This window comes from Lactuca sativa, chromosome 3 (genome assembly GCF_002870075.4).
Source record: "Lactuca sativa cultivar Salinas chromosome 3, Lsat_Salinas_v11, whole genome shotgun sequence".
Classification (NCBI taxonomy): domain Eukaryota; kingdom Viridiplantae; phylum Streptophyta; class Magnoliopsida; order Asterales; family Asteraceae; genus Lactuca; species Lactuca sativa.
In genome coordinates, this window is record NC_056625.2 from 148,282,653 (window position 1) to 148,354,741 (window position 72,089).

At 39.5% G+C, this 72,089-nt stretch overlaps 1 protein-coding gene across 1 annotated transcript; it reads left to right on the forward strand.

Annotated features, from left to right (window-relative positions):
- Positions 1-32,813: 32,813 nt before the first annotated feature.
- LOC111888490 (7-ethoxycoumarin O-deethylase) lies at positions 32,814-43,462 on the forward strand. The gene is made up of 2 exons (XM_023884657.3): positions 32,814-33,826; positions 42,662-43,462. Exons 1-2 carry the CDS (start codon positions 32,951-32,953, stop codon positions 43,265-43,267), a joined length of 1,482 nt encoding a protein of 493 aa, XP_023740425.1. The 5' UTR covers positions 32,814-32,950; the 3' UTR covers positions 43,268-43,462.
- Positions 43,463-72,089: the final 28,627 nt, after the last annotated feature.

Genomic DNA, 72,089 nt, shown 5'->3' on the forward strand with positions numbered 1-72,089 from the left:
CACTCTTTTCTTCCTTGAGTTCCATGATTATGGAGCTCCTGATTCCTTTGGGAAGAAGGACTCCATTTCCAGTAGGAGATGGTTAGCGGACGAGGAGATAAAGTAGGTAAGGTGTCATGACATGCTGAGGGATCTCATTAGGAAGTTTATGAGTTTGTTAGGATGCGAGAACCTGAATGATATGATTGCTAGAGCCAGGAGTGTGAGATTGATTTGGAGCACCTTGGGTAAAGGAAGTCATAGCAAACTTAGATTTCAGTGGGACAGGTGACGAGGTCTGTAGGCCATCAGGATTGAGGCCGTTGTGCCGAGTGTGGGAGGACCCATGTTGAGGATGTCGGGAGACTGGCCGAGGATGTTTCAATTGTGGTCCTATGGGTTACTTAAGTATGAATTGCCTGTGGGTTGGTTCCAATGTGTTTGCACTGCAATCAGGTGGGCGACAAAAAATTTGATTGTCCGATGTTGGGGGTGGAGCAGTGAGTGCACCTGTTGCCATCAATTTGAGGATCATTTGCGGTCGTGAGGGTAGGGCAGGCACCCCAACAGCGAAGAGTCGAGAATTGCAGCGTCGGTCAGTGGATGTCAGAGTTTCATAAAATGTTGTTGCGCATATGTTATCTTTTTCTTCCTTCATGCTTCTTATCAGTATTTATATTTGCCTTGGAATCTTGTATTGGTATGGGTAAGCATTATCTTTTGTTTAGTTCTCTGTTACTGCCTGAGTTATGTCTTCAAGAATTGTTAAAAGCCATTTTGCATGCCAAGAATTATTAATGGGTTGTATGTTGCCGAGCGGGATTCAGTTGTTTGGTTGTTGTTCCGATTCTTTGATAGGGTCAATTTAGGGGTTTTGTTTGGAAGATCTGTGGTTGAATCAGTAGGAATAGTTCATCAGAGAAGTCATATTTCGGATGTGATAACATTTGTTCAGGTAGGATCAGCAGTCGTCTATGGATGGATCTTTGGGTCCAATCTCTACCGTTACTAGGGAAGGAGCAGTAGCAAGAAGATGAAGGTGGAAACTGCATGGTTTTGTTTGTATAATGGAGGTGCTAGGTATTTTTATAAACACAAGGGTTGAATATTGTTAGAATTTAGAGATCCTTCTAAGGATTGGAATTTGGAGTGAAGATTCTCTGGTTCACATCAAGGGTTATGGTATTTTTCATCAACATAAAGGACTTAAGGAGGTGGTGTTGTATCATAGGAAGCAAGTGGGGTTGTCAGATTTGGTAAGGTTTCTGAAAGTGTACATCTAGATTTCAAGAGTTTTTGCGAACATCGAGATTGGCTAGTAATGGAACGCTAGTATCGGTTTGCTCAAGTCGTCGACGATTTGAGTTATAAGGAGGTAATATGGGTTGCGAATCCATCAAATTTTGTGGATTAAGAGAGCTTCGATGAATCTAAGTGGGGGAGAATCATTTAGATATTCGGGAGCTGAACCAAGTATGAAACTAGGGAAAGTTTCACATCCCAATCGGGAGGGAAGATAACTCAAGTGGCCTTCTGGATTGAAGTTGTATAAGTTGGGAGTTCAGGAAACTACCAACAGTTGGTTGTCGTCTTCTTTGTGATGTATAGCAGGCTTGTGGATGGATCCAGGTTGAGGGTTGTGTTAGAGACTCACTACCTATTCTCTTTTGATGAAGGCTTTGGGGTTCGAAGCATGACCCGAACACCTGATTGGGATTCAGTCGTATGCGGGTTCAACTCAAGATGGTAAGACCACGGGCAGTGACCATGGCGCGATAGTATGGTCGAAATGTTGTAAGTATGCGATGGGCGGTGACAGTTGCCGAAATGTTGTAAGTATGCGATGGGATGGTAGTATTCGCCAAATTGAAATAGACCATCGTTGAGGTGGTCGTTGGTTTAAAGTAGGATCAGTTCGTGCCCTGGGAAAGCGGACAGTATTGTCGGAAAGCATTTATTTGTAATAGAAGGAGGACCATTAGGGTCCGAGGCAAGGTTAGGCCTGTGTAGCTCTTAATGGGGTGAGACCCATGGGCATGGACTGTTCGTTAGTATAGACTGGCTGAGACCCATGGGCGAGGCTCGTATGATTATGGGAGTGTAGGTGAGACCTGGTAGAGATCGTTTGGGTCAAAGTATTAGATCATGGTCTTAGTGGGTTGATTATGTGGCCAGTGAGTGGCATAGGGTGATGCATAGGTTAGGGTAGCCTTATCATTTGGACTCTCAGGAACCTGGTGGCTAGACCCGGTGCAAGACTTGCAGTCTCAGCAGTGGTTTGGGGATTTTATATCCCAATTTTGTGAATGGTTGCGATGAATCAGAAGATTTCAGGTGAAATGCAAGTGTAAATCCTTATATCTTAGGTTATCAGTTATGTACCGAATTGGATTTATGTTGAGACTCGCATCAGGAATCGTTAGTGTATACGTGCAACATATTTATTTCAGTAAGATATGAATTAAGGAATATGTATGTTAAGGGCATCAGCTAAAGGTTTCAGGGTCAAAAGGATGTTTTCAGATCTTATGGGATAAAAGGCCCTTGTGATTGTGCTTTGGAAGGGTTCTACCTGTATGTAGGTATGGCAAGCTATAGGGCTTAAGAATTATAGCAGTAACGTATGAGGACTACTACCCTTTTGTGATGCACCAAGATATGATGGAAAGATACCATCAGAGTGCTCATCAAGAGCGGTATGAAATAATCTCCTCCATGATAACAACTAGGATGAAGGATGGAGAATCTGTCACGGGCCACATGCAGAAAATGTAAAGGTATGTGGACCATTTGCTGAAGCTTAATGTGAACTTCCCCGAGGAGCTAGCAATAGATATCATTCTGCACTCCTTACCCTCGTGTTATGATCAATTCCGCATGACATACCACATGAATAAGGAAGAAGTCACACTCAACAAACTTCAAGGACTCATAAAGACCGCAGAATCAGATCTTAAGGGTAAGTCGGTTGTTACCACTTCTGCTCCTATTACCAACTCCGCCCTGTCTTGGCAATCGGGAAAGGGAAAGGTAAGAAGAGGAAGATGTTGGATTAGTGTCTAAGTCCATAACTATTTTGGTATGTACTTGACCCGATGATGCATAGTCCTTTTGGGTTGCCTTCACCAAAGCAACTTGATAGAATGAATTATGGAGAGAGAGAGAGAGAGGATTTGTTATGATTTATTAATATATTATGAGAATAATATATTAAAGGAGAAATCATATTGTTTAATTAATATTAGTCAATAATTAATTAAGAATTAATTTTGTGGCTAAAAGAGATTAATTAAACTTAAGGGACTAGAACTATCAATTGTGGGATAGTTGAATATTGGGCTAATGGACTCCATATTAGAGGAGTGGACGAATTCTATGGAGAAACCCATCATAAATCGTCCAAGGCCTCTAAGGAGGGAGTCCATGGGCAGCTTAGGGCCCAATCAGTCAAATTAGCGTTTCCTTGTTAGATAACCCTAATAGTCTCACATATTTAATGACACCTAAGACACCAAAAAAGTGGCTAACTGATTCCTTAGGGTTTCTAGATGTTTTTGAGGGCCTCTCTTCTTCCCCTTCTTCATCCTCTTGCTCTTGGTATTTGTGAGCCATTAGAGGAGTGACACTTGTGACTCTAAGCTTTCAGAAGCAAATTACAAGGAGGATTTGAGATTGTTATTGCTACATAACAATCAAGGTAAGATCTAAACCCTATTCTTATGTTAATATTGATTATCACATGCTAGATCTAGGGTTTAAAGTTTTAGATGAATGCATGTACAATAGAGAAACCTACGTCCAAGCATTAGGGTTTGCATGAGCACATAGGATGTTCTTATGGCCAAAACTCATCAGTGGTATTAGAGCCTTGATTGGTTTTTATTGTGTTGATGCTTTGTGTTTCATTCATGCTTAGAAAATCAATTTTTTGCTCCTCTGACTGAAAAACTCGTCGAGTCCCAAAGTGAACTCGTCGAGTAGGATGAACTCGGAGATTCCTATGGGAACTCGGCAAGTCATGCTGCCAGAAATAGGGATTCTTTGGATTTCATGCCTATTTTGTTGTGGGATAATTGCCAAATTGTTTTTTATTGATAAATTACGAATTTTATTAATATTGGATGATTATCCTTTCCAAAATAAAAGATAATTTCAAATTAGTCAAATGTTTACTTCTTTAGATGATAAATGTTAACTTTTTGGATTATTTGATCATTATCTTACATGAAAATTGAATTAGTTCATAATTAGATAATCACCAATTAATTTTTTAATTGCCTTCTTTGTATTTTGATCTAATAGTTTTGAAAGGTTTCAAAACTTGCCCTCAAGTTTTAGCATTTAAATTTTTTATTAAAAGGTTTAATTTTGTAATATTTAAATTCTAAACCCTAATGATTTGAAATGTTTCAAAACTTGCCCTCAAGTTTTGGAATTTAAATTTTAATTTAAATTTTAATTTTAAATTGTTAAATTCTAAAACCCTAATTTTTGAAAAAGTTCAGATTGCACCCTTATGGTTTTATTAAAATTAATTAAGTGTATAATTAAAAAGAGAGTTAATAAACCCATAGTGATATGGTTTACATTAAATTAAATTAAAGGTGTAATTTATTAAATTAGACCACCTAGTATTTTAAAAGTGAGAAATACACCCTTATACTATATATAACATTAAAAGTCAAGTATTATATATGTATAACTTAAACTGCTAGTCTTACCGTTAGTAGGCCTCATTCACGAAGCCGATCTATAAGGGGGTATAAGGTTATGGCCTATAAATTGGCCATTTAATGGGTGTCCACTCTCACCCACCGCTTCCTTGATTGGTGGAGGGTCGTTAGACGAACGGGTAGGATAGGGCAACCCTTTCCATTAAAAGTCTAATGAAGTATAAAGTAACAAAATGCTTTTAAAAAAATTTCCCAATCCTAGTTACTTTAGGTAAAAGTGAATTGATGTAATTCAATGAAATTACACTTTATACCCTTGCGAAGACGTTAGTGGAGCGTGTGTGGTTAACCGACACACTAAATGGTTCTAAGAAAAGGTAGCAAAGGGTGACTCTATGTTTATCATAGTTCGGTGGAGCGTGTGTGATTAACCGGCACATCGAATAGATGACTGTAACATTGGGGGTACCATGTAAGTTTGCATGGTTATTCACACCCTATTTTGTGATCCTCAGCATCCCAGTCACAAATCGAAGGGCATATCGAGATTTAAACAGGCCATTGAAAAGTTCAATGAATCTCAAAAGATCTAAGAGTTTTTCAATACATTTAAAACCTAATCTCTTTTTCGTTTTTCATGGTGGAAAATTAGTGAAGCGTCATTCACTTACCTTAAAATGTTCTGCAGTTTAGGTTACGGCATCCCTCTCCTAAGTTGTAGAGTAGTGTGTTGCCTCCTAGCCTTAATATCTCATTTGGGTGATTTATTAAGGACTCAATCAATCAAATAACTTGATTTTTCTCCTGTTTTGTAGATGTCTGAATCTAACCGTGGTCTTCCCGAATTCGATGGAAAAGGTTTTCCTGCTCAAAGTGAAAGTTTATTACACAATGAAGGTGAAAGATCGATCCCTGCATTGTGGACTAGCTTGGTTTCACTTCTTCCACCTCCTCCTATTGTTCTCCCAAACCCACAAGATCAAAGAATTGAAAAGTTCAAAATCACTCAAGCCCTGTTGGCAATGAAACATGAAGATGGAAAATCGGTGTGTGCTCACTTCCTAGGGATGAAATCACACATGGATAGGTTGACAATATTGGGTACATCTTTTCCAAAGAAGTTGGCTGTAGACTGGGTTATTCAGTCACTCTCTAAATCATATGATAAATTCATAAGAAAGTATTATATGATGGACCTTGACGTGACCCTCATTGACCTAACTTACATGCTTTTTACTGCTGAATCAGAAATGATTTGGCAAAATTATGGAGCATATTTTTCTGGTAATTTAACCAACCATGCTTCCGTCGTCACTCCAGGAGAAGCCACCTATTTCTGCTGCCAAGAGAAGGGGCGTTGGATACGAAGCTGCCCAGAGGACCTAAAGAATCTAAGAGATAGGAGAGTCAAGAAGTATGGATCTACTTCATGTAATATCCACTATCTAACTCCATTAAGTTCCTATTCATTGATTCTTAATACATAATGTGATAAGATTACATTTGAATGTTTTGCAGCATCAGGGAAAAGAGAGGAAGCTTGATGGAAGAGCAAGATGAATCTGATCACAAAGAAATAGATCACGATCGCATGGATTCGAAGATCAGATTTTGAGCTTAGAAAGTTATGATAGAGTTGTTAGGAATATTGATTACATAGTTTTTTAGTTGATTTTGCATTGTAAGGACATGTTTTCTGCTGCTTTTATGACTAAAATAATTTTTTTTTTATTTTTCTTATTTATATATATCCTTGCAATGAAATCGTTGTGAAAAATTGATGTTTGTGTATATCTGTAAATGGATGTGATTCTTAGTGATTATATTTATGGAAGTGTCAAATGCCTCTAAGTAAGGAAAGATTCCCATCGCCCAAGTTTCAGTTGGACAGAAACTTGGAATCATATGATTTGAATCATGTGATGTATGGAAATCTTGGTACTTAGGAAATTAAGACTAATTCCTTGATCACACAAGTATGTGAGTCAAGTGAAGGACTAAAGGACTAATTGCACAATGTTGTGCACTAGTCAAGTCCACCACAAATAACAATAAGACTATTCGTCATAATTTACCAAAAGGTCTGGTAAATGTGGTTATACTTACAAGATTAAATGCAATTTTGAATCATTGAAAAGTTTCAATGAATGACAGGACGAATAAGAAGAATCAATGAAGGCAGAAAGATAAAAAGTTTCTCAAATCTAAGAAGAAGGGAGTGTAGTTTTATATCAGTTTTATGATCATCTTAATGATAAGAAGCATATCACAATTGATCCTCTATGGACATCTTAGTGCACTAGTATGGCTAAGAGGAGGAATCGGAAATTGTTAAATCAAAAGGATGAGTCATACTTCGTTCCAAAATCAAGTCTTAGAATCATACTCCAAGATTGTGAATTGAGTGACACACACTCATCAAATGTGAAGTAGAAAATTGTTTTTCTTACTCTTGCAAGTTTGAAATTGGTAAATTATGATGTCTTGGATAAGATAAAGACCAACTAATACCAATTGTATGTAGTGTTTGTCTTGATAAGAATCCACACTAACTATTGAATATTTGTTTGTCAAGAAATGTTTCTTGATAGGAGAATCTTATATGTTAAGAGGCCAGTGGGAGTCTAAAGATCTTAAAACGTTTCAAGAACTAATCAAGAGTAAACCTATTAAACACTAGCACACGACTTGAGGTTTGTAACCTATCGTGTTGACGTATTCTTGTTTCTGTGCCAATCCAGTTGAGTTGATTATGCATATGAGTTCTACGAGTTCTCAATAGGTTGCATAAGGGCAAACACCTTTATCAAGGAAAGTACATTGAGTGGAATAGGTGAGCTGCTAGATAACTTGGAAGCAATGATGGGACCCTTGATGGCAAGAAATTAAGAATGAACAAGTTCTATCCATGAGAGTTTGAATTTGTCACAAACATTATCTTTCGATTATGCTTATGGAAAATTCACATGGATAGGAACACATACACCATAAAATCTAAGTGTCATAAGGTTTCTCTCCTTCATAAAAATGATTGTGAGTAAATGCTTTCACTAAGAGAGATTTTAAGGAGATAGCTATTATGAAAATTGCATTCTCAAATTCGATTATGATTACAACATCCCTCTTCATAGTTCGAATTGTGAGATTTGGCAATTAGTCTGAACATTTGGGAGTTAGTAAAATAAGTTCTGAATTAGTTTAGACACACATGTGAGCTGTTTAAGGAAAGGTGTGTGATTTTGAGAAGCTTAGATAAAGGCTCATCGAAGCACATCGTATTGGGCATATGAACTTTAGAAGTCAATATGTATTATCTTCTAGAAGTCCAACTGTTTTCTGAATACGTGTCAAAGCTAGTGGGAGCATAAATGTTATGATGGAATGAATATAATCATCATGTTAGTGGGACCATGATTATTATTTTAAGTATTGCAAGTTGGCAATATTAATTATAGAAAAAACAAAAGTTTCACTTTGCAAAGTTTCAGGGGTTGAAAAGTTGTTTTGCTATAATTAAGGGAGAGAATGTTATACTTCATTTCCAATCTAAAAGCATAGATCAAGAAATTTTAATTGAATTTAGTCAAGGGTATATTTATTATTTGCATTCTCAAAGTTCGATTATGATTACGGCATCCCTCTTCATAGTTCAAATTTCAAGAACACGACAAATAGAAATATTACAACAATATTATAGTATGAAACTGGTAAAGTATCATGTTTTTCATTATGAATTGTATCCCTTACTCTTCGGGTATAGGATCAATTGCATATGCTGTAATATTTGACCGTTCTAAAATTTCTAAATGCCTAGGGCATTTAGAAGGAAAAAGGAAAAAGAATTGGTTTTGACTAAAATAATTAAATAATTACCAAGGACAATCTAAGGTTCGGCAAGGATTGGTCGCTTGTGGACAGTTGGAAGTATAGTCATAGATGGACCATATTGTTATTATGAATAGATAAGATTCTATTTAGAATGAGTTGTCATATGGAAAATATGGAAATGTTTCCATATTAGGAGTTGGATATCGAAATCAATGTCTAGATTAGAAACTTTTATGCAAGAAGGATGTTCAAAGGAACGTACTTCGAATATGAGACTTCATGAATATGGAATTATCTTTTAACAATTTCCAATAGAGCATTTTGTAATTTCAGTGGCCGAGTCTTGGTAACTTTTGTGTCGTGACATTACGAAATGACCGTTGCACAAAATGTTAGAATCTAACATATTCTAGTAGTGGCGAGAATTTTGTATTCTTACACTAATGGATTAGGAATTGTGAAATGAGGGTGATTGAAAATGTTATTTAATTATACTATTTCACAAAGTAAGGACCATAGGTAAACATAGTGTGCATGCTAAGAGCATGGGACAACTGTTGTTATAATTCAAGTAAGACGTTGATTACCCGAAACAGCAAATAATGAGTAATCAATATTGTAATTAAATAAACTGTTTTATTTATACCCAAAGTTTGTTGCCATATGGGCTTAGTATTATTCTTGTGTTTTACTTTACATGTTTTGACTTCCCGAATAATAAGATTATTCAAACCTTCCACAGTCGCTCATTCTTTGGAAGTAGGAATGAAAGAAGACAGTCATGAATCTAACTGTAGATTGTCTAAAGTGTTTTAGACATAGCAAAAGTTTGTTGCAAGGTTCATAAGTGGTGCTATAAGATTAGAGTATTGGATTAAACCCACGCTCACTTGGATCGCGTCATGGATTTTATCACGAGTGATTGGTGAGACGATAATATCTTATATTCTTGAAACCGAGATGTGTGCGTGAGTTGTATCTTTCGAGTCAGTTGCACATTGAAAATATGTAAACGCACCAGTAACTTGGTGTTATAAAACGTATTGTTGTGTGTTATTCGGTGAGTGAGTGCAAGCGAGCAGTGAGTCGAACTTTATCCGTTCCTTTTACCCAAAGTGTGATAAAAGTGATATATGTGTGCCCCTCGATGATTTAGTTATGACACCCTAAGCGCTTGGCCAAGCCGGGACTAAGTTGATGTGTTCAACTACAGTTTTTTGACAGTCTTGTAAATCGGAAATCAGGAAACAACACATAGATTGAGAGAATGACTTCAATCCATGTCTAACGTCTATACGATATCTAGAATAGAGGAATATATGATCCCTTATCTAAAGGACACGCTTCTGATAAGATCAGAGTTGACGGTGGCTTTGAAAGCTAGATTACGGATCAGGATCTCAAGTCATACGTAGAATAGTTATTAGACTTATCTAAGTGGGAGACTATTGGATTAGTGTCTAAGTCCATAACTATTTTGGTATGTACTTGACCCGATCGTGCATGGTCCTTTTAGGTTGCCTTCACCAAAGCAACTTGATAGGATGAATTATAGAGAGAGAGGATTAATTATGATTTATTAATATATTATGAGAATAATATATTAAAGGAGAAATCATATTGTTTAATTAATATTAGTCAATAATTAATTAAGAATTAATTTTGTGGCTAACATATATTAATTAAACTTAAGGGACTAGAACTATTAATTGTGTGTATGTTGAATATTGGGGTAATGGACTCCATATTAGAGGAGTGGACGAATTCTATGGGGAAACCCATTAGAAATCGTCCAAGGCCTCTAAGGAGGGAGTCCATGGGCTGCTTAGGGCCTAAGGAGTCAAATTAGGGTTTCCTTGTTAGATAACCCTAATAGTCTCACATATTTAAGGACCCTTAGGGCACCAAAAACGTGGCAAACTGATTCCTTAGGGTTTCTAGACGTTTTTGAGTGCCTCTCTTCTTTTCCTTCTTCATCCTCTTGCTCTTGGTGTTTGTGAGCCATTAGAGGAGTGACACTTGGGACTCTAAGCTTTCAGAAGCCAATTACAAAGGAGGATTTGAGATTGTTATTGCTACATAACAATCAAGGTAAGATCTAAACCCTATTCTTATGTTAATAATGATTATCACATGCTAGATCTAGGGTTTAAAGTCTTGGATGAATGCATGTACAATAGAGAAACCTAGATCCAAGCATTAGGGTTTGCATAAGCACATAGGATGTTCTTATGGCCAAATCCCATCAGAAGACCCCTTCGAAGGGTACTAAGGGTAAGACCCTTGAAGTCTCCTCTTCAAATGGAACCAAGAAAGGTTTCGTCACTCCTTCTTCTGACCTAAAGGAGGCTGGATGCTTCTATTACCATGAAAAGTCGCACTGGAAGCGGAACTGCCCAAAGTACCAGCAAGATGTGAAGCATGGGAAAGACAAAGACAACAATGCAGGTATTTACACTATCTTATCTAATAACTCACCCTATTCTAACTCTTGGGTCCTTGATACCGGTTGTGGTATTCATATACGTTCTGATTTGTAGGGACTAAGAAGAAGTGAGAATGTGTGGAAAGTTAAACTTGGTCATGGGGATTAGGAAAGCTTCACATGTCACCAATATTGGAGTTTATTCTTTGTTGCTAAGTAGTGGGTTTACTTTAGATTTGAATAAATGTTGTCATTCGCCTGGAATGGCAAGAAATATTATATCCTTTCATGCTTTGTACAAACAAGGGTTTACCTTTTCTTTTGATAATCAAATTGGTGCAATAAATTCTTTCTTTAATAATGTTCTTTATATTAAAGCATTACCTTGTGATGGTGTTGGGTCAAAAATATGGTTTATACTTTACTTTTCTAGGCAATTATATTTTTCTGTAATATTTATGAATTTATGGTCTAGTTTACGACTGAGTTTACAGCCGTAAACTCATTTACGGCCCATGTGTTTCCGGCCCATGTTCCCCTAGTATAAATATAGGTGTTAGGGTGTGAGGAATAGATTGATGAACCCTATAGAGTTTACAGCCAGAGAGAAACAGGAGCTTTTTTTGTGGGTGAATCTTGTGTAAGGAACTTAATTCATATTATCAATACATTCAAGATTCATATTATTCTTCTTCTCCTTCTCTTCCATTTTATCTGACATCATCCGTTTGATTGGGATTCCGCACCATCAAACGGATCTGACTGATACACAGGCAAATTAGGGACTTACCATTGGTATCAGAGCCAAGTTGTATCAGTCAATTTTGTCAGATTTGGGGCATAATTTGATCTTATTTTCGAAATATAGTTTGCGATTTTGGATAGATCTCAGAAAAATAAGGGGGGTTTGTTCTTCGTGTTTTTCATAAAAAAAAGGTTTTGGATCGAGTTTTGGAGCTTTAAAGTCGAAAAATCGGTGTTTTTGGTCGGAGTTTGCGGCCGGCGGCTAGCGTTTCGGAGTTCACCCAAAATTCAATTCCTTTTTAATTTTAAATTCCATTTTCATCTTTAAAATTTTTTTAATAATAATAATAATATAATAAAAAATAATTAAAAAAAATTATTTTTTTGACTTTTATTTTTGATTTTTTATTTTGATTTTGACTTCCAAGTTTGACCTTTGATTTTAAACTTTGACTTTTTCATTTAACTTTTAAACTTTCAAATTTAGTTTTTCGGTTTGACTTTTGAGTTTAACTTTTTTAGTTTGACTTTTAAGTTTGACTTTTCAAGTTTGACTTTTGAGTTTAACTTTTAAATTTGACTTTTAAGGTTGACTTTTGAGGTTTATAATCAAAGGGTTTGACTTTTAAGTTTGATTTTGCTTTTTAGTTGTGCTTTTTATTTGATTTTAAGGTCTACGAGGGAGTTGAAAACCTGAAAGAGAGTCGTCAGGATATGTTAAGACAAAATTTCAACATTTTCGATTATATCCCTGGAGAAACCCTCGAAACTCAGTTGCAGCGATTTACTACACTTACTACTGAGATGAATATAGCTGGGATCTTCTTGACTAAGTCCAAGATAAACAAAAATCTGCTAAATTCACTTCCGAAATCGTGGGATATGAACGTGGCTATCATCAAGAAGACAAAAGATCTCAATCATCTTAGTCTTGCTGATGTAATTGTAGAACTTGATGCTTTGAAGTGTAGAGAAACAATGGGTTCTGAAAACATTCCGGTCACTGAAGTTACATGTACTCCAACTTCTGAAGCCACGATTAAATTTCTTCGGGAACAAATTGATTTGTTTAAAAGAGAATTTGAGGACCTGGGATATGAAGCATATCAACTCAGGAAAGGACATAAACCCCTGAAGGCTGAATTAGAAGCAAAAACCAAGGACTTTAGGAAACTTCAGGAAGAGTATAGCAACAAGTGTGAAAATTATGACTATATTAAGAGACAACTTGCTGCTGTAACTGAAGAACTTGACACTTTAAAAATTAAGTGTGGAAAAAAAGACGTTAGTTTTAAAAATTATACTGCGTCAAGTCAGACAGTCGAGTCCTTATTTGAAACCCAATTAAAATTCAAAGATAATAAAAACAAGGGTCTAGGGTATGATAGTGTTCCTCCACCTTTAAATCATAACTACACATCCATCCCAATGACACAGGAAGAAATTGACAGGGAGACACATCTTCGATATGGCAAACCAGTTGGGTTTGTGTCAGGAGGTATTCAGGTTGAAAATACTAATGTTTCTGCTTCATGTGCTGGTAAAGTAGCAGAAGATGAGAACAAGGAGAAAACCATTGAACAAACCAACATCTCCTTGAAATCTGAATCTGTTGCTTCGAACTCAGCTGTTTCTGATCAACCTGTTGTTGAGAAATACATGCCACCAATTCCAGCGCAACAAAATGCTTGCTGCAAGTGTGCGTGTGGGAAAAGCAAGAGACAAGGCAAGGATACGCCACCAGGGGCCGGAAGAAATAACTTTAAAGTGAAGAAAAAGACTTGTTTTCACTGTGGAACACCTGGACACATTGCGAGAAATTGTCCTAATCGTGCATACGTTCCCTACTATGCACAAGGATGGCAGAACGCGCCAAGAGGGAGATACTCCAAAAGAAACCCCTCAAGGTCACGTTCAGACAATAGCGATTGGAACGCGCAGAAGGCCAATAATCAATTTCACAAGGCCAAGAATGAAAATTCCAAGGACAAGGAGGGAACGTCGGCCAAGAAGCCCAATCCAAGAGATGCTCCAGTGAAGCCAAGACTGGTTAGGTCAAAGTCATCTCGGCAGCCGACTTCAAGTTCCAAATCAAGTGCTGAGGCACCCATCGGATCGAACAAGAAATGGGTTAAACCCAAATATAGATGGGTACCAAAGGTGAAAACTCCCAAATCTCCTAATGCTTCTAACGTTTCTACATCTTCTGTTTGTGATAAGCAGGATATATCATGGGAGAGAGTATCGTGCATTAATAACAAAGGTCGACCCAGTTTCAAAATGGATTGGGTTCCAAAGACCGACTGATCCCGCTCTGTGTCGGAGCAGCTAGGGAGGCATATCATCAGACTTCGGTTTGTTGGTAGTGGCTGCTCCTGGTACATAATAGGAGACATCTCTCAACTGTACAACACTCAAAACATTGTTTGAGAGTATGTGTCCTTTGCGGGAAGGGAAGAAAAGAAGTGATCACTCACGGGGTTTGAGCTTAATGACATAAAGAATTTTCAGATCTGTTCTGAGTTTACGCGTGCTGTCTCAGACCTTCTGGGTGCAAATTCAATCGGTGACTTACGGTTTGCGTTTTCTTCTCTATACTCCTGAGTTTTTCTTAAGCTGATTCGCTTTAAAGACTAATTTTTGTTTTAGGATAGTTTAAATTTGCGCATTTACTTTCGTATCTTTCCTATGCACAAATTTAGGGGAGAAATAAAAACAAAACAAAAATTTTTAAATTTAAAAAAAATATGTTGGTTATGATATGTGGTTGAGGGAGATGTTCTGGGAAGTGATATTATTAAGTGATAACAGGCAATCTGAGTCTGCGTAACGTACCCAAAGTTGAAGGCTCTATGCTCTGGTTTGATGTGTCGGTAGGCACAAAAATTTTTAAAATGGACTTGACTAGGCAGAGTTGAACTTATGAAATTTATAGACTTGACAAATCTTGACCTAGTTAGATACGTTTAGCCTGACAATACGATGCTCGGATAGGTTGAGCAAGGAGATATATATATATATATATATATATATATATATATATATATATATATATATATATATATATATATATATATATATATATATATATATATATATATATATATATATGGGAATCCACTCGTCACATTAAATGAACCCGTACTTGGAACCGTGGTTTAACTTTTCCTCGATGTGCGGATTCTGTCCTTAATTCCGGTTGGATGGGGAAACTGGTAAATTCCGATAAATTAGGTCTGTAGAATATCATTTTCTTTCTTTCCGTCTGTTAGTCGTATGTTGTCTCCTTTGCGTGACTTCTAATCCGACCTGGTACACAACATATGCAACTCTATTTCTCTGCAGGTTATATATGTGAAATACTTCTTATCTGTTATCCATATGCTGTCTCATTTGCGTGACTTCTAATCCGACCTGGTATACAGCATATGCAACCTTCTACTTCTCAACCCCTCTTAAGTAATAAGTAATAGAATTCTGAATCTATCCTCTCTCTGAATGGTTGTATGCTCATCCGGTGTAAGGAGTACTCTGGAAGTTCTTGATGGCTGGGGCATATCAGGAAGCGGGAAACACGTTCTAGTACACTTAAAATTGAACACTCAAATATTGTCTATAGATCTCGCTGCTCAATTTAGGTGGACCACAATATCCCTGGTCGTCGTCAGATGAATGGTCCCTAAGGTATAGTATCTAAGGAATTAGGATCAGATATAATATCTAGGAACTTGAGTTCACCTTGTCTTGTAACAAATAGTATGTCCTAAATTTGTCACAATTTTTCGTGAATATGAAAGGTACCGACAAGTGGATAAAGGCTGCCTAAAAACTTTGATCCCAAATCACTCATAAAGTTAGATATCATTTTTATTTTTGTTAAGTTTGTCATAGTTTCTTCTAATTTAAATATTAGGGGAGAATTAAAAATTAAAAATAATGAAAATAAAAAAAAATCAGAAAAATTCAAAAATCAAAGAAAAATCAGAAAAATTAAAAATCCAAAAATAGTGTTATTTATGTTTTATTTCTTATTCAGAAACATCAAAAATCCAAAAATATTTGTTTTTCTGTTTTATTTTGTGTGCTAAGTTTTCTTTTAGTTTTGTTTTGTCTTGAAAAGTGATTTCAGGTATAGATAAGACTCATGGAGTTTGTGTTGAAGATTTCTCAGCCAAAGTGTCGTCCGTGAGCATCGAAGAATTCGCATTCGAAGGAGCAAGAAATGAAGATTATTCTTTCAACATTTAATCCTTCAACCCCAGAAGCAAGGTGAAGCTACAATTGAAGATTATGTGACGGATTGCATTGAAACCTCCTCAATCAGTCTGTTGCTATCTTTGTACCTGCTGAAGTGATCCAGAAGATTTGTTCTCTCTGATGTTCTCTCTGAAGATTCTCAAGCTGAAAGCGCTATTTTTCAAGAATCAGTATGTTAAGGCTCCTCACCCAACGTGCGTTTAATGCCAAATTCTGAAGAAATGCCCAACTGCTCAAGATGAAGTCAATTATTGAAGATTCATCATGTTCATGTTGAAGCTGTGAAGAATTCGAAGATTAAAGCTGAAGCCAAAGCTCCTAATGAAGATTATCAAGAAAGCCAACTACTTTTTAGGGGGAGCTTGTTGGGTCAATTAAGAAAAGAAAGTTATAAACCAAAGGGGAGATTATTGGGTCAAAAATATGGTTTATACTTTACTTTTCTAGGCAATTATATTTTTCTGTAATATTTATGAATTTATGGTCTAGTTTACGGCTGAGTTTACGGCCGTAAACACCTTACGGCCGTAAACTCATTTACGGCCCATGTGTTTCCGGCCCATGTTCCCCTAGTATAAATATAGGTGTTAGGGTGTGAGGAATAGATTGATGAATCCTAGAGAGTTTACGGCCAGAAAGAAACATGAGCTTTTTTGTGTGGGTGAATCTTGTGTAAGGAACTTAATTCATATTATCAATACATTCAAGATTCATATTATTCTTCTTCTCCTTCTCTTCTATTTGATCTGACATCATCTGTTTGACTGGGATTCCGCACCATCAAACGGATCTGACTGATACACAGGCAAATTAGGGACTTACAGATGGTGTTTATGAAGTTGTATCTGTTGTAGATAACCTAGGAAATAATGTGTTGTGTGCTGATTCTTCTAATAATAATAACTTCGATAAAGCATCATTATGGCATTGTCGTCTTGGACATGTGAGCAAGAAACGCATATGCCAACTCCAAAAGGATGGAGTCTTGGAGTCATTTGACCTAAAGTCAGATGATAGTTGTGACTTATGCTTACTTGCAAAAATGACAAAGTCACCCTTCACTGGTTCTTGTGCTAGGGGTGAAGGTTTGTTGGATCTGGTACACACATATGTGTGTGGATCCATCAAATCTGCCATAAGGGATGCTAATCGTTATTATTTGTAACACCGAAAATTTCAAAACAATTTTTCATTTAAAATAATCATTTTATTCTTAGAAACACGTGTTTAAAAATCTCATTCATAATCGAATTACAAAACATAACTCCATTTTCACCTGCATAGAAAACCATGATCCTCCAGAACATGACTCTTTCTATGGTGTGTACAATCAAGCCAATGCCGTCCCGTGATACTGAAAGAAACCTGAAAAACATCACACAAAACACTGTAAGCACGAAGCTTAGTGAGTTCCCCAAAATACCACACACATAACACATACTAGCCACTCGAGGCTATAACTCGATGAGTCCGTGCACCCATACTCTGTGAACCCTCAGGTTCTAACTCTGTGAACCTTCCGGTTCTAACTCCAGGAACCCTCCGGTTCCAAGTCTGTAAACATGCACAACATAAATCACATAGAAATAATGCAGTACAACACATAACATACATAGCATACAAATACTCTGTCACATAACTCTGGTTACCTACTCAAGGTAGTGTATAGTGAGGAGACTCACCTGGCAAGCAGAAAGCAGATATCTCCACACTTGAATCTCGAACTCGCCACCGCCTAACACGTAAGGCAAATACTCTCATGACTATAACTCTAGAATCAACCCTCTCATGGCACCCTCTTAAGGGTAAAAGACTATTTTACCCCTCACTTGGCCCAAAGGCCACATTGCTGACCAAACTCTAAAGTTAACGGTCAACTCTTGGTCAAGGACAAGGTCAAAGTCAACCTATGACTGACCCTACTCCCCGAGTCAAACCTATGACTCGCCGAGTTCCCATAATCAGAACTTCACTCAATCTGCGACCTAACTCGCCGAGTCACCCCGAGACTCGTCGAGTCCAACAACTCTGAGTCCACTCGCACACAACTCACCGAGTCATCCCTTGACTCACCGATTCACGACTCAACCAGGGAATATCGGGACTCTTCGACAAGACTCGCCGAGTCCAAGAACAGACTCGCCGAGTCTAAGACTATCATCAACCTACTCGCCGAGTTGTTCTTCCAACTCGCCGAGTCCCAGCTCATCTTCAAGCAACTCGTCGAGCACACCCATGTGACTCGCCGAGTACCACCGTGCTGAATCCATTCAGAAGCATTCCAGGCCATGCAATTGCTCCAAAACATAGATCTAGTCTCCTACCACTCATCCATCACGTAAAGTGGCAAACTTTACGTGAATCCAAAGAGATCTAGGCTATTTGCACAATGGTTTAGGGTTTGGGACATGTCAGCTTCACTAAACACTCCAACACAGGGACTTTCATGCTCTCTGATTCTTCTCCCTTCCAGATCTGAGGTAGCAACCTCAGATCTAACCTCTAGACTTCCAATTACATCCATAGACAAGTTCCCACAACCCCAAAATGAAGAAACAACATATCAACAGTCCAAGAACGAGATATTACCTCCAAGGGACGCCCCAACTGCAATGTAATTCGAATCCAAGCAAAGCCCCTTGCTCCAAGCCTTCAATCTCCCAAAATCCCTTCAATAATCATCTCCTTCAAGCTCCTAAATGAGATATGATCACTCACACACGAAGGCTAAGGGTTTCTGGATTTGGGGATGAATAAAGAGGCTGAGAGTGGGCTGATATGTTCCTTATATAGGGCTCAACCCCAGGAATTAGGGTTTTCTCCACTTAGCGCCTAATCGCCGAGTCCTCCTTACTGACTCGCCGAGTCGGCTATTTAACACGCGACCCAGTCGCGACTCTACTCGCCGAGTCCATCCCTGGACTCGCCGAGTCACTCTCTCACAACTTACCCTTTTAGCCCTTCAACTCTACTCTTGATATTTCTAGATGTTACAATTCTCCCCCACTTAAATTAGGCTTCATCCTCGAAGCCTACAGCAACTCAACTCCAGGAATACTCCCACAACGTGCCACCTAGCCTTAATCGGACCAGGTCCCACAAGGCATACCTATCGAAACTCGAACACACTTTCCGTTTCCTTACGGTGTCCCGACCACCGTGTCGTACCGGGCACCGGCTGTACCCTCTGATAATCACACACAATGTCCGAAAATTACCCAAGATGCAAGTCTGCTCAAAATCTCAACAATCATTTGACCCATAAGGGCTAGAAAACCATGAACCATCGGATCCCCGATCCAAATCCCACTCTATCCATTCCGTGACGACGGAAAGACCCATTCTCAATCTCAGGGCAACTCTCACGAGTTCCCCTCTTGCACCCGCGTATGCATGCTGAACTAGATCTAACACCCTCGGTTAAGGAAAACCCGTCACACTGACGACATCTCCAACATCCCCAGGAGGGAACACCACTACGCACACAACCCTTGATCAGAATCAAGCTGGGAGTCCCAGACTCCATCCCTGCATCCATCCTGAAACTCTTGGCTCTACACCCGCGGAATCCCTTCCGCGTCCTTAGCAGACATCCCAACATGATGTCATTCCATACCACTGTCACAGGCATAGTGTTCAATCATCGTACTCCAAATCATCCATTCTCACTACTACTTTCACTTTCGTGAACCAACACTTTCCCCAACAAATGAGGGTCCGACACCTCCTCCCATACAACAGCTCAAAGGGTGGCATACCAATGCACTAATGATGGCTGTTGATATAGGATAACTCAACCAAGGATAAATACATGCCGCAGCTCCCTCCGAAATCTAATACATATGCCCGAAGCATGTCTTTGAGCGTCTGAATCGTTCGCTTGCTCTGAAGTGTCCTCAGACATCATCATGATAAGCTCTAGCTCATTTCTCATATCCCTCTTTGAGACTGAGCACTAGGTCAGCTTTTGACTCCACAGCTGAGCCTCCAAAGATCACCCATATCATGATCCAAATATCCCACTAACTTCCTCCCCGTGACCACTATCCCGGCCCAGTGACATGCAAGTCACGAAATTCTCTTTTCCTCATGCGAGAAAAATACAATCCAACCAGGGATCGTCTCAGCTCTGATCTCTGGTTTCTGCTGCGCATCTCGCCGTATCCCTCGACAGAGACGGAGACCCCAGTCTCGCCCCCGGTTCAACACCCAGGCTCCAAAAACTCAATACTAGGGCTACTCAAACCCAAAACTCTTCCACATCATACACTGATTGGAGAACATTCCATCATCACATTCTCTTGCCATTTAGTGAGTACTATGGCTCCCCGCAGTATCACAACACCCTCTGACTAGTGAGTACTACGGCTCCCCGCAGTATCACAACACCCTCTGACTAGTGAGTACTACGGCTCCCCGCAGTATCACAACACCCTCTGACTAGTGAGTACTACGGCTCCCCGCAATATCACAACACTCTCTGACCCCACTAGCTCATGCGTCGCAGACTATCATAGGAAGCTACCCATACCTTACTTGATTATGCATCACAGACTATGGAGGCAATCGGCATATCAAAATGCCCACCCTTGCGAAGATCCACTCTCTCGAATAATCTCCCTAGATGCCCATACTCGAAGGGCTCCCGCTAGATCCATAGTTACCTGATATGCCACAAGTCGTCTCAACTCAAGATTCACGAGTAACTCCGAAATAAAGATATCATTCCCGGATACCTCGGAATACCCCAACAGAACATCACAAGATCCTGCCACCACCACTAGTCTCCTGCCCCAAAGCATCATATAGATACAATAATACATTTCATCTGAACCCCATAATTAGATCTGCATCTTTCCAAATTGCAACTTCGGTGTATCCAATTCCTCAATTGGAATACGAGGGAACGCTAACGCTACGAAACACGCTGATAATTCTCCGAAACCTTTTTTCCACCGCTCAAAAGCAAGGATACACCTACCGACCCGGGAGTTGGCTGCCCAAACATTCTCTATCTACTTGCAACAACACTGACCACTAAACACCTGTCGTGGAGACATTCATCCTTCTCAAACAAGTACTTCCCGCATTTACTCACTCTGACCCCTTTCCTCGATCACCGACATCTCTGGTCTCATGATTTCTTACCGCAGATCTCTATACTACACTTATAACTGCTCTTGATAAATCTCTGCTTTCTTACATACGTTACCCGGTTCTCCCCCACTTAGGGTTCGAACCATCACCAAATAGCACACAACCAACCCATAACTATTTTCACCAGCAAAAATGCACCTGCCCCCGGAAAGTGCTACACAACACCCGATAATCCCCCCTTAAGGAAATCAATCGACCTCATATACTCTGAACCTCTGATGAACTCCTCAAGAACTTCTCGTCATGACTGCCCCTAGTCGTTCCAAATCTCGTACCAATCTAGTACCAAACAACTCAACTGCTCAATAACATCCCTGGCTCATAGACTGAACCACAAAATCATCGTACCCCTCACCTCAACTCGTCGACCAACGCTCCAACACCGGGATCATCCCATGATCAGGGACCCACTCCCATATTCAACACCCAACATAGATAGAAAAATCTCTGCACTGCTAAACTCGACTGAACTCCCCACTGATACCACTACAAAACATCCTACTATACTCAAATAGGTGTAGTGTGGTCCTCGACTATCTCAGTCCCAACTGACTATCTGCTCACGATAAATCACTGCCTCGCGGCACACATGCTACCTGATATTCTGGTGGGAAATCATCATCAATGACGACCTGCAGGGTTTACCCCCAAACCCAAAACTAAAACATCATGCTTCTCATATTTTGCACACGAACATAATCAGTACCTCCCAGATCATAGAAGGTGACATCTCCTTTATCGACTGATCGCTCAACCCAGATCGAAATTCTCCCTTCTCATTGACACCTTACTAAAATACTCTGAGGGGCTCTCGATCTCCCTCTCAAGGGACGCCTCTTCGAACTTAATCATGACCGGATAACCGGAGAACCACAAGCATCATTCACTACAAACCATGGTACTCATTCCATGACATTTCTTCTCAATATGCTCCGGTGTATGGTACCCTAACCATAACATCACTCCCCAATCCACTCCGATGTATGGTACCCGGACCATAACATCACTCCTTAATCCGCTCCGATGTATGGTACTCGAACCATAACATCACTCCTCAATCCGCTCCGATGTATGGTACTCGAACCATAACATCACTCCTCAATCCGCTCCGATGTATGGTACTCGAACCATAACATCACTCCTCAATCCGCTCCGATGTATGGTACTCGAACCATAACATCACTCCTCAATCCGCTCCGATGTATGGTACTCGAACCATAGCATCACTCCTCAATCCGCTACGATGTATGGTACTCGAACCATAACATCACTCCTCAATCCGCTCCTTAGGACCTTCAGAATACTCCCTGTATCAAATATGGGTCCTCTGCTTTCAGTAGTACGGGCCCATACTACCTGCCACATCTACCCATACTTTCCACACGGACCATCCCAAAGCTCCTAAGTAGCTGCTCGACCTGCTCTTTCACCAATCCTATCGCGCGTGCTCGCTCCCCAGCGAAATTCTCTACTCTACCAGCGCACTCATCTGGCTAGGGTTACTCCCTAGGCTCTTCCGTTGTCCTCCCACTTCTTTGCTATCAGCTGCTGAAGAGCTCCTAATGATGCCAGCCATCTACCTCCTGAATATCGTCATATTCACTTGGTGGCTGACTCCCATCATCGAGAGTTCCACAAAGCACAAAGCAAGCATCATTCGAGCATCGAAGAATACATAGGACTCCCTCTCTGTGATAACTCCACTTTCTCGGCTCATCCTCGGAAGTACCACTGAACTCTGTAACTCTACCCCTCATGGGTTCTAACTGGATACTCTCACTTATCACATACTCAAAAGCATAACACATATAACAACAAGTCCAAGGCTAAGGCATCACAAATCAGGCCACTCTAGTCCTAAGATATGAAATACCTAGCCTGTCTCTAGCATGCAATAATATCACATAAAGTGCATCATAAATATCTCATAGCACAAAAGTAAGGGTATTTTGGGAAATCACCGTTCGGGCTCTGGTTGATTGTACACACTACTCTTTCTTGCTTTCTCTTTGAACTCTTATTCACTTTTAGAAAATTATTTCTTTGAAAACTTTTCTTACTTCCTCAGTTTGAGTCCAGATTTACCCGAAGGCGCATCCGAATCCCTCAAACCAAGGCTCTGATACCAACTTGTAACACCGAAAATTTCAAAACAATTTTTCATTTAAAATAATCATTTTATTCTTAGAAACACGTGTTTAAAAATCTCATTCATAATCGAATTACAAAACATAACTCCATTTTCACCTGCATAGAAAACCAGGATCCTCCAGAACATGACTCTTTCTATGGTGTGTACAATCAAGCCGATGCCGTCCCGTGATACTGAAAGAAACCTAAAAAACATCACACAAAACACTGTAAGCACGAAGCTTAGTGAGTTCCCCAAAATACCACACACATAACACATACTAGCCACTCGAGGCTATAACTCTATGGGTCCGTGCACCCATACTCTGTGAACCCTCAGGTTCTAACTCTGTGAACCTTCCGGTTCTAACTCCAGGAACCCTCTGGTTCCAACTTTGTAAACATGCACAACATAAATCACATAGAAATAATGCAGTACAACACATAACATACATAGCATACAAATACTCTGTCACATAACTCTGGTTACCTACTCAAGGTAGTGTATAGTGAGGAGACTCACCTGGCAAGCAGAAAGCAGATATCTCCACACTTGAATCTCGAACTCGCCACCGCCTAACACGTAAGGCAAATACTCTCATGACTATAACTCTAGAATCAACCCTCTCATGGCACCCTCTTAAGGGTAAAAGACTATTTTACCCATCACTTGGCCCAAAGGCCACATCGCTGACCAAACTCTAAAGTCAACGGTCAACTCTTGGTCAAGGACAAGGTCAAAGTCAACCTCTGACTGACCCTACTCCCCGAGTCAAACCTATGACTCGCCGAGTTCCCATAATCAGAACATCACTCAATCTGCGACCTAACTCGCCGAGTCACCCCGAGACTCGCCGAGTCAAACAACTCTGAGTCCACTCGCACACAACTCACCGAGTCATCCCTTGACTCACCGATTCACGACTCAACCAAGGAATATCGGGACTCTTCGACAAGACTCGCCGAGTCCAAGAACAGACTCGCCGAGTCTAAGACTATCATCAACCTACTCGCCGAGTTGTTCTTCCAACTCGCCGAGTCCCAGCTCATCTTCAAGCAACTCGTCGAGTACACCCATGTGACTCGCCGAGTACCACCGGGCTGAATCCATTCAGAAGCATTCCAGGCCATGCAATTGCTCCAAAACATAGATCTAGTCTCCTACCACTCATCCATCACGTAAAGTGGCAAACTTTACGTGAATCCAAAGAGATCTAGGCTATTTGCACAATGGTTTAGGGTTTGGGACATGTAAGCTTCACTAAACACTCCAACACAGGGACTTTCATGCTCTCTGATTCTTCTCCCTTCCAGAACTGAGGTAGCAACCTCAGATCTAACCTCTAGACTTCCAATTACATCCATAGACAAGTTCCCACAACCCCAAAATGAAGAAACAACATATCAACAGTCCAAGAATGAGATATTACCTCCAAGGAACGCCCCAACTGCAATGTAATTCGAATCCAAGCAAAGCCCCTTGCACCAAGCCTTCAATCTCCCAAAAATCCCTTCAATAATCATCTCCTTCAAGCTCCTAAATGAGATATGATCACTCACACACGAAGGCTAAGGGTTTCTGGATTTGGGGATGAATAAAGAGGCTGAGAGTGGGCTGATATGTTCCTTATATAGGGCTCAACCCCGGGAATTAGGGTTTTCTCCACTCAGCGCCTACTCGCCGAGTCCTCCTTACTGACTCGCCGAGTCGGCTATTTAACACGCGACCCAGTCACGACTCTACTCGCCGAGTCCATCCCTGGACTCGCCGAGTCACTCTCTCACAACTTACCCTTTTAGCCCTTCAACTTTACTCTTGATATTTCAGGATGTTACATTATTTAACTTTCACTGATGATTATAGTAGATATGGACATGTCTATTTAATCAAGCATAAGTCAGAGACTTTTGAAAGGTTTTAAGAGTTTAAACAGGAAGTCGAGAATCAATTGGGCAGGAACATTATGATGTTTCGATTCGATCGTGGTGGTGAGTATGCCTTAGAAACTGCCGCCCATTTCCTTAATCTAGTCCTTACAAAGAAAGTTGCCAAAACTCCTCATGAGATGTGGATTTGTAAAGTTCTCAAACTAGACCACATCAAGATTTGGGGTTGCAAGGCTTTTATGAGGCGCGAGACTCATGATAAGCTCGAACCTCGAAGTGAGAGGTGTATTTTCATCGGCTACCCACATGAATCCTTTGGTTACCTCTTCTACAGACCTAGTGAGAATGTGGTCTTTGTAGCAAGGAGGGGTGCCTTGAGAGAGAGAGAGAGAGGGAGAGAGAGAGAGAGAGAGTTCATAAGCTAAAGAAACAATGGGAGGCAAATTGACCTTGAAGAAATTCAAGAGTCAAGTGGTGAAGGAACTTCAAACCTTAGCACTCAACCTGAGGAGGAAACTCCTGTTGAGCCAATTGACGAGTCTGTACCTCTGAGGCGTTCGATAAGAGTTATGAATCCACCTGAGCGTTATTATGGCTTCCATATTACTGCAGAAGGTGATACACTTATCAGTGATGAGACATTCGTAATTCTGGATGAACCTAACAACTACGTGGAAGCTATGACAGGCCCCGAGTCTGCTAAATTGAAAGAGGCAATGGACAACGAGATACAGTCCATGTATGACAATCAAGTTTGGAACTTGGTTGACAATGTACCAGGTCGTAAGATAGTTAGGTGCAAATGGATCTTCAAGATGAAGACCGACATGGATGGTAATGTACACACATATAAGGCTCGACTGGTTGCAAATGGCTTTTCTCAAACGCCGGGAGTTGATTATGATGAGACGTTTTCACCAGTTGCAAAGATTAAGTCCATTAGGGTCCTGTTAGCCATTGCTGCATTTCATGATTATGAAATATGGTAAATGGATGTCAAAACCGCCTTCCTTAATGGAAGTTTGGCTGAGGATGTTTAGATGAGTCAGCCAGAGGGTTTTGTCAGTACATAATACCCTAATAGAGTGTGTAAGCTTGAGAAATCCATCTATGGGTTGAAACAAGCACCTCACAGATGGAATCTTTGTTTCGATGAGAAAGTCAAAGAGTTTGTCTTTTCGAGGAGTGAAGATAAATCCTGTGTATATGTCAATGCTAGTAGGAGTATAGTTAGCTTTTTGGTACTGTATGTGGATGCCATACTAATAGGAAATGACATACCAACCTTGCAGGAAGTAAAGTCCCGGCTTGGGAAGTGTTTCTATATGAAAGACCTAGGAGAAGCTGCCTATATTCTAGGGATAAGGATTTTGAGAGACCGGAGTAAAAGACTCATTGGACTTAGTCAGAGTACCTACTTTGATAAGGTGCTGAAGAGGTTTAGTATGCAAGATTACAAGAAAGAAGAGTTACCCATCCAGAGTAACGCCAGACTGAGTAAAACTCAGAGCCCAAGTACTGAGGATGAGATAGCATAAATGAGTCGAGTACCTTATGCTTCTGTAGTAGGCTTGATCATGTATTTTATGACCTATACTCGTGTCGATGTGGCCTTTGCCTTGAGCATGGTCAGCAGATATCAGGGGAATCCTGACAAGGCTCACTGGACCGCGGTAAAGAATATTCTCATGTACTTGCGGAGGGCTAAGGATTGGGTCCATACTCTCAGCGGGAGTGATGACTTGAGAGTTGTAGGGTATAGTGATGTTAGCTTTCAGACTGATAGGGATAATTTTTGCTCTCAGTCAGGCTGGGTCTTTACCTTAAACGAAGGAGCAATTACTTAGAAGAGTTCCATGCAGGAGATAATGGCTGATTCAACTTGCGAATCAGATTACATAGCAGCAAGCGAGGCAACAAAGGAGGCGATATGGCTGAAGAACTTCATTAGAGACCTTGGAATAGTACCATCTATAAAGGAGCCTATAGAAATTTTATGTGATAGTGAAAGTGCAGTTGCCTTAGCCAAGGAACCAAGCGATCACGGGAGATCCAGACACATCGACAAAAAAATATCATTTCATCATATATCGCATAGAAGAAGGACTCCTCGTGGCAAAGAGTGTAGCATAGGATGAGAACCCAACAGATCCCCTCACGAAGGGATTGAGTCGGGTTAAGCATCTCCAGCATGCTCGGAGCATAGGGCTGAAGGATGATATTAGTTTTAGTAGTTAGATAATTTTGAAATTTTTAAAGTGTAATTGATATTTGATGATGAATAAAAGTTTTGTTTATTTATGAGTAAAGTGTTGCTATCTTTTGTCAATCGTTTACTATATTTCTTTTTCATGTTTTGACTTCCAGAATAATTATGTTTGGTATATCATATTATTCGAATTCTCTACATTCGGTCATATGTTGGAAGTAGGTATGAGTCAAGACTGTCATGAGTTGGTTGCAGAGGTCTAAGTTGTTGGACATGGCTACAACACTCATGAGTGCTCATAAGTTCTGAGTATTGGATTCAACCATGCTCACTGGTATCACGTCATGGAATTTATCTCGAGTGATCGTGAGACAGTAATATCATATAAGTCTTGAAACCTTAAGATATGACTTGTTGCCTATGAGTTGGTTATACATTGATTGTACGAAAAAGCATTGGTAACTCGATGTTATAAAACGTGCTTTTGTGTGTGATTCAACAAGTAGTAGAACAAGCATATGAGTCGAAGTTTATCTGTTCCTTCTTGGATTAGAAGCGATATTTGGGCCCCTCGATGATTTTGTTTTGACCTATGTATCGGGCCCGGTCAGAACTAAGTTGATGTGTTCAATTAAGTTATTTGTCAAACAAATCGGAAATCGGGAAACAAACTGTTGGAAAATAAGTAAGGCATTGTTCCATGTATTTTTCCGACTGATATCTAGAACAGAGGATTATATGATCACTTATCTTAAATGGCGTATCATCATTTTCTCTGTTCCAAGAGACCTTGAAAGAGTTACGATTGCTGATCGGTTCCTAAAGTCATACTTGCAGTTATAGTTATTAGACTTATCCAAGTGGGAGACTGTTGGATAAGGTGTTTAAGTCCATAACTATTTCTGGTATGTACTTGACCCGGTAAGGTATGGTCTATTTGGGTTGCATGGCATCATGCATTTTGATAGACTAAATGAGAGAAATAACACTTGTGGTTTATTAATATATTATAAGTTCTAATATATTAATAGAATTATTTAATTAGTTTTGATCATTAATTAATTTAGAATTAATTAAGTGATCAAAAGATGACTAATTAAATATATGGGTTGATTATGTAAATCATCCATAACTTGTATAGTGGGCTAATGCTCCATGGATTATCAAGTTGGGCTAAAAACCATAGGATGCTCCATGGTGGTTATATAACCCATGGGTCATTGAAATGAAAGATCATGACGATTAGGGTTTACATGGTGTAACCCTAATTGTAACACACTATATAAAGAACATGACATTCACCAAAGTCGGCTACATGAAGTTACAAGAGGGCAAGGCCGATTTTTCAAGTGTTCCACATTCTCTCAAAGTTATTCCAAAGCACTTGGTGTTGTGTGAAACATTTGAGGCATCACACTTGGGGTGCTAGGTTCTCAAGGTTTTCAAGGAATCCAATCAACTATAAGGTATGTAATTCTAGCCATCTTTTATGTTAAAAGTTCCCCATGTATGCTAGATAGGATTATGAACCTTGGAAATCAAATTTTGCATGTATTTTGCACAAACATAGATCCAAGGTTTTCTAGGGTTGCATGTACACTTAGGATTGTTAGAATGCTCATAACCCATCAGTAAGCTCGAAGGCTTAGTGAGTTACCCCCAAAAATACTAACGACATACAGATATAACCATATCATATAAACAAACACAACATGTATAAGGAGCCTTCAGCCTGACTGGACCGGATCGCAGGCCTTCAGCCTATCTGGACCGCTCTCCAAGCCTTTGGCACGTTTTGAACGCCTTGCAGGGCCTACAGCCTATCTGAACCACTCGTCGGGCCTTCGACCCGACTGAATCCCTTTGCAGGGCCTTCACTTTATCCGAACCACCGTGGGTATGCCGGTCTTCAACACAAAGCAGGACCGCCTCAACCCAACCCCGAATAAAACAAACATGTGCAAATAATATCATACACTAGCATATATAACAGTCAAACCGATCTAACAGATCACTAATCACAGCAACATCATATAACCAGGATACAGACCCTACCGGTCACTAACATAGCATCATCATATATCTAGGATATCGACCTAACCAGGTTACTAAGCATATCACCATCCTAATTACCAGGATATCAATCAATAAGCATATCATATAATAAACCCGGATACAAATCCAATACGGGCTGGCATTGGTGCCTTAGACCCTGTTGATATAGTGAGGAGAACTCACCTTACAAGTAGCTCGATGGTAATACAGTCAACTCCTCCACGCATCGCTCCAAACACCAACACCCACCAATGGTCCATTCCCGTAAATTACCAAATTACCAAAATGCCCCTTAGAAGTCAAACTGGTCAACCCTTAGTCAAAGTCAAAGTCAACGGTCAAGGTCAATAGTCCATGTTGACCCGACTCGTCGAGTGCAGTTTATTGACTCGTCAAGTCCTTCCAGAACTCAAGAAGTCGTGAAATCCCCAGTTGACTCTTCGAGTTTCCCTACAACTTGTCGAGTTCATGCATGTCTAAATGTCGGGAAAACCTTAGCTGACTCACAGAGTTGTCCTACTGACTCACCGACTCCACCCAAAAATCCTTGCACGACAATCTTCATCGGACTCGCCGAGTTGGCCAATCAACTCGTCAAGTCCCTTTAGTCCAACACTCATTCAGACGATTCTAGGCAAGGGAAATGCACTATCATGCTGAAGGCTGTAAATTTATAATTATAAGGATCAAGATAAGCCTAGATCTGAAGTTGCAACTTCAGATATTGGTTCATCACCCGAAATGAAACAACATGCTAAAATGGCCCCAAAACTCAAATATAGAAGGGTCTAACTAGAAGGAGATCAAGGTAACGACTTGATACCTTCAAATGATGCTAAACTGGGGTAGACTTCAGATCCACACACGTTGCTTGCCTCAAACTTCTTGATCTTCAAGCTCCTTGTAACAAGATCTACCTTCCAAGCTTAAAATACAAAAATATGGAGAGTAAACACGAATTAGGGTTTCTTGGCTCAAAGGGGGGGGGGGGGCTATAAGGGAAGCCAAGGGAGGTGATGACCCTTTAAATAGGGTGCAACACCCTGGAAATTAGGGTTTCATCCATCAGCTCTAACTCGTCGAGTCGTGTCCTTCGACTCGTCGAGTTGGCCACTTAAAACACGCGGCTGATTTCGTTCCTACTCGACGAGTCAGGGCATCCGACTCGTCGAGTAGACCTTTTAAGATGTAAATAAAACTGTAAATTTTATACCTGAGAGTCGGGGTGTTACATGATTCCTCAACAACATCAACGTAATCTCACCATCATTTAATATTTTTTTTATCAATCAGCACTTCAAAAAACTTCAAGCTTGTGTGCTTCTTGTTTATTTTCGTATTCTTTCTAAATTTTGTATGTGATTTAGTCCATCTTATATAATTTAAACATTTTTAACTTTATTTTTATACTACTTGATAATCATTTTTCTAGAAATAAAAAATAACAAGAGTGAATTTAGATTGTTGAATTAGTTTTGTGATAATTTGAATGTATCAATTTGAATTTAGATGAATTTAAATATTATTATGATTTTGGTTGGTAAAATTTAGATGAAATTAAATTTCATTTTCCTTTGAATTAATTTTGTTTATTTTTACAAAGGATTTAGTATATTTAAGCTATAAAATATAAATACACTAGGTATGAGACCCGTGTATTATACGAGTTGATTTAAAAAAAGATTAAACATTAAAATGTAAACAAAAAATATTTTTCATGTACAACTTTAAAATAAGAAAGACAGAAATATATTTATTGTAATTTAATATCATATATATGATATTTAATATTTATATATATAACTATATGACTTTAATTTTAAAAATTGAAACAAACCAAATATTGACAAGTAGATAATATTTATTTTAAAAATACCACAAAATCATAAGTGTCAAAACTTATAAAAAATTGACATGTGGCAAAAAAAACATTTATTTATTATGGAGGATTTCGTTGGTTTATCATTAGAAAATTATTTTTAAAAATAAACTCTAAAAATAAATTACATCAAATTTACCATATTTTAGATCGAATTTGCCATATGTTTGTTTGCAAAAAAAATCATAAATAATTCTAGATTTTTTTTTATAAATCAATCTATTTTAAATAACATCTATCGTAAAATAAATCAGATTGCTTTATTTCATGTTTTACCAATTTCTAACAAACAGGGCCGGTCCGGTAATTTTGAGATCCCTGTGCTACAAGTAATAAATGGGCCCTAATATAAGAAAAATAATTAGTTTAAAAAATCATCTCATAAAACGCAAAGCAAGTGTTTTGAACCTTGGTCTATTTATAAGGAAGCTAAAATGAGCACACCTTAAAGCCACCTGAACTATTGGAATTTTTGTTAAGGTTCTACGTTAATATATATATATATATATATATATATATATATATATATATATATATATATATATATATATATATATATATATATATATATATATATATATATATATATATATATATATATATATATATAAGGCATCAGTTAAAAATAAAAAAAGTGGGAGTTGACGGAAATCGAAATCTGGAAGTTTGGTAGCAAACAGCAAAACGTGGCTTGTATAGCCAACTGAACTAAAAACAATTTGTTAATATTATTGCGTAACATAATATATAATATATATGAACTATATAAATTGGGTAGAATACGGGCCCCGTTTTTTCCCGGGCCCTGTACGGTTGCACACCTTGCACACCCTCAAGGCCGGGCCTGCTAACAAAAAATCATACATACTTCCTTAATAACACCAACATAAAATCACCATCCTATAATCTCTTTTATAAATCAAAACTTCAAAATTCTTCAAGCTTATCGATATATTGCTTCTTTATCGTAATATTTCTCTAAATTTTGTATGTGAATTTCGTGTAATGTGTTCACTAAAGTAATTGACCTTTTTATAGTAATAAATATATAAAAATAGAAATATAAAAGGTTATTTGAAATTTATAACTATTGTAGTGGTTGTTATTATAATTTAGGAAATGTAAAATAATATAGCTTTGAAATCAATATTTAAGATAACTATTTATTTCTAACTACATACATATTAAAATGACATTTATAATATAAATGAAAGTTTTAAGCTGCTTGTTTAAAAACAATGTTCTAATAAAGAATTATTTAAAATACAATTCTCTAATATACGAAAAGAAAATTATATGATTAGAAGTTAAAACTACATTGATATCTATTTCATTTTGCACTAATTTTAACATCATTATTTTTAATATCTTATTCGTAAACATTAAATTTTATGATATGATTACAATATCCAATATTTATCAAAGAAAAAAATGAATGGTTTGTCATATGGATTTTTAAGTCTATTAACTCAATTACTTAAATATTTACATTTATTTATAACCTACAAAGTATTTATAGCACTCGTAGTGCCAGACACCACATTCAATCAAAAAAAGTTCATTTAGTGTTTTCACATAAATATGAGTCCCTAAAGTCAAAGATCTGCTACCTTTTTTGTTGTTTATATACCACTTCATTTTTCGTTAACCCAACTTATGCAATATATAGTATAAAAAAGCAATATTTGACACTCTCTTCCATAACACCTCTATACGACCCTGCATCAATGGAGTTTGTAGTTATCGCTATTGGCCTGTTCTTATTCAACGCACTTTTTGGAGCCGCTCTCACAATTTTCAGCCTCCGGAAACCCAAGAACTTACCTCCAGGCCCAACCCCGCTGCCAATCATCGGAAGCCTCCACCTGCTCGGCGACAAACCACACCAATCCCTAGCCAAGCTCTCCAAGATCTATGGCCCAATCATGTTCCTTAAACTTGGTCGCGCCACCGCTCTTGTCATCTCCTCCGCCGCTGCCGCCAAAGAAGTCCTCCAAAAGCAAGACCTTGCTTTCTCCTCCCGCCATATCCCCGACGCCGTCACCGCCCATAACCAGTCCCTTCACTCCGTCGTCTGGCTCCCTGTTGCCACCCAGTGGCGGATCCTCCGCAGAATCCTTAACACCAACATCTTCTCCAGCAGCTCCCTTGATGCTAACCAGCACTTACGGAGCCTGAAAGTGCAAGAACTGGTTGCATACTGCCGGAAAGCCAGCCAATCCGGAGATTCAGTCAACATCAGTCGAGCTGCTTTCAGAACCACCCTAAATCTCCTATCCAACACTCTTTTCTCCAAGGATTTGACAGACCCGTATGAGGATTCCGGTAAAGAGTTTAAGGAGCTGGTTGATAACATCATGGTGGAGGCTGGGAAGCCAAATCTGGTGGACTTTTTCCCGGTGTTGAAGAAGATCGATCCACAAGGGATCAGGAGGAGAATGACGAATTATTTTGGGAGGATTAATGAGATTTTTGAGGAATTGATTGAAGAGAGGTTGGGGATGAGTGAGTCGAAGCACGATGATGTATTGGACGTTTGTTTGAAAATAAGTCGAGAGAATCCAGATGAGATCAATCGAACACATATCAAGAGCTTGTTTTTGGTACGTAACTTATTTAACATTCGTGTATTTCAAACATGCAAAAACTGTATCAAGTTTAATTGGTAGTTATTCCATGTCTCAAAGACTCAAACCATAATCAAGAATTTTCATATTAGGTTCCCCCCCCCCCCCCCCCCCCCAAAAAAAAAAAAAAAAAAAAAAAACATTTTCTACCATCTAGGATTCTTGATCAGTTGATCCTCTAAAAAGGAATTTCATAAAAAAAAAAAAAACACTGCATGTTATGACAACCATACATAAACCTACTTTCTTAAATACAATTTCTTCTTTGTTATTAATATTGCATTCCGGTTAGGTTGGAAACCTAATTGGAAATTCGGTTTAAGTGATTTTCAAATTAAGCTGTAGGAAATATCCGTAGGTATATTTATTATTCAATTAAATACAAAAGAATGCCTTGCTTTTTCGATTCAATTATCCAAAAACTATTATCTCAATTTTTAGTAAAAAACAAAGTCCTTTTGATTTTTAATAGCTAATAGAGAGATTGAACTTCTTGTCTTCTCATTATACTTTATATGTATTTATACCACAACCTATTTGAAAAAAAATTTCAAAGTTAAAAAATAATTCTAATCATATAACACAATACAAATACCAATAACGATAACGATAACGATAACGATAACGATAACAATAACAATTAGGGATAAACAGAGACAGATACCTGTCTCATTTTCCTGGAACCGGAACCGCAACCGGTCTATAGGGTTCTTAAATTTTTGGAACTAGTCCCGAAACCGGCGATTACGGTTCAGGAAGTGCGTAACTCGGTTACATCATTTTTTAGTTTCATTAATGCAAAATGGAATTTTTACATTCATATCCTTATAAACTACAAGTCATGAAACAAAAAGTAAATATTATAAGTAGTTCATGACGATACAAGTTACAAACGGCAAAAAAATTAATCGTTTTAAAAGATAATCCAAATTACTAAATACAAGTCATGAACCAAAGTTTATGTTCTTACCATCAACCATCACATATGCTCAAATTGTTTTACAATCATGCATTTACATTTATATAAAGCCTTTTATTTTGAGAAAACAAAAACATTACAAATATGACTTATTAGCATATTAATATCCAATTAGATACTCCCAACAAATGTCTTATTCATCAAGTATTAAATATTTTTAAATTTAAATATTTCGAAACCAGTTTCGACGGTTACTTGGCGGGTAACAGTTCTTAAAAATTGAAAACAAGAACCAGTCATTGGCGGTTCTCATTTTTAGGTACCGGAACCAATGACCTTGGTTTTGTTTTAAGAATCAATGGTTCTGAAACTGTTAGGGATGAGCAAAAGGACCGAACCGGCCGGAACCGGACCGGAACCGGGAACCGGCTTCGGCCAAAATCAAGAACCGAACCGGCCCGGTGGTTCTACTGGTTCCGGTTCTACCGGTTTCCGGTTCCTACCGGTTGTTGTCGTGTCTTCAAATGTTGGAACATGTATTCGAAAAATAGCATCATACAGTTCCGGTTTTTGCCGGTTCTACCGGTTCTGGTTATATCGGTTCCGGTTCCTACCGGTTCCCGGTTCCAAAAATCCACAAAAATAATGTCCCGGTCCCGGCCCGACCGGTTCCATCGGGTCCCGGTTCCGGCCGGTTCTCCGGTTCATATGCTCATCCCTAGAAACGGTCCTGGTTCCAAAAGCAGATATTCGCTGTCCATGCTCATAGCTAATAACAATCACAATAACAATAATAGCAATATTGTGATAATTCTATATAATACACCCTCTCAACAGGAGAGCATATGGAGGACAAATGCTTAAAGCGTCTTTAACAACAAATTTTTTTACTAGGTTTTTTCATATCACCTCAATTAAATATAATGTCAACACAACAAAATAAAATGCGTGAATTACCACTGCAATAGATAAGCTTTTTTATTAGGTTTTTTAAAAAATAAAAATAATTCAAATACAAATATGGCGGCCATATTGATTTGTAACGACCCAAATTTTTCAAAGAAATTTTTCGTTTTTAATTAGTCAATCATAATTCGTAAAACATGAAGATCTAATTAATTGTTTTCAAATCCACCATCATTACACATTATTTTAAAAACATCAGAGTGTCCCCAAATCATATCGGAAAAGAGAGATAGAGTGCACGCCGCATCATCACGCCTTGCCTTTGCCCTTGGGCTCCGATGTACCTGAAACAATTCCACAACGGTATGTTGAAAGCTTAGTGAGTCACCCAGAGCATACCCTACACAACATCCATATGCCATATTAGCTATAAAAGCCATCTCTACCACATAACACATATCGATTAACTATAGTAACTACCTCTACCACATATCACACATTAGTTAGCTATGAAGCTATCTCTACCGTTAGCCACAAGGGCTATCTCTACTATTAGCCATAAGGGTTATCTCTACCGTTAGCCATAAGACTATCTCTACCATTAAGCATAAAGGCTGTCTCTACCATTAGCCATAAGGCTATCTCTACCATTAGCCACAAAGGCTATCTCTACCACATATCATCCATACATACATATCACACCTTTACATAGCAAGTAAACCAACTATCATGAAATGGGTCGGCTTTGGTGCCTTAGACCCATTGGTATGGTGAGAAAACTCACCTCTCAAAGGCTAAACAGGCGAACTGAAGTCAGATAACTCCCATACTGCTCCTCTGCCATATGGCATCCATACCCCTCTCCTCCCACTTCCATTGTGATCTCCTCCTACTTCCACATGGGAACGGGTAGCGGCTGGACCTTACCATGAGGCCGCTGATGATCGACCTTGACCTTCCTATAATTCAAGCACGCTCTACCAACCAAGAAATTTCCTGCTTCATGTAGGGCCACCAATAACTCAGCCTCAAGTCCCTATACATTTTTGTAGCTCCTGAATGTATAGAAAACCTGGACTTATGCGCTTCCTCCAATATATTCTATCTCACTCCCAAGTCGTTGTTACCCACACCCGACCACACTGCGTCAAGAGACCTCAGCTATCCTTAACAAACAAAGGATATTGTCCTCAAATCATCTGTACCTTCCAATTCTCTTTCTTCACTCCCTTAACCTGAGCTTCCTTGATCATCTCCAAAAACAGGGTGATCACCGTCATCCTCAAACACACATTCCCAATCGGGGAACCTACCGTCTTATGGCTCAAAGTGTTGGCCACTACGTTGGCCTTCCCTGGGTGGTATAGAATCTCGCAATCATAGTCTTTTAGCACGTCCATCCACCTTCTATGTTGCATGTTGAATTTCTGCTAATCCATCAAATGCTTCAGACTCTTGTGGTCGGTGTAAATGGTACACCACACTCCGTAAAAGTAATGCCTCCAAATCTTGAGTGCAAACACCACTGCCCTAGTTCTAGATCATGAGTGGGGTAATTCGCCTCATGGGGCTTCAATTGTCGCGAGGCGTATGCTATCACGTGCCCCATATGCATCAGTACCATACCTAACCCTAAAATCTATGCATCACAGTACACCGCCAGATCATCTAATCCCTTCGGTAGTACAAGGATCGGAGCCTCGCACAATATCCTCCTCAAGGTCTCGAAGGCCGACTGCTGATCCGTACCCCACCAGAACGTCACATTCTTCTTGGTCAGACGGGTCAATGAGAACGCAATCTTGGATAAATCCTAGATAAATCTTCGGTAATAACCCGTTCAACCCAAGAACCTACGAAACTCTAATGCATACTTCGGTACTTCCCACTGCATCACAGCCTCAACCCTGGTTGGATCAGCAGAAATACCCTCCTGATTGACGATATGCCCTAAAAATTGTACCTATCGCAGCCAAAAATCACACTTGGAGAACTTGGCATACAACTTTTCCATCCTTATGATCTCCAACACCTCCCTTAAGTGTTGCTCGTGTTGTTCACTGGTTTTAGAATAGACTAGGATATCATCAATAAAAATGATCATTGTCCGATCCAGCATCGGTCTGCACACCCTGTTCATGAGATCCATGAATGCTGCTGGGCATTGGTGATCCCAAACGACATCACCACAAACTCATAGTGCCCATACCGAGTCCTGAAAGCCGTCTTTGGTGTGTCCTCGTCTCTAATCCTCATCTGATGATACCCTGACCGAAGATCAATCTTGGAAAACAAGGACACACCCTGCAGCTGATCGAAAAAATCATTGATCCTTGGCAACGGATAACGGTTCTTCACTATTAGTTTGTGTAGTTTCCTTATAATCGATACACATCCTATGGGATCCATCCTTCTTTTTCACGAAAAGGATCGTTGCTCCCCACGAGGAACTGCTCGGACGAATTAATCCTCGGTCTAACAGCTTCTGAAGCTGTGTAGATAACTCCTACCTCTCGGGTAGTGCCAACCGATATGGTACCTTTGCTATCGAAGCGGCACGCCGCATCATCACACCTTGCCTTTGCCCTTGGGCTCCGATGTACCTGAAACAAATCCACAACGGTAAGCTAGAAGCTTAGTGAGTCACCCAGATCATACCCCACACAACATCCATATGCCATATTAGCTATAAAAGCTATATCTACCACATAACACATATCGATTAGCTATAGTAACTACTTCTACCACATATTACACATTAGTTAGCTATGAAGCTATGTCTACCGTTAGCCACAAGGGGTATCTCTACTGTTAGCCATAAGGGTTATCTCTACCGTTAGCCATAAGACTATCTCTACCATTAGGCATAAAGGCTGTCTCTACCATTACCCTTAAGGCTATCTCTACCATTAGCCACAAGGCTATCTCTACCACGTATCATGCATACATACATATCACACCTTTACATAGCAAGTAAACCAACTATCATGAAATGGGCAGGCCTTGGTGCCTTAGACCCATTGGTATGGTGAGAAAACTCACCTCTCAAAGGCTAAACAGGCGAACTGAAGTCAGATAACTCCCACACTGCTCCTCTGCCTATAATCAATGAGTAAATAACTCAGCATAATCCCATAAATACCCCCAGGGTCAACCTTGGTCAAAGTCGAGGTCTGTAGTCAAGGTCAACAGTCAATATTGACCTTGACTCGTCAAGTACATTCAGCCACTTGCCAGGTTCCCTACTTAACTCATCGGCTCGCCGAGTCACCCGACAGACTCATCGAGTTCCTTGATGTTCATGGCTGTAAACTTCCAACTGAACACCCTTGACCGTGAGCCATTGGTCGTGAACCTTTGACCTTAAATCCTTGACCGTGAAGGAGAAAACCCTCTCAACTTGTTGAGTCACCAGAGCGACTCGATGAGTTCTCACATATTCGGTCCTTTGCAGTGGGATTTAAGGTCTCAAACTTCAGATCCATAATCTCCTAGTGAAGATGTCATGTAAAGTTGCAAACTTTACGTTCATGCATGGCCTCACATGGTCACAACACCAAAACTATCCTTCACACAAGGTTTTCATTCATGTACAGAGGATAAGCTTATAAAAAGATGCGACTCGATGATATTTGTGACCCAAGAAGGTCCAGATCTGGAACCATATCCTTGTGATAGGTCCAGATCCAAGCCTGATTCCATCTCTTCAAGGTTGGCCATAACTTCCAAAAAGAAATCAAGTAAGGTAGCAGATTAATACCTCAGACAGATGCCCAACATGAAATAGATGCTTGATCTAATACTTCGTCTTCAAACTTGGAATCCTCCCCAAAATTTCAAAGATAAGCTACCAATTGTTCTTACTTCCCACACTAGAGAGTTTGCGGCCATGAACGTTATTCTATGGTGTTAAGGGAGGCTACTAGGGTATATAATGATGTTTATATATGGGGCAAACCCTGAAATTAGGGTTTTCTCTAAACAACTCTGACTCGCCGAGTTGGGCCTTCCGACTCGCCGAGTAAGTTCCAACCCGCGTTCAAGATGTCACGACCCTACTCGACGAGTTGGACTCCCAACTCGTCGAGTCCATGCATAAAATTTCCCCTAAATGGTAAACTCCAGCCAATCCTCGAAATAGATGTTACATGATTAAATAAGTGTTTGTTTAATTTTCTTTAATTGTTATAAGTTATAGGTCTGGAATGGTGAAAAAACTTTTGAGAAAAAGCTTGCTAACTAGAAAGTCTATTTGAAAAACCTATATTTCAAAAAACTTCCATTATAAGAAATAAGCCTTTTCAAATCTTTTTCACTTTGGAAAAACCCCTATGATGGATGCTCTTAGACTAATTTTGGAATCTTTTTCATTTTGAAAAAAACTCCTAAGATGGATGCTCTTAGACTAATTTTGAAATCTTCAAACATGATATTTAGGAGATCATTGGTGAAGATATCACCAATCTGATATCGAGAAAGATCATGCATGACACGAACTTGTCCATTGGCAATTTGTTCACATACAAAATATTTCTTATATTCGATGTGTTTTTTGTGTTAATATTTACGAGATTACTAAAAATATAGGTTGTTCTAAAGCTATGTTTGGCGGACTAGCTGAAAAGTTAGCTGTTAAATAAAAATCTAACTTATAAATGATAAGTTAATTGATAAAAAATAACGTTTGGTAAAACTAGCTGAAATATATAAGATTACATAAATGGATATGTAAGAGTATGTGTTTCTATAATTAATTAAGGGGTGTATTTGGAAAATTTTAAAAAAGCTCCTAAAAAGGTAGTCTAAGGGGGTGTTTGGCTTAGCTTTTCAAACCCCAAAAGTCCTTTTTGGAAAAGTTGCAAAAAGTCAGGATTTCCTGACTTTTCCAAAAAGTTCATTTTCCTTACATAAAAACTTCAAAAGTAGTTTGCCAAACATCTTTTGCTTTTTTTTTTCTTTTTCAAAAAGGACTTTTGGCTTTCAAAAGCTAAGCTAAACACCCCCTAAGTAGCTTTTCAAAAAGCTAGTTTATAAGGTAGCTTATAAGTTACTTTTTGGCTTACCAAACACGACAACATAAAAAAGCTCAAAAAATAAGCTAGCTTCTCAGCTAGTTGTGGCACGCCAAAATAGCCTAACATTATCATAATAGACTAGGGTTACATTGGTAATAGGTAAAAATAGTTCGAGGGGTAAATTGTGAATCCAATACATTTCAAACACTACATTAGCTACCATGTCTTATTTTTGTCTCAACATTGGAGAGAGATGGTAGCATGACCGTCGACACTCTGAATACCATGATATATGTAAGGTTGTCTCTTAGAAAATTCAATAATGGAAAGCAGATGAACATGTAATCGGTCCCATTGCCTAGTCGGCATCAGTATAAGTTGTGAGTTGAGGTGAGGGTGATTTAGATTAGGTATGACTGTAGTCTAATGTCTCACACACACACACACACAAATACACACACACACACACACACATATATATATATATATATATATATATATATATATATATAAAGTGTAGTACTCATTTTAAATTTAACTATGTGTGAGGCTTAAGTACATGCTTGTGTAGACAAATTTCTTGAATCGCCGTAAGATACTAAGATATGTTTATAAGACTAAAGGTTTTTTTGGAAATGTTAAATATATTAATATAAGGTACCCAAATCTAGCAAAAAGCTAGAGAATGGAACCAAAAGACAAGTACATATACATTTCAAGGATTACAAACCACTAAAAGGAGAGACTAACCATTCATCCAAACTGCATATTCCACTTTTACCCTGCGCTTCAACCAATAGAACGATTAGCTTAGTACTTCATTCCCATGAAGGGCCGAAGTACCTTCAATATGAAATAATCGTTTGTTTCTAAACTTCCATATATTCCAAAGCAAGCAATAACATATGACAACAAACCTTTCTCTTTTCCTTTGGCTGTTACACAAGGTGCCTGCCAGATGAAGAAAATCACCTACATTATTATAAGACTAAAGGTGAGGTGCTAAAAAAATAAAGATGTGATAAAGGGTAGGATCTTCATATAAATGGTCTTCTTGTTGCACTTTTCTCGACTTTGGTGTCGATAGGGGTGGATGTCAACATTCAAGTTAAGATGTCGTTTGCATATATGTATATACACATACGTTTATATGCATATGAACAAAAAAAATAAAAAAAGAAAACAATCCTTGTATGTATGTGTGTATGTATGGATTTATGTACATATCTTGAATTTTCAAATTTATAATTTACCGAGGGTTTTGTACAAATCAGTTATGCATAAATAATTTATTAATAATTATTAAAAGTTTGAAGAATTGAATTAAGGAATGTAATTTAGAAATTCAATTTGATGAAAAATGAAAATTTTGAAATATTAAATTCATGTATATAAACTAGTTTACATTTCTTAAACTAGACATCAATATTAATTAATTACATCAATAATGTAAACTGACAATATAAATATAATGTATAAACATAAATATTTTACTTAAAATTGATTTTTTTATTATATAATAACTAATAATTAAATTTAATATATATTTCCGCGTAAAAACTATACGCCAAAAAAACTATTTATCGCAACCATTTTGCACGGACACACATCTAATATATATAATATTTAATTTAAATGCATCTTACAAACTAATTTGTAAAAAAAAAATCTATTATTTTAATCATATTTTTATTTGTTTCTAAATAGAACAAAGGAAGGTAAAGAGAAGAAAAGTTAATTGACGAAGGTGCATCCCACGTCCATGGGTAATATGATTTTTTTTACTAAGTTATCTTATTTAGGAGAAGACAAACACAACGTTTTTTTTTTTATGTAAACGAGAATAGTATGATACACACCTTGAAGTATTATTTAATGATTTGAAAATTATTTCTATTATCAACAATTATTTCGGTGCTTATCTTATTTCTTATTTCAGTATTATCATATTATTTTGTATATCTGTTGTAGGATTTGTTTGTTGCTGGCAACGATACGACATCAAACACTTTAGAATGGGCAATGACCGAGCTATTGCGCAATCCACACATCATGACCAAAGCTAAAAAAGAGCTCGAACAAGTAGTCGGCAAAGGGAAAATTGTAGAAGAGTCACACATCTCAAAGCTACCTTACTTAGGCTGCATCGTGAAAGAAACCCTAAGGATTCATCCTCCAGTCCCCTTCTTGATCCCCCGAAAAATTCAAATCGATGTGAAACTGAATGGCTACATTGTGCCCAAGGGCACACAGGTGCTTGTCAATGCATGGGCTATAGGGCGGGACACAACCTTGTGGGATAACTCGATGAAGTTCATACCAGAAAGGTTCTTGACCTCAAGTCTTGATGTTCGGGGTCGTGACTTTGAGCTAATACCATTTGGTGCTGGACGAAGAATATGTCCTGGTTTGCCACTCGCAGTTCGTATACTTCATGTGATGTTGGGATCGTTACTCAATAATTTCGATTGGAAGCCGGATGGACTTGGGCATGATGACTTAGACATAAATGAGAAATTTGGAATCACCTTGCAAAAGGCTAACCCTCTTTGTGTTCTTCCAGTTCCACTAAATTAGTTATATACACTTACACCATTTACCTTACTATTTCCGAGCTAAATAAAAGATAATAAAAATGTAGCACCCAATTTGTTTTTGTAATAACTATAATATATGAAACCATATATATATGAAATTTGTTGAAACCGTGTCACACCCCCGAAACCAGATGGCGGAAACGTCCGGGGCTCGCGTGACTTAAATTGAATACCATCACAATGAATATACATGAATCATAACATAAACATCATCATGTATCAATACATTACAACTGATATCGTTTACATCCAGTACAATGTTTTCAAATATTACACATTCATAACACAAATTGTTTCAGAGTTTTCAAAACAAAACATTCTAGCATACTTGGTATTACCCTTCCGCTTATCTATTACCCGAGAATACAAGTTATTTTGGAAAAACGTCAACATATGAAATGTTGGTGAGTTAATAAACAAGGTTGTGAATAAAATGATTTGTATAGTTTATACAACCCAGAAAATACGATATTTTCTGAAAAGACGTCAACATATGAAATGTTGGTGAGTTCATAAGCAAGGTTGTGAATAAAATGATTTGTATAGTTTGTACAACCCAGAAAATACAATATTTTATGAAAAGACATTAGTTTATCAAAGTGTCAAAATCCATAAGTTGATGCATGAATGATTTCAAACCATATATATGAAGGGTGTTTAGTATTATAGTTATGGAATTTCCGAACGAATAGTATTGATTTCCCCGGAAAACCCGATGATTTCCGATGTCGAAAGATATACATGATTACTAACTATCTTACCGTCATATCAAATGACTATTGATTACTCCACCTTGATTACTGTTGAATAACGTCCTAATTCCGTCTACTTTGATTACTCGTAAGCCTTAGCGAACGAAGAGAAGATGAGCACTATGTCCTGCTTCTATCGTAAGTACCTTAGGCTGTCGGGGATGCGAAAGACACGATGGTCCAACTCGCATTTGATTACTTTGACCTTACTAGAAATACTAATGGGCCACTAGGGCCCAAAAGCACATAAAAGTTAATTAAAGTTCTTTTATATGGAATTGGTTCATAGGAGGCCCAATAACATATAAGCGTTATCCCTTTGGGCCCAAAGATTATGTTAATGGACTTGCAAGGTCCAACAAACATGATTTGAAACATCAAAGCCCAAACTTTGAATATCTACTCATCTTAGGTTCCGCATATCTATTGGAGGGTTCGATTTTTACAGTTGTTGTAATAGTATCGATTCGAGACCGATCAATTCGTTTGTAACGATATTTAGGGTTATAGGTGTATTCGTCTTTTGTTTTTTCGGCAGTCGTGTTTTTTTTGTATTTTGAATCAATGAAATAATTTGTTTAAAAGTAGAGGTTTGACCCTTTTCACACTTTTCTTTTTATAAAAATACAGGTTTAGTCCTTTAAATAAAAGAAAAGACAGTTTTAGCCCTTTAAACATTCTCGACACTTTTGTATCATAAATTTGTTGAAATGATTGTTTTAACTCAAAATTTATTTTGTTAACGGTTTTAGCCCTTTTAGAATAGCAATTTTCGGTTAAAATCCAACTTTTAAAATATTTTACAGTTTTGGTCCGAAATCCAAAAACTTTACATTTTTGATCCTTCTTTGGAAATAAAAAGCATTTTTAACCCTTGAAATAGTTTTGTTATGCTTTTTATCCCCTGTTTTGAAGAAAGTTTCATTTCATCCCCTTTAATTGTCATTTTTCGGAATTTTGGACTTATTGGGCCGAAAAGCCCAAAATTAGCCCATTAAGCTAAAAATTTACATTTTTAGTCCTTTGAAAATTTTAATATTCAGAAACAATTTTTGAAATTGTTTTGACTCTTTTGACCCTTAAGAAACCGTGGCTTGGCAAATTTCAACCCAAGTTTCGTATATTTGACATTTTAAGCCCACAAAAAGGGTTTTATGTTGAAGTATGTTTAACACAACCTTATAAGTTATTATTCTTTATTTTCTTGGTGTGAACTAACTTAGATCATGTTTTTTTACTTTCTCATGTCATAGATCTCGACATAGCACTCCTTTTTGGTTACATGTTCATCACAAAAACACATAAAATCATACACACATGCATAAAATCACACATAGCATACACATACACATATATCTACTCATTTTCTTGTATTCTCCCCCATAAAAAAATTAAAACCCGAAAAGAGAGGGGTATGAAGCTCACCTTGAGTTGTGGGTTCGGTTTTTGAAGAGAGAAACGAAGAAGATTCGATCCTAGCAAGTCTTTCTTGAAAGATTTTGACTTAGATCTGTTCTAAAATGCAAGATCACGAGTTGATTAGATTTAGAAGAGATTTTTGATGAAATGAAGTAGTTAGATCATGGATTAAACATCAACTTACCTTAGATGATGAGTTTTGTGGTTTGATTTCCTTGAAAAGCCTCCTAAATTTTGAGAATTTGATGAAGGATGAATGGAGTTTCTTTGAGAGAGTTTGAATGAAATATGTGTGTGTGTTTGTTTTGTTTCGGCCGAGAGAAAAAGAGAGGGGAAGAGAGAGATCTTGATGGGATGTTTGCATGGAGATATGAGATGAATGCATGGAGATCCAAGGGGTAAATGTGAGGTGGCAAAGCTAAAGTCAACCCTTTCTCTCTTGGGTTGTTTGGCCGAGAAAGGAGAGGGGAAAAGGAAGAAAATTGGGCTTTTTGCCCTTAGGCCCATCTTGTGCTTTACTTAGATGATTTTTGGCCCAATTAAATCAAAGCATGATTTTTATTACCCATTAGGACTAATTTAAATTGGTTGTGACCCAGTGAAGTCCATTAAAATTATCCTAGTTTATTTTAGTCTTATAAAGCCCAAAATATTTAGTTTCAAGCATATGGGTTTTAATTAGGGCCCATTTGAGAGTTCTATGTTCAAGGTAGTTGAATTTGAGGCTTATGGGTCCTTTAGGCCCAATAAGGGAATCCTAGTCCAAAATGGACTTAAACCGAGATGTCAAGGGTTTCCAATTCTTTATTAACTATTTGTAGTGCTTGAATGAAGTGTTTGATGAAGTTTTGTTGTTATTGAATAAGCATCATACATGCTTTCACAATGTTGGTTCATAATTGATATAATTGTTGTAGTTACAAAGCATCAAAGTTTCTAGTTGTGACATCATCACCCCTGTTAGAGAGAATTTCGTCCCGAAATTCTTTTGAAAGCTAGATTTGAGAATGTGAGAATAGGCGAGGATACATCTGCTTCACTTGGTCTTCGCGTTCCCATGTGAATTCTGGCCCACGCTTCGCGTTCCACTGTACCTTCACAATCGGAATGCGAATTTGCTTAGTATGCTTCACCTTCCTGTCTATGATTTCGACTGGTTCATCGACGAACAGGAGATTCTCCTTGATTTCTATTTCATCAAGGGGAATAACGAGGGTTTCAACGGATAAGCACTTCTTTAGATTGGAAACATGGAACACGGGGTGTACACCGCTAAGCTTAGCAGGTAGCTGCAGTCTATATGCCACTGGACCGATTCAGGCAAGAATCTCGAAGGGTCCAATGTATCGAGGGTTCAGTTTGCCCCGCTTTCCAAAACGAATCACTCCCTTCTAAGGAGAGACTTTTAGTAACACTCTATCTCCGACTCTGAATTCGAAGGGCTTTCGTCGTTTATCTGCATAGCTCTTTTTCCTGACTCATGATGATTGCAGTCGGTCCCTGATCTGAATTATCTTCTAGGTCGTCTCGCGTATGATTTCCGGTCCTGTTAAGGAATTGTTTGGCGTTTGCCCTCTTGCAAGCTGGGTGTCTCCTACCTCAGCCCAACATAGCGGTGATCTACATTTATGCCTGTATAATGCTTCGAAAGGTGCGACTTTGATTCTCGAGTGATAACTGTTGTTATATGAGAAATCGATCAGAGGCAAGTGGGTATCCCACGATTTTCCAAAGTCAATCACACACGCGCGGAGCATATCTTCTAGCGTTTGAATGGTTCGCTCGCTTTGACCATCCGTTTGTGGGTGGTAGGCAGTGCTCATGTCAAGTTGTGTCCCCATAGCTTTCTGAAGCGATTGCCAAAAGCGGGAAGTAAATCTACTATCTCTATCTGAGATGATAGATACCGGTACTCTGTGGAGTCTCACGATTTCTTTGATGTAGATTCTTGTCAGACACTTCATCTTGTATGATTCTTTTATTGGTAGGAAATGGGCGGATTTTGTTAATCTATCAACTATTACCCAGATCGTGTCCAATCCATATGATTAGTTGCGTAGCTTGGTCACAAAGTCCATAGTAATCCTTTCTCGTTTCCACTCGGGAATTACTGGTTACTATAATAGTCTCAAGGGCTTCTAATATTCCACCTTTACTTTAGCGCAAGTAAGGCATTTGCTAACATAGGTGGCAATCAATGCCTTCATGTTAAGCCAACAATAGTGTTGCTTAATATCCAAGTACATTTTGTCTGAACCTGGATGGATGGAGTATCGTGTCTTGTGGGCTTAATTCATGACTACCTCTCTGAATCCCCCAAGTTTAGGGACCCAAATGCGGTTCTTGAAATAATATGCCCCGTCCTCTTTCGCTTCGAGATTCTTTTCCATTCCACGTAACGCTTCACTTATTCTGTTTTCCGCCTTCATGGCATCTGACTGGGCTGTTCTGATTTATGAGGTCAGGTGGGATTGGATAGTTATCGAGAGAGTTTTCACACGATGATTTGAGTATTCCTTCCGACTCAAGGCATCAGCTACCACGTTAGCCTTGCCTGGGTGGTACTTGATTTCGCACTCGTAGTCGTTTAGCAGTTCGACCCATCTTCGTTGCCTCATGTTTAGCTCTTTTTGATTCAAGATGTGGATTAGACTCTTGTGGTCAGTGAAGATGGTGCACTTAGTACCGTAAAGGTAGTGCCTCCAAATCTTCAGGGCGAAGGCCACTACTCCCATTTCCAGATCATGAGTGGTGTAATTCACCTCATGCGTATTTAGCTGCCGGGACGCGTAAGCTTTCACCTTTCCATGCTGCATGAGTACACAACCTAAACCCTGATTTGAAGCATCACAGTACACTATAAAGTCTTCTGTTCCTTCGGGTAGCAATAGCACCGGCGCACTGTGGAGTGCCTGCTTCAGGGTTCGGAATGCAGCTTCTTGCTTGTCCGTCCATTCGAGGGGTACACCCTTTTGTGTAAGCGAGGTGAGTGGCTTGGCTGTTTTGGAGATGTTTTGAATGAATCTCCTGTAGTAGCCTGCGAGGCCTAGAAATTGGTGAATTTCCGTGGGTGTTGTTGGAATTGCCCATCCTTCGATGGCTTGGATTTTATAAGGATCCACATGAATTCCTTCCTGACTAACAACATGTCCCAAAAAGTTCACACTTCAGAGCGAAAACTCACACTTGGAGAGTTTTACATATAACTTTTCGGTTCACAGGGCTTCCAGGATTTTTCGGAGATGTCGGCCGTGTTCTTCTTTGTTTCGAGAATAGACGAGGATATCATTGATGAAAACGATAACAAAGTTATCAAGGAATGGTTGGCAGATTCGATTCAATATGTCCATGAATGCGGCAGGAGTATTCATTAGATCGAAGGGCATTACAACAAATTCATAATGTCTGTAACGAGTTTGGAAGGCAGTTTTAGGAATATCCTCCTCCCGGACTTTGAGTTGGTGGTATCCAGATCGCGGATCTATCTTTGAGAAGTAACGAGCTCCATGGAGCTTTTCAATTAGATCGTCAATTTGCGGAAGTGGATAACTATTTTTGACAGTGAGCTTGTTAAGTTCTCTGTAGTCGATACACATCCTGAAGGTACCATCTTTCTTCTTGACAAAGAAAACCGGAGCTCCCCAAGGTGAGAAGCTGGGTCGGATGAATCCTTTGTTCAAAAGCTCGTTGAGTTGACTGGACAACTCTTGCATCTCTGCAAGAGCCAATCTGTAGGGCGATTTGGCGATGGGAGTAGCTCCTGGCACTAGATCTATTTGGAACTCAACTTGTCTTTCTGGGGGTTATCCCCGTAAGATCATCAGGAAAGACATCTGAAACTCCCAAGATATTGGGTCTTGAATGTTGACCTCTTACTTAGACTTATCCACTATATGAGCCTGAAACGTCAAGTCCTTCTTTCGCAGGTACTTTTGCGCCTTAATGCATGAGATAAGACGAAGGTTCGTGTTGGGTTTGTCTCTGTAGATAACAAGGGTTTCATGATTTGGGAGATGAAGGCGAACATCCTTCTCATGACACATAATTTTAGCATGGCGGGGGCTTAACCAATCCATGCCGATAATCACATGAAAACTCCTAATGGAAACAGGAATTATGTTTATTTGAAAGACGTGATGATTTAAGGTCAGGGTACATCCGATGTAGATTTCCCTAGTGGATTCTGTCTTTCCATTAGCCATTTCCACCGTGAAGGTTTCATTAAGCTTCTGGGGTTGTTGTTTTAACAAGTGTTTGAATTTATCACTCACGAAACTTCGTTCTGCTCCGGTATCAAATAGGATGCATGCATAAGTGTGGTTTAGGAGAAACCTACCGGTAACAACAGCTGGATCCTGAACCGCTTCTCCCTGACCCATAGCTAGCACCCTTCCTGTTCCTCCGTTCCCAGGGTTGTTGGTGTTGGGGCAGTGTCGAAGGATATGCCCGGTCCTTCCACATCCATAGCAGGTGGGGCTTGATCCTGTGTTATTTCCGCTATTGATGGTGTTGTTGTTGTTGTTGCGGTTGTTGTTGTTGTTGTTGTTGTTTCCTTGTGGTTGGTTCTGGGAAGGATAGGTCCTGCAATACCTTACCGTGTGACCCTTCCGATTGCAACTAGTGCATTGCATTTCCTTGCATTCGCCATTATGATGGTAATTGCACTTGTTACACTTTGGGAGATTCCCAGAATACTGCTTGGGAGTGCTTGGATTAGCTGAGGCTAGAGCATGTGGTGTGAAGGGTACTTGGGTGGTTGCAGCGTTGACTGTCACTGTTTGTTGCTTCTTTGTCGACTCCGAGCCTTGTCACCCTTTTCTCTTGTTTTTCTTTCCTTTGTTGTTGTCATTCTCCTTCTTGCCTTTAATTTCCGCTGGTTTCTTGCCCTTTTTGTTGTAGTGGTTCTATAGTTTCTTGGCGAACCTCTTGGCACTGTCAAAGGTTTCAGGTTTTGCAGCGATTACATTTCCTTGAATTAGGGAGGTCAATCCCCAGATGAATCGTTCGATTTTCTTCCCTTCAGACGTAATCATACCTGGGCACAGCAATGACAGTTCGCTAAACCTTGATATGTATGCATCTATATCAGAGTTTCGGACGGTGAGGTTCCACAGCTCTTGCTCCATCTTCTGGATTTTGCCACGAGGGCAGTACTCAGCCATCAGCATTTCTTTCAGCTCCGTCCATGGCATAGCGTTGGCTACAGGGAGAGTCATGGCATCTATATCTCCATTCCACCAGGTGAGAGCCTGTTCGATGAACGTGCACACGACAAACTTCACTTTCACCTCCTCGGGGATTTCACATATTTTGAACACCGATTCCACCTTCTCAATCCATCTTTTCAGGGTTATCACTCCACTCGTGCCATTAAAGGTTCCGCCTTGGCATTGGTGAAATCTTTGCAGGAGCATGATTTGGTAGGTCCTTGATTGATCCCATTGTTCGAACTTCCAGCCCCTTGTCTGTTGATTCCTCCATTGTTCTCTTGGTGAATTTGTGCCATTGCTACGGTGACCGCAGCAGAGACAACCGCTTGGAATGCAGCTGAGTCGACTTCGGGTGGGGTTGGCCCAGGTTTACCGCGAGTTGGTCGTTGAGGCATCTTTCTGTCATGGAACGGAAAGATGTTGAGTGCCTATGGTTTTTGGTGAGATTGTGATCCGATAAACTAGATGCGTGGCACGAACTTAAGCAATTTCACAAATTTGCATAAAATCATGGATATATAACACATAGTAGATTACAACATCACAGTAGAACACATAAAATTTTCCATTAATATTATCTGCACTTTGATACATGAAAACTTTGCTCGAAAGAGAATACATAAGTAGTGTAAGTTTGGCAGCATAATGGCTCTATGAGTAGTTTAATCACTTAAACATAGATTCGGTGGTACATAGCATATATCATAGTACTAGTAGGGTAAGTCTACTCTTAACACTCTATGGAGCATCCTACGACTGCAGCGAGGTCATATACCATAGTTTTGTGCCAACAACTAGGCCATCTCAGTCATTTCTCCAATGACTTCATCCCTCTTATGCTCAGCTCGCAGTGCTCATGCTTCCATGGCGAATAACTGTTGCCGCAGGGCGGCAATCTCAGCTTCTAGGGGCGATTCTCCCTTGTGGGATTTACTGGTGGGGCGGGATGGTCCTCCTGCGCCTCACTGACAGGTGTTGTGGCAGAGTCCTCGTCAGAGTCTTGTTCTTCCTCCATGTCGTCCTCAGCCTCATTGAACTCGTAGTCAGTGTCCGTGTACTCGTCAGGCCCCACGTCGTGTGCTCCCCCCTGATCTCCCTTAGGCTCATCTTCGATCATCCCGTGGGCTACTAGGACCTGATGAAACTGAATGCCCTGGTGTTCTCCTTCCATGTCGACTGAGAGGAGGTATGCGAATAACTGTCAGTACTCCTATGACGCTTCAATTATTGTATAGGTTGAGTTGATGTTCTCTTTTGGTGATAAAGGGGTACGTTTTTAGGTTTCCCTACCATCGCGATTTCCTCGGGACATGTGATAGTTTTACCTTGAAGGAAATGTAGTTGATCAGGCTACACTCATGCCTTACTACAACCATCAACAGTCCCGACTTAACCGAGATGTCAGTGTTTATTTCTTTGATTTAGTATTATGTTCTCTTTCCTAATTCACACAAGCAAAGATGTTTTAGCGTTGTATTTTATTTGTTTTGTTCAAAGTTGTCTTAGTCCCTCTTTGGTTTAAAGTTGCATATCAATGTGTGGTTAGATATGGTAGTTCACTATAAACAGAGCTCTGATACCAACCTGTCACACCCCCGAAACCAGATGGCGGAAACGTCCGGGGGCTCGTGTGACTTAAATAGAATACCATCATAGTGAATATACATGAATCATAACATAAACATCACCATGCATTAATACATTACAACTGATATCGTTAATACAATGTTTTCAAATATTACACATTCATAAAACAAATTTTTTCAGAGTTTTCAAAACAAAACATTCTAGCGTACTTGGTATTACCCTTCCGCTTATCTGTTACCTGAGAATACAAGTTATTTTGGAAAAACGTCAACATATGAAATGTTGGTGAGTTCATAAGCAAGGTTGTGAATAAAATGATTTGTGTAGTTTGTACAACCCAGAAAATCTGATATTTTCTGAAAAGACATTAGTTTGTCAAAGTGTGAAGATCCATAAGTTGATGCATGAATGATTTCAAACCATATATATGAAAGGTGTTTTGTATTATAGTTATGCAATTTCCGAACGAATAGTATTGATTTCCCCGAAAAACCCGATATTTTCCGATGTCAAAAGATATACATGATTAATAACTCTCATACCGTGATATCGAATGACTACTGATTACTCCACCTTGATTACTGCTGAATAACGTCCTAATTCCGTCTACTTTGATTACTCATAAGACTTAGCGAATGAAGAGAAGAGGAGCACTATGTCCTGCTACTATCGTAAGTACCGTAGGCTGTCGGGGATGCGAAAGACACGATGGTCCAACTCGCATTTGATTACTTTGACCTTACTAGCAATACTAATGGGCCACTAGGGCCCAAAAGCACATAAAACCTATTGAAAGTCCTTTTATATGGAATTGGGTCATAGGAGGCCCAATAACATATAAGCGTTATCCCTTTGGGCCCAAAGATCATGTTAATGGACTTGCAAGGTCCAACAAGCATGATTTGAAACTTCAAATCCCAAAGTTTGAATATCTACTCATCTTAGGTTTTCGCATATCTATTGGAGGGTTCGATTTTTACGGTTGTTGTAATAGTATCGATTCGAGACCGATCGATTCGTTTGTAATGATATTTGGGGTTATACGTGTATTCGTCTTTTGAATTTTCGGCAGTCGTGTTTTTTTGTATTTTGACTCAATGAAATAATTTGTTTAAAACTAGAGGTTTGACCCTTTTCACACTTTTCTTTTTATAAAAATACAAGTTTAGTCATTTATATAAAAGAAAAGACATTTTCATCCCTTTAAACATTTTCTTGACACTTTTGTATCATAAATTTGTTGAAATGATGGTTTTAACTCAAAATTTATTTTGTTAACTGTTTTAGCCCTTTTAGAATAGTAATTTTCGGTTAAAACCCAACTTTTAAAATATTTTACAGTTTTGGCCCGAAATCCAAAAACTTTACATTTTTTATCCTTTTTTTGGAAATAAAAAGCATTTTTAACCCTTGAAATTTTTTTGTTACATTTTTTATCCCCTGTTTTGAAGAAAGTTTCATTTCAGCCCCTTTAATTAACATTTTTCGCAATTTTGGACTTATTGGGCCGAAAAGCCCAAAATTAGCCCATTAAGCTAAAAATTTACGTTTTTAGTCCTTTGAAAATTTTAATATTCAGAAAACAATTATTGAAAATGTTTTGACTCTTTTTCCCCTTAAGTAACCATGACTTGGCAACTTTTAACCCAAGTTTAGTATATTTGACATTTTAAGCCCAAAAAATGGGTTTTATGTTGAAGTATGTTTAACACAACCTTATAAGTTATTATTCTTGACTTGTTTGGTGTGTAATAACTTAGATCATGTTTGTTTACTTTCTCATGTCATAGATCTCGACATATAACTCCTTTTTGGTTACATGTTCATGACAAAAACACATAAAATCATACATACATGCATAAAATGACACATAGCATACACATACATATAGATCTACACATTTTCTTGTATTCTCCCCCATAAATCAATTAAAAACCAAAAAGAGAGGGGTATGAAGCTCACCTTGAGTTGAGGGTACGGCTTTTGAAGAGAGAAATGAAGAAGATTCGATGCTAGCAAGTCTTTCTTGAAAGTTTTTGACCTATATGTGTTCTAAAATGCAAGATCACGAGTTGATTAGATTTAGAAGAGATTTTTGATGAAATGAAGTAGTTAGATCATGGATTAAACATCAACTTACCTTAGATGATGAGTTTTGTGGTTTGATTTCCTTGAAAAGCCTCCTAAATTTCGAGAATTTGATGAAGGATGAAGGGAGTTTCTTTGAGAGAGTTTGAGTGAAATGTGTGTGTGTGTGTTTGTATTGATTCGGCCGATAGAAAAAGAAAGGGGAAGAGAGAGACCTTGATGGGATGTTTGCATGGAGATATGAGATGAATGCATCGAGATCCAAGGGTTAAATGTGAGGTGACAATGCTAAAGTCAACCCTTTCTCTCTTAGGTTGTTGGGCCAAGAAAGGAGAGGAGAAAAGGAAGAAAATTGGGCTTGTTTCCCTTAGGCCCATCTTGTGCTTTACTTAGATTATTTTTGGCCCAATTAAATGAAAGCATGATTTTTATGACCCATTAGGACTTATTTAAATTGGTTGTGACCCAATGAGGTCCATTAAAATTATACTAGTTTATTTTAGGCTTATAAAGCCCAAAATATTTAGTTTCAAGCATATGGGTTCAAATTAGGGCCCATTTGAGAGTTCTATGTTCAAGATAGTCGAATTGGAAACTTATGGGTCCTTTAGGCCCAATAAGGGAATCTTAGTCCAAAATGGACTTAAACCGGGATTTCAAGGGTTTCCAATTCTTTATTAACTATCTTTAGTGCTTGAATGAAGTGTTTGATGAAGTTTTTTTGTTATTGAATAAGCATCATGCATGCTTTCACAATGTTGGTTCATAATTGATATAATTGTTGTAGTTACAAAGCATCAAAATTTCTAGTTGTGACAAACCGTTTATAATAAATCATCTAAATGATGTATCACAAATCGTTAACCTGTAGTAAAAGTAATGTTGTGAAAATCCCTAGTACCATATGAAATGTGCGGAAGTGAATCCCATGATGACATATTAAATGTTATAAAAGCAATAATAAAGATAAATGCCCATAAGAATGTGCCCTCGTCATAGTCTTTCCAGGTCCTTCCCCTTGCACACCCCGGATGATCTTAATTTTTTTTTAATAAAGAACGGGTAAATATAAGACTTAGTGAGAATACATAATATTTCCTCATTACATTCATCATATGCACACATGAAACACATATCATATAACACATAATCACATATCAAATAATTTTGGTACCAACTTTTATCAAATAGTACAGTGGGTTCTCCCGAGTGGCTACCTATATAATATAATATAAAAACTCATCATTTTACTCCGAGAGGCTTCGTCGTGAGCTGGCACAACCAAGTTTGCTCCAAGAGGCTTCTCATGGTTGACCAATCTTTGACTACTTTCCTGTAAGAGGCTTGGGACAAGTGCCAAGGGCCACCCCCTGGTCTTACAGACATGTGCCAAAGGCCACCCCCTGGTCTTTTATGCAAGTATCACAAAGACAACGGTACATACTACTCTACTTAGCTAAACAGCATACAGTGTGCCAGAAGCCACCTCCTGTTCTTTCATATATAATAGCATACAATGCACCAGGAGCCACCTCCTGGTCTTTCATACATATTGCCTAGGGATAACCCCCGTGTCTTCCTATCATCCATAATAACATACTGTGTGCCAGGAGCCACCCCCTGGTCTTTCATGCATATTGCCTAGGGCTAACCCCCGGGTCTTCCTATCATCCATAATAACATACAGTGTGCTAGGAGCCACCCCCTGGTCTTTCATGCATATTCTAAATAGGCCGGCATTGGTGCCTTAGACCCATAAAAACAGTGAGGAGACTCACCTCACACTGCTGAACTCTGCTGATAATCCTCTGGCTGCTGACCGACAACTCTCTGAGCTCCCGCTCCACTCGCTCCTCGAGCTACCAATGTCAAAGCAACACTGAGTCTAACTGACCCCCGAAAGACAACCAAGTCAACTCTGGTTAAAGTCAAAGTTCTGGTAAAAGTCAACCTTCCAGGTCAACCCTACTCGCCGAGTCACCCTATTGACTCGCCGAGTTCATATGTTCAGAGCCCTTCTCTTAGTGACTCGACTCGCCGCGTCAGTCCATGACTCGCCGAGTCTACCGATTACCGCATCCTGACCCGTCCAAATCATCGAGTCTCCATTCGACTCACTGATTCGAGTCTAAACTCGAAGGGTTTGGGGTTTCGCGACCTGACTCGCCGAGTCCAAGAACAGACTCGCCGAGTTCAAGACAATCTTCATCCAACTCGCCGAGTTGTTCTTCCAACTCGCCGAGTTCATGCCCAACTTCATCCGACTCGACGAGCTGTTCATCCCACTCGTCGAGTTCCTCCTCATCTTCAAGCTACTCGCCGAGTCCACTCAAAGGACTCGCCGAGTCCATCCGGTCCTTCATACATGCAGAGGACTTTTGAGTCATGCAGGGACTCAAATCTGTAGATCTACCCTTCCCAAGCCTATTCCTCACGTAAAGTTGTAAACTTTACGTGTAGAGAAGGAGATCTAAGCAAAATACACCATAAACTAGGGTTTAAAGCCAAGGGGCTTAAACATTGACTCAAGGGCTGATACTTTATGCTTCTCTAGTCCATAACACACTTTGATCTGAAGTAGCAACTCCAAATCCGGCTTCTAACTTAAATGGGTGACAAATCATGGCTTAAAAGTCCCAAATCTCACAACCATGGAAGATCTAAAGGAGAGAGACGACTTATTACCTTCAATATCTCAGAAAGGCTCCACAAACTCCAGATCTGAAGCCAATCCTTGAAGCTTCACTGATTCCCCTCTTTCTTCTTTCTTCAATTCACCCAAAAATGGCTTGGAAGCTTGAATGCACAACAATGGAGGCTTAGGGTTCGCTTTCTGAATGAGGGAGGCTCTAAGGAACCCTAATGGAGAGAATAAGGAGCTTAAATAGCGCCCAAAGTCCCGGATTTAGGGTTTTCCTCGCATATACCAGACTCGCCGAGTCCACTTGGCCGACTAGCCGAGTTGTTCACTTACTCCTCGACCCGGATCCCCCTCGGACTCGCCGAGTTCCTCCTTAGACTCGCCGAGTCGCCCCTAAAAATTAGGGTTGTCTTTCCTTTCTAGGCCTTCAAAACTTTGGGTGTTACAACTCTTTCGTCCTCGAAGTTTGCTATGGCCCTTTGCCTGCGATCTGCCTCCAAAAACTCACCAATTAATCCAACACCAGCTGCCTACCTTCGTTGGCCTCCCGCTTGGTCATTCCGACTGATGCAAATCCTGGCGGTTAATCATTTCGGGTCAACTCTGATCCTGATCATTCTGGAAACACAGCTTACTCAGCCAACAACCTTCTGGTACTCTCCGAGTACTGCAACTGAACCCATAGGGGATTCACCCCTTCTTTCCTCACGCGATTCCCTTGCTTTCCCAAGGCGATGCCCCAAAACAACTATCTCCCCTGCCACTGTGAAGATCCTATCTTCACCAAATCCATTACTCCCGCTACTTCGAGTACGGGTCATTATCGGCAGTATCCACTGGGCATTTTTTCTACTATAATTGGTGTTGAGCACCTCATGACCAACTATATGAATTTCACCACAGACCACTTACCAGCACTGCTACTAGCTGTAAATTTATGCTATTCCTTATCTGCCTTCCGGATGAACTGAGACCACCTTGGTCCTTACTAATCTACCAATATCTGGATGACCGGCCCCCACCGGTCGCTATCCCCAACTCAACTCCTAGCCGCTCCCAACGACTTTCGAAGAAACTTCACCAATAACCGCTCAATCCACTCTGCCACTACATCATACACCTGATACATTCACTCTAACGAATAGGGACCGATGAATGCTACAGGCCACCCTGTAGTCTTACAACACTTCTACGCTGCCAGCTAACCAAAGCTACAGGCCGCCCCGCAGTCTTGCTAAACCAGTGCTACGGGCCACACCGTAGCCTAACCTTACTCTCATACGATTGCTGCGGGCCGCACTGCAGTCTTGCTAATCTAATGCTACGGGCCACACCACAGTATTACTAATCTAATACTACGGGCCACACCGCAGTCTTACTAAACCAGTGCTACGGGCTACACCTTAGCCTAACCATACTCTCATACGATTGCTGTGGGCCGCACCGCAGTCTTGCTAATCTAATGCTACGGGCCACACCGCAGTCTTACTAATCATCCTCACATACGATTGCTACGGACCACACCACAGTCTTAATATACTTCTATTATTATTTAGCCACTGGTGAATGCTACGGCCATCCGGTAGTCTGACAACACCTTTCCACACCGACTAGCGGCTAGTGGATGCTACGACTAACCCATAGTTGATCATACATCACAATCGAGTACTCCCAAGTGGTACTCATGTCCCAAATGGAACTCCCAACCGATTCCTATGTAATCCGCGACCAGAAATTTTGAGAATGAGGTCTCACAATTGGCAAATTTTCCCAACTTCCAATTTACATTATCCCCCAATCATACAGTCACCTGAGCCGTCTTTCTTCCTAATAGGAGAGCGAAACTTATCCTAGTTTCAAAACCCCTTCTACTCCCATAACCTGATTGTTTCTCCCCCACTTAGCCTCAGCTAAGTCTTTACTGCCTGCAAAAACCCGAAGATTTCCATTCCTTCCTTCCTTACACGATAGGCATGATAACCACTATCGCCCTATCCCTGCTAGCGATCCGCCTCTAGCCCACTTCAACTACCGTATGATTATTGAATACTAGATGAACACCTCCCGTATCCCTGATGCTAAAAAAAATCCTCTAAGCTCTGACTACTGTCCTTATAGTCCGAATAACTAGGCACAAACTCCTTGGTGATAAGCCACTTTCATTGATGCTTCCGAAAGCCATCCCGAACGCCCAGATTAGAACCATCAAACCCTAATGACGGTGGCTGACCACTCCCCGAACCATTTTCAACCGTAACCGAGATGATATTGGACACTTCGAACCTGAAGTGAAAGATGACCTGCACTAGCTGCTAATAGCTCCTGGTATGCGATTGGCATATGATAATTCCAAAATATGATCCAAATACAAGCAGAGAGACAAATCATACATAAAATCGCCTAAGTCCAGGGTAAAAACTTCCCTAATTCACATAGGAATGTAAATAGCCATAGATACGTACCTGCAACATTCGTTGCTGTAATCTAGATCTTCCGCATCTGTCACTGCAAGGCACTACCCTCTCGCCCATCTGTAAACCTCATAGTCGTTGGGGCAGGCGCACTCCCTGCTCCTCCCCTCATCGTCGGGCAGTCGTTCCTCTTGTGGCCCACCTGATTGCAGTGAAAATATAATGGGCTTGCCCCCCGTGGGCAGTCCCTGCTGACGTGACCATCACTGCCACACTTGTAGCAGCCGGAACCCCTGGAACGACACACTCCCTCGTGCGGTTTCCCGCACGTGCTGCACTGACTTTGGCCTTGCCGACCCACTAATCGATGATCTGAAGTCTTGGGTCTCTTCCCAGGACCCTCCAAAGTGTATGTCTGATCTGACCTCCTCTTCGCAATGTGCTCCAGATCGATCTCCCTCTCCCTAGCTCTGGCAATCATAGAGTCCAAGGTCGGGCATGCCGAGAAGCTGACATGCTCCCGAATATCCGCTCTCAACATGTCATGATAGCGGGTCCTCTGCATTTCATCATCCCCTGCATACTGAGGAACTAATAGGGCCTTCTCCCAAAACTTGGCGGTAATCTCTGCCACCGACTCTGTCGTCTGTCTCATGTCTAGGAATTATCTGGTCAGCTGCTGAAGCTCCACTACCGGTGCAAACTCCGCCCTAAACCTGGTCACGAAGTCTGACCAGGTCATAGCCTCGACGACCGAGGCTCCTAATGAGTCTCCAACTGACTCCCACCAATCTATAGCTCTGTCTCTCAAACATGCCGCCGCAAAGCGGATCTTCGACCCATCCGGGCAGAAGCTCGTCAACTGTGCAGAATCAATGTCTGCGATCCATCTCCTGGCAGCAATGGGGTTCTTCACCCCGTCAAAATCCGGCGCACCACACCCTCTGAAGTCCTTGAAGGACAGTGTGCGTGTACTTGCCTGGACAGACACCAAATCACTCCTGAAAGCTCAGAGGCGATCCTCCATCAGCTCAATGATCCCCTCCTTGATCGACCCGAAAATGACCGGGGTCGCCTCAAGGATGCCTCTCGTAATCTCAGATGCGATGAACTCGCACAACCCATCATCAACTGGTTCGGATCCCGCGCCCGAACCTGATCCTGAACCGGATCTTGACCCGCCCCCTGGTGTCTCTCGCAACGTCACCATGCTGAAAATATATGACAACCACTATCAGAATACTGATCACTGCTACGAGGCCAAACACATGCACTACCAGGTTCCCGGTCTTGTCTCGGCCCTTCCCGAATCGAGTACGGATCCTCTGCTTTCAGTAGTACGGGCCCATACTACCTTCCACATCTATCCGTACTTTCCTCAAGAATTGCTTTGACTCCACCAGGTCCCTTATCCACTACTACTGCTCCCAGCACTATCTCATCCTAGGCTTACCCTAGGGAAACCTCTGACTCAACTCAACCAGTCCTCAGCTGCTGAAGATCTCCTTGTGATTCCGATTAGCCATCACCTGGATACCATCACATGTGATGAGGCTCAGATAATCCTTCAAGTAAAAGACTCGTCCCTACAATGGTTGGACTCAAACAAGAGCTGTGCAATAGGGCCAAATCTAGCACTTTAAGATTATTCAACCCTGATCACATGTGACGTGGCGTATCCATTTAATGGCTAACTCCCATCACTCAAAATCCCACAATGCACAAAGCAAGCAGCATTCGGACAAGGGGAAAATCTAACCACAAGATACTTAAGCAATCATATCCAAATAGCAAGAATCTGAACTAGCATGCACCACAAACTCATAAACTCAAGCATAACCTAAACAGGCTATCCTACTACTGTCTAATCAGCACTATCATGCAGCTCAAACACATATAATAGGCACATAAGGCATCATTCCTAGATCCTTAGTCCTAATCTAGCATGCTGTTCTATCAACTGATAATCATAACATAAACTTGTATGGGTATTTTGGGGTACTTACTTGAGCTCGGCTGATTGCATGCACCACACCCCTTTTCTCTTCTCAAAGTGCTTTTTCTTTCTGAATTCTTTTGCTTTTCTAAAACTGTTTTTAGTTCTCAAAAATCTTTTTACGAAACTGTCTTTTCATTTTTGAAAACTTTTATCCGACCCCTCTGTTTGAGTTCAGGTACACCCGAGAGTATACCCGAATCCCTCAAACCAAGGCTCTAATACCAACTTGTAACGTCCCAAATTTGAAGACTAAAAATTTCTTTTAATAAAATATTACTTAAAGTAAAATCATCATTTCAAAACATAAACAGAGTGTTAGTTTTCAAAACACATGTTCGTTATCAGAGTAAAACATTTGCAGGCTGACTAATCTATGGTGTGTGCCATGCGATCATCCCGAGCACCATCATCCGCTACCGGAAGCACCTGAAACCAAAACTGAAAACCGTAAGCACGAAGCTTAGTGAGTTCCCCAGATACCACATACCATACAAACCATTCATAGCCAAGAACCATATATAGACGACTTATCCATAATTAAGTAAGGTGCTCTGTGCCAAACATAGTCTTGCCATTATGCCACAGGCCGCACGTGGTCTTCCTGGTCAAGCCTGGGCCGCTCCCTGGGTCTTACAGACAAGTGCCAAGGGCCACCCCCTGGTCTTATAGACATATGCCAAGGGCCACTCCCTGGTCTTTTATGCAAGTATCACAAAGACAACCGTACATACTACTCTACTTAGCGAAATAGCATACAGTGTGCTAGAAGCCACGTCCTGGTCATTCATATATAATAGCATACAATGCGCCAGGAGCCACCTCCTGGTCTTTCATACAATTGCCTAGGGCTAACCCCCGGGTCTTCCTATCATCCATAATAACATACTGTGTGCCAGGAGCCACCCCCTGGTCTTTCATGCATATTGCCTAGGGCTAACCCCTGGGTCTTCCTATCATCCATAATAACATACAGTGTGCCAGGAGCCACGCCCTGGTCTTTCATGCATATTCTAAATGGGCCGGCATTGGTGCCTTAGACCCATACAAACAGTGAGGAGACTCACCTCGCACTGCTGAACTCTGCTGATCATCCTCTGGCTGCTGACTGAAAACTCTCTGAGCTCCCGCTACACTCGCTCCCCGAGCTACCAATGTCAAAGCAACACTAAGTCTAACTGACCCCCGAAAGACAACCAAGCCAACTCTGGTAAAAGTTAAAGTTCTGGTCAAAGTCAACCTTCCAGGTCAACCCTACTCGCCGAGTCACCCTATTGACTCGCCGAGTTCATATGTTCAGAGCCCTTCTCTTAGTGACTCGACTCGCCGAGTCAGTCCATGACTCGCCGAGTCTACCGATTACCGCATCCTGACCCGTCCAAATCACCGAGTCTCCATTCGACTCACTGATTCGAGTCTCAACTCGAAGGGTTTGGGGTTTCGCGACCTGACTCGCCGAGTTCAAGACAATCTTCATCCAACTCGCCGAGTTGTTTTTCCAACTCGCCGAGTTCATGCCCAACTTCATCCGACTCGACGAGCTATTCATCCCACTCGTCGAGTTCCTCCTTCTTCAAGCTACTCGCCGAGTCCACTGAAAGGACTCGCCGAGTCCATCCGGTCCTTCATACATGCAGAGGACTTTTGAGTCATGCAGGGACTCAAAATCTGTAGATCTACCCTTCCCAAGCCTATTCCTCACGTAAAGTTGCAAACTTTATGTGTAGAGAAAGAGATCTAAGCAAAATACACCATAAACTAGGGTTTATGGCCAAGGGGCTTCAACATTGACTCAAGGGCTGATACTTTATGCTTCTCTAGTCCATAACACACTTGGGTCTGAAGTAGCAACTCCAGATCCAGCTTCTAACTCAAATGGGTGACAAACCATGGCTTAAAAGCCCCAAATCTCACAACCATGGAAGATCTAATGGAGAGAGACGACTTATTACCTTCAATATCTCAGAAAGGCTCCATAAACTCCAGATCTGAAGCCAATCCTTGAAGCTTCACTGATTCCCCTCTTTCTTCTTCCTTCAATTCACCCAAAAATGGCTTGGAAGCTTGAATGCACAACAATGGAGGCTTAGGGTTTGCTTTCTAAATGAGGGAGGCTCTAAGGAACCCTAACGGAGAGAATAAGGAGCTTTAATAGCGCCCAAAGTCCCGGATTTAGGGTTTTCCTCGCACAGACTAGACTCACCGAGTCCACTTGGCCGACTCACCGAGTTGGTCACTTACTCCTCGACCCGGATCCCGCTCGGACTCGCCGAGTTCCTCCTTGGACTCGCCGAGTCGCCCCTAAAAATTAGGGTTTTCTTTCCTTTCTAGGCCTTCAAAACTTTGGGTGTTACATACTTAGCTCATATTTCATGTATTACCTGCCAATATACAACAATCTTGACAATCCTTACATGGCTACTATTTTATGTATTACATTTTAATACATCATAATATACTTTTTATTCACTTTTACTATCATGATAATAAATTGGTTCGTCGACCGATTTATCCCTCGTATCTCCATTTCTTTTAAAAATTAATACTTAATATTAAAGACCATCTCTTTAGCTTTTAGGTAACATAAAGAACATGTTATAATGATTTTCCATCATTTTCTATAAATCGTACAATTTGGTTACAAAACCATTCAACAATTTGGACAAATCTATAAAGATGGTTACCAAAACCATTGAAAGAATGAAGATCATCTCTTCGTATGTCTCACCCTCGAAATGGAGCGGTGGAAACGTCCAGGGGAAACCCAAACAACATACATTAAGAATACAAACTTACATAATTTACATACTGTGTTTGTTCAAAAGTTACACAACAATGACTGAAAAGTAAAATCCCATAATGCAACAACTCCTATTCTCAAAGATTTAGATACCAAATTACTGGTTCCCTGAGAATACAATTGATTTTGAAAAGCATCAACAATAATGTTGGTGAGTTCATAAGCATTTTTGTATGAAAAATGGTTTGTATCTGCTTTGTTTAAAATAGTTTCATATGCTTCCAGAAAATCCAATATTTTCTACAAAATAGGCTGTTAGTCTAATAACCAAGACTAAAAATGTATGAATGTATTTTGTATCTTTATCCTTGTAAAATGAATATGTATGTATGTTTCCAGAAAATCCAATATGTTCTTATGTATGAACTTTAGTCTTAAACCCTAAGACCAGAAATGTAAGCAATGGTGTACTGAAAGGTAATATATAGTTATATATTTTTATAAAACTATTGAAGTGTGAGCTTTCCATAAACAAATATAATATGGTTAATTCCTATGTGAGTTATTATAACCATGCTTAATATGACTGTTATGCATGTACGAGGTTCTTCAGGCGTCTGAATCGGTAGATATTTGTCACCCTAGACTGGCCCATCTAACTGTAGCAAACAACTTAGGCGTGGGGTTGTCAATCCCGTATAGATCTATACATAACTATCTCGCTCTCCCTCCAGGAGACTCTGGTTATAATGCAGGACTTAAAATGTACGGTAGGTAGGTACGGTGAAGAGAATGTCTCACTAGAGCATGAACAGATTTACATGAGCAACGAATCCCTTTTTCTTGTTTAACAGAATATTTATACCATTGAAACGTTATAAAAGTATGGTTTTGTGAATCCCAAACTATACCCATTATAGTCCGCCTTGTATGTTTTTGTGAAGACTATTTATATAAACATTATATAAATATCCAGTTGTACTCTTGTTTATTGTTTATATATCTTAATAAAAACACAATATACTTGGATTTTAACCCTCGAAAACAGTGATGACTAAAAATATAACCATTTCTACTAGAAAACTATTTTTAGTAAAAAAATACCAAAAATTTGTAGTTTGTACAACTCATATTTTCAGTTAATATTTGTAACACAAAATAAGTTATGTTTGTGTTATTTTTGCATGCCAACTGCATATGAAACAAAATTTGTGTAAAAGAATGGTGACATCTATATTGTTATACAACTATAACATCATATTCAAATAATAAGCATCAGGTATGCAAGTATCCAAAGTATAAACCTATTTTGGACTTGTATTGTAGTTTGTACATCACATATTTTCGGGTTAACATATTTAACACAAAATAAGTTATATTTTATTATCTTAGCAAATAAGACTCTATATGTCACTTAATTTTTGTGTGAAGAGTGGTGATGTTTACATTTTTATGCAAATATTATACCATATTCAAATTATAAGGATGAGACATGCTAGTATCCAAAGGACAGACACATTTTGACTTGTATTCCCCCCCCCCCCTTAAAAGTCTGTAAAACTTGAAAAATGGGGGCATGAAGCTCACCTTGGGTTGGTTTTGTGGATGATTTGAAGAAAGAAAACAAGGATTTCGAGCCTAGCTTTTGGTATGAACTTGAAGATCTTTTTGGAGGTGCTAGTATCCTAGTAAGTTTATCACACGAAAATGTGTGTAAACATGATGGATTTAACATCAAAATGTGTAAAAACACTTGAAGTTTACAAAGAAGCTTATCGAAAACTCTAGGATCGGCCTTAAGATGGTGATCCTTGTAGAAACTTGGTCTGGTTCTTAGAGAGAAAATGTTTTTGAGGTGTGAAAGATATGGAAAGAGTGGGAGGCTCCCACTCTCGGCCGAGTGTTCTTAAAGGAGGAGGGAAACATTGAAATATTGTTATATGGTGGTCCATTTAGTGTCATGCATGGAGGCGTGATGTGTAATTACATGTATGGTATGGATGTTTGATGGTTAAAGAGGTGTGAAGCATTGAGGTGTCACCTACAAGTAAAACCTTGGGTTTTGCACCCAAAATGGAAATCACATGTTCAAGAGATAGGGTTTTCGACCTTGTGATGGTCCACGACAATGTTTTCGGTTCTTAAGGTCTCTAATGGAAGGGTTTTCGGTCAAGTGGCTGTCTTGGCCGAAATCTTTAAGTAAAGGCCAATTTTTATTCATGTTTACTATTTGCTCTAATTTGGACTTTTAAAAGTTTATTACGAACATAATTCTTAGTGTATGCATATATGTACTCATATAACAATGTCATTTTGATTTAGAAGAATCAATTATAAGAAGGTTACATTCTATATTCATTTGTACATGGTTCATTCTAGACTTTACTTGAATCTAAATTTTCTAGTTTCCACATCATCCCCTCGTTAAAGCGGATTTCGTCCCGAAATTAGTTCTAGAGTAGGCACTTATGATATGGGGGAGAGATGTGGCTACTTCTGCTTCATCAGTTCGTCGTGTTCCCAAGAGAACTCAGGTCCTCGTTTGGCACTCCATTGGACCTTCACAATGGGGATGTGACTCTGTTTCATTCGTTTCACTTCTCTATCCATTATTTCAACAGGTTCCTTGATGAAATGGAGGTTCTCGTTTATTTCAATCTCGTCAAGCGGGATGATGAGAGTTTCGTCAGATATGAATTTCTTCAGATTCGACACATGAAAGACAGAGTGTACATTGTTAAGCTCAGGCGGTAGCTGGAGCTTATAAGCGGCCAGACCAATCTTGGCAAGGATCACGAACGGTCCAATGTATCTTGGATTCAATTTTCCCCGCTGTCCAAAGCGTATCATCCCTTTCCACGGAGAGACCTTTAGCAGCACCCAATCACTGACTTGAAACTCTAAGGGCTTCCGTCGTTTATCTATGTTGCTCTTTTGTCAGTCTGTGGAGGTCTTTAGTCTCTCCCAAGTTTGAACGATCTTCTCGGTTGTCTCCCTGATGATCTTGGGACCGGTGAGAGTGTTGTTGGGTACTTGCCCCTTTTCTAGTTGTGTGTCTCCTACCTCCGCCCAACAAAGAGGTGATCGACATTTATGTCCATATAGAGCCTCAAATGGAGCGACCTTGATGCTAGTGTTATAGCTATTGTTGTAGGAGAACTCGATGACCGGAAAATGGATATCTCATCCATTTCCGAAGTCTATCACACAAGACCTTAACATATCCTCCAGTCTTTGGATGGTCCTCTCAATTTGGCCATCTGTTAGGTGATGGTAAGCTGTACTCATATCGATCTTGGTTCCCAAGGACCTTTGAAATGACTGCCAAAAACCGTGATGTAAATCTACTATCTCTATCAGAGATAATAGATATTGGCACGCCGTGTAATCTTATGATCTCTTTTATATAGGTCCTGGTTAACTTCTCAATTTTGTCAGTTTCCTTTATTGGCAGGAAGTGGGTGGAGTTGGTTAACCTATCAACGATTACCCAAATAGTGTCAAGTCTATTCCTTGTCTTGGGCAATTTGGAGATGAAGTCCATGGTTATCCGTTCCTACTTCCGCTCGAGTATGTCTGGTAGTTGCAGTAGACCGGAGGGCTTCTGGTATGCTACCTTGACTTTGACACAAGTCAGGTACTTGTTCACGCGTGTAGCGATTTCAGCCTTCATGTTTGGCCACCAATATAGTTTCCTGAGATTTTGGTACATCTTGTCGAAGCCCGGATGAACGGAGTATTTTTTCTTGTGGGCTTCATTCATGACAACGTCTTTGTACCCACCAAACTTTGGTGTCCAGATTTGGTCCATGAGGTAGTAAGCTTCGTCATCCTTAACTATAAGGTTCTTATCTATCCCTCGCAAGGCTTCGTTTGTTATACTTTCCGGTTTTAAGGCTTCCAGTTGAGCCTCTTTGATTTGTGAAGACAAGTAGGAATGGATGGTTGTTGCTAGTGACTTTACTCAACGATTTGAGTATTCTTTCTGGCTTAGGGCATCCACTACTAAGTTAGCTTTTCTCGGATGGTATCGGATCTCACACTCATAGTCGTTCAGTAGCTCTACCCATCACCGCTGCCTCATGTTGAGCTCTTTCTAGTTTAGAATGTGCTGGAGGCTTTTGTGATCCGTGAAAATGGTGCACTTTGTACCATAAAGGTAGTGCCTCCAAATTTTAGTGCAAACACGACTGCTCCCACCTGAAGATCATGCCTGGTGTAGTTCACCTCATGGTTCTTTAGTTGTCTTGAAGCATAGGCTATGACTTTTCCTCGCTGCATGACCACACAGTTTAATCCTTGATTGGATGCGTCACAATATACGATAAAGTCTTCTGTCCCTTCTAGGAGAGACAAGATCGGGGCGCTGCTTAGAGTTTGTTTCATGGGTTGGAAGGCAGAATCTTGTTTCCTCTCCAAGATGAAGGTTACACCCTTTTGAGTTAGGGCAGTGAGCAGTTTAGCGATTATGGAGAAATTCTGTATTAACCTCCTGTGGTAACCAACAAGGCCTAAGAATTTCTTGATCACTGTTGAGGTTCTTGGGCTTTTCGAGCCTTCGATTGCATTGATTTTAGAAGCGTCCACATGTATCCCTTCTTCACTGACCATGTGACCTAGAAAATCAACCCTTCGGATCCCGAACTCGCATTTGGAGAATTTTGCATACAAATTCTCCACTCTTAACGTTTCCAAGACCTGCCGCAGGTGTTGACGGTGTTCTTCATTACTTCGTGAATAGACAAGTATATTATCTATGAATACTATCACAAATTTTCCAAGGTAAGGTCAGCACAGCCGATTCATAAGATCCATGAATATAGCAGGTGTTGGGTTTAGTTTACTATAACACTGCTATGGTGCACATACAACCCTAATAGCTTTGGATCTAAGTTTTCTCTAGTTATACATGCAATAAAATTTCTAAAGCATGAAGCCTACAACTAGCATACAATTTTGGCATACAAATCATAAAACTAATTAGAATAATACCTATTTATTGTGGCTTGTGGTTTTGGCCTTCCAAGAGGTTAGTACCTTAAGTGTGATGCCTCAAATGGTTCTCAAACACCATGAACAAAGGAAGAATTTAAGAGAGACTATAGACACACTCTAAAATCGGTTATGATTCTCTCAAAATACGTAGGTCAACCGATTTTGGCTAAGGGGTAACATATATATATATATATATATATATATATATATATATATATATATATATATATATATATATATATATATATATATATATATATATATTTTAGGATTCTAAGAGTCATGGGTAAACCCTAATCCATACACTTGGGTTATGATCCATATATCATGTGGGCTAACTCTTCATGGATACTTACATAAACTTAGCCCATTATGGATCAATAGCCCAAATAGTATATATCCCTGATTTACATAATCATTCCCCATTAATTTAATTAGTCTTTTTTGATCATTAAATTAATTCCAAATTAATTCTTGATCAATACTAATTAAATATTATGATTTCTCAATTAATATATTATACTTATAATATATTAGTAAATGATAGATAACCTCTTTTTTAAATATCCATCTTGTCAGATAGTTCTGGTGAAGACTACCCAAATGGACCATGCTACTCTCGGGTCAAGTACATACCAATTATAGTTATGGGCTTAGACACCTAATCCAACAACAGGTGTGTTTGTTAGCCCGGAGGGCTTACTAAGAATTCATAGTGACCGTAGTGTGTTCGAAATGCGGTCTTGGGGAAATCTTTCTCTCGGACCCATAGTTGGTGGTACCCGAACCTTAAATCTATCTTTGAAAAGTAACTTAACCCTTTCAACTGGTTGAATAGGTAGTCGATCCGGGGAAGAGGGTATTAGTTTTTGACCGTGCACTTGTTTAGCTCTCAATAATCGATGCACATGCGCAACGACCCATCCTTCTTCTTTACTGAAGAGATTAAAAACAACCTTTAATCTATGAAGATCGATTAGATCTTGAACAAGTATGTAAATATAAAATTGTAAGAACGCAATAATAAGAACAAGACAAGATTGAATCAACCGAGTCGAATGATTAAACAAAATCCTCAGAAGAGCTCGATTAAGAACATCAACTGTAGAGGATTGGTAGGTTACAAGAATGATTAAAGAAACCTGGAAATACTATCGTTAAGCTCTAGAATTATCGTATCAATCGTTAACCTAATATGCATGCAAGCATGAACTCATATACAATACATAAAAGGCTCTCGGTTGGACAGGCCCAAACCGGAATACAAAATAACTTAGGCCCCGTTTGATAGTTGCTGATCGAGAAAGTGCTGACTGAGAAAGGTCTGTCTCAGTAAGAAATTCTGACTGAGTAAGAAATTATGTTGTTTGATTGAAAATCTGACTGAATGTGCTGACTGGTGCAAAATGACCATTTTACCCCGATGCTCTACACGTTTCTATGCAATATGAAGATAATAATAATAACAACAATAACAACAACAACAACAACAACAACAACAATAATAATAATAATAATAATAATAATAATAATAATAATAGACATTGATAATAATAATAATAATAATAATAATAATAACAACAACAACAATAACAACAACAACAACAACAATAATAATAATAATAATAATAATAATAATAATAATAATACTAATAATAATAATAATGTATAAAAAACTTCCAGCATAATAGACATTAAATATATTATTTTAGAAATAAAACACAAAAATCCATTCAGCTTACTGGTAAACACCATCCCTTTTACAAGGAAGACCTAAGTTCTAATCCCATAACCTTCATTAGCTATGAATTTTTATCCAAGCCAAGGGTACTATTGGAAACCCTCACTTTCTTTCTGGGTCAGCCATCTCCCAACTTCTTTCTCGGTCAGACCTTGCTTTCTGAGTCAGACGTCAAGATTTTGTCTATCAAACGCCTTTCGTCTGACCGAGTCAGCCAAAAATGTCTGACCTGACTCGGTCAGATGCATATCAAACAGGGCCTTATACTATCGAGCCCAAAAGACGCAATCTTCAAAATAATCTTCAGCCCAACAATCTCCCCCTTTGCGTCAATTTGGAGCGAGACCTTTACTTGTTACTTGGGCCAGCAGCTGAAGCAGGTACCTTCTTCTTCACGGTGCTAAACAGATATTTGGTGATGGAGAGAATGGTCTGTCTAAACCGGATGTACCAATTGATCATGTCGTTGAAGTACTTGATGTCATCAGCCGAGTTCTCTTTACACCGTTTGATAATCGATAACACATGCTCCAAACAAGCTGTGGTGTAAAGGTGTTTGTCAGCTAAAGCGAAGAGACATTTCTGTCCTTCGGCTCTAGTGAACATAACCGAGTTGCGTCTCGGGTCGATCTTGCCCATTTTCATTTGGTTGAGATCACTGGCCGATCCCACAGGAGCTATCTTCGGTTTCTTCTTGAAGACTGTGGCAACCTCCTGATCCATTAGGGCAACCTCCATGATGTAGCAGGCTAACATCCTTTTGACATGGTCTATAATGGGACCATATTCGGCTTCATCAGTCAAAAGGATATTATACAGGACAATCCAATCATGAGGATTTAGATTCGGTAGATCCGCCAAGGAGATAAGATGAGCAGTTCTTGCTGATCCTCGAATGAGCTTGAACTTAACGTTTGTGAATCTCCCTACGGCATAAGGCTTCAGCACCCGAACGTTCACAATCTTCTAGGCGCTCCATGTAAGGTATTGAGGACGAGCAGCCGCCAGATAGAAGTCAATGAGCTCCCTGTCAAGCTCAGCGTTCGGATGCGGGACTTCAAATATGTTAGAGAAGGCGTGGAAGATGAACGCCTTTCGAGTCAGCGGCATGTCAAACTGCGAGTCGACAGTGTTGTTGCAGTCGAACGATATAACCGGCTCGAGCCATAATATGCTTGGAGTTTCTATGGCCTCTTTAATTAAACGTTCCCTGGTCCAGGCA

Excerpts from the sequence above, each read along its gene's own strand:
- LOC111888490 (XM_023884657.3), top strand. The coding sequence starts at position 32,951 with ATGGAGTTTGTAGTTATCGCTATTGGCCTGTTCTTATTCAACGCACTT. Across the intron at positions 33,827-42,661 it reads ATATCAAGAGCTTGTTTTTG|GATTTGTTTGTTGCTGGCAA; the intron begins GTACGTAACTTA and ends TATCTGTTGTAG.